Source organism: Erigeron canadensis, chromosome 1, assembly GCF_010389155.1.
Source record: "Erigeron canadensis isolate Cc75 chromosome 1, C_canadensis_v1, whole genome shotgun sequence".
In the NCBI taxonomy this organism is placed as follows: domain Eukaryota; kingdom Viridiplantae; phylum Streptophyta; class Magnoliopsida; order Asterales; family Asteraceae; genus Erigeron; species Erigeron canadensis.
In genome coordinates this window covers 793,418-851,008 of record NC_057761.1, presented here as the reverse complement: position 1 = coordinate 851,008, position 57,591 = coordinate 793,418, and the positions used below count along the sequence as shown (strand labels likewise).

General features: G+C 34.2%; 5 protein-coding genes and 1 pseudogene across 5 annotated transcripts; 1 reads left to right on the top strand and 5 right to left on the bottom strand.

Annotated features, from left to right (window-relative positions):
* Positions 1-4,642: 4,642 nt before the first annotated feature.
* On the bottom strand, positions 4,643-5,974 carry LOC122588484 (probable F-box protein At4g22030). The gene has a single exon (XM_043760617.1). It carries the CDS (start codon positions 5,972-5,974, stop codon positions 4,643-4,645), a length of 1,332 nt encoding a protein of 443 aa, XP_043616552.1.
* Positions 5,975-7,630: 1,656 nt separating this feature from the next.
* On the bottom strand, positions 7,631-9,783 carry LOC122582567 (probable serine/threonine-protein kinase PBL22). Its single transcript, XM_043754979.1, has 5 exons — positions 9,138-9,783; positions 8,808-9,038; positions 8,390-8,724; positions 8,062-8,322; positions 7,631-7,955 (listed from the first exon to the last, which is right to left on the bottom strand). Exons 1-5 carry the CDS (start codon positions 9,781-9,783, stop codon positions 7,725-7,727), a joined length of 1,704 nt encoding a protein of 567 aa, XP_043610914.1. The 3' UTR covers positions 7,631-7,724.
* Positions 9,784-16,142: 6,359 nt separating this feature from the next.
* LOC122608076 (equilibrative nucleotide transporter 1) lies at positions 16,143-18,593 on the top strand. The gene is made up of 2 exons (XM_043781165.1): positions 16,143-16,713; positions 17,667-18,593. The coding sequence occupies exons 1-2, from the start codon at positions 16,197-16,199 to the stop codon at positions 18,395-18,397; spliced, it is 1,248 nt and encodes a 415-aa protein (XP_043637100.1). The 5' UTR covers positions 16,143-16,196; the 3' UTR covers positions 18,398-18,593.
* A 2,177-nt stretch (positions 18,594-20,770) lies between these two features.
* On the bottom strand, positions 20,771-23,164 carry LOC122582431 (annotated as a pseudogene).
* Positions 23,165-38,829: 15,665 nt separating this feature from the next.
* Positions 38,830-40,627, bottom strand: LOC122581032. Its single transcript, XM_043753175.1, has 6 exons — positions 40,523-40,627; positions 40,288-40,366; positions 39,706-39,813; positions 39,565-39,607; positions 39,288-39,468; positions 38,830-39,040 (listed from the first exon to the last, which is right to left on the bottom strand). The coding sequence occupies exons 1-6, from the start codon at positions 40,531-40,533 to the stop codon at positions 38,998-39,000; spliced, it is 465 nt and encodes a 154-aa protein (XP_043609110.1). The 5' UTR covers positions 40,534-40,627; the 3' UTR covers positions 38,830-38,997.
* Positions 40,628-47,660: 7,033 nt separating this feature from the next.
* On the bottom strand, positions 47,661-54,952 carry LOC122606849 (ribosome maturation protein SBDS). Its single transcript, XM_043779730.1, has 5 exons — positions 54,732-54,952; positions 51,094-51,223; positions 50,813-51,013; positions 50,173-50,340; positions 47,661-48,261 (listed from the first exon to the last, which is right to left on the bottom strand). Exons 1-5 carry the CDS (start codon positions 54,863-54,865, stop codon positions 47,821-47,823), a joined length of 1,074 nt encoding a protein of 357 aa, XP_043635665.1. The 5' UTR covers positions 54,866-54,952; the 3' UTR covers positions 47,661-47,820.
* Between the last annotated feature and the right edge of the window lie 2,639 nt (positions 54,953-57,591).

Genomic DNA, 57,591 nt, shown 5'->3' with positions numbered 1-57,591 from the left:
TAATTCCTTTAGAATAATTCACTTTTTTCTATAAAAAACAAAAAAAGAAAAGAGTAAATTACACTTTTCGTCCCTGAAGTTGGCACGTTTGGCACTTTTCGTCCCTTAAGTGAAAAAATTATAATTTTGACCTTAAAGTTGGAAGATTTTTTCAATTATCGTCCCTCGCCAAACGGTGTTAAGTTTTAGCCGTTAAGTCTCACACGTGCAAAACACGTGAGGGACTGAAAGTGCAAAAATCTACAAGTTCAAGGACGAAAACTGAAATTTACTTTATCTTCTCCGGCTGAGTGGCCGAAAAATTCGCTAGAAAACTTAAAATGCTGATATCTCACTCGTTTCTTTGAATTAGACCACGAAACCACCACCAAACTTCTCAAAATTAATTTCCGCACGAATCCTAAACAAAAGATTTCAAATTCAACACTTTTCAGAAAAATCAAAATCTCGCCGGAAAACCAAGAAAGTAGCTACAGTGATCCATCCAATTGAAAGTAGCTACTCATCTAACACATGCATACATATTTAGAGTTTATAGAATATAATACAATACATACATTTATATATATATATATATATATATATATATATATATATAATTAATAAATCTCTATGAAAAGTAAAGAACTATCTTTAATTATGGTATTAATCTAAATTATTTATTTATTATTATTAATATTTTTGAAGGACTAGTTGTTTCTGGTTTAACTCAAGACTTGAAATATGGTTTTAGACAAAAATGACCAACTAAAAGCAACTGTGCAAAATATAAACTAAATAAATCGAATACATTGTTGGTTTTTCGTCTACTTTGTATTGAAATATAGTTGATTTGCTTCAAGTTCAACCAATTTGTGTACGTAATTGATTAAATAATTAATAGATACAACCCTGTGTAAGTTTTAGATAAAAAGGAAGACCCTAAATTCCTAATCTAAGAAACCTAATCACCCATATATAACCCAATATGATCTTCAGATTGTCAAAAGGTGTTTTTATTTATCATTACAAACAGAACTACTTTTTTGTGTTTCTCGCGTACGGTTCAGAAAATGTCAGATCATTTTTACAGTTTGGTTTATAATGCATGTAAAAAATGGAGCAAAACTAAAACTCGTAAATATGAATAATAGGAAAATAAACACCACGAGTTTTCCATTGCATTGGGCGCATCGAAAGCATGTTTTATGATAAGGGATTCCATCGGTAGATGTCATTACAACACTTTCCAGTGAGATTTTGAGTTTTCCGGGAAGTGTTGAATCTGAAATTTTTTGGTTAGGATTCGTGCGGAAATTAATTTTGAGAAGATTGGTGGTGGTTTCGTGGTCTAATTCAAAGAAACGAGTGAGATATCGGCATTTTAAGTTTTCCGGTGAATTTTTCGGCCACTCAGCCGGAGAAGATAAAGTAAATTTCAGTTTTCGTCCATGAACTTGTAGATTTTTGCACTTTCAGTCCCTCACGTGTTTTGCACGTGTGGGACTTAACGGCTGAAACTTAACACCGTTTGGCGAGGGACGACGATTGAAAAAATCTGCCAACTTTAAGGTCAAAATTGTAATTTTTTCACTTAAGGGACGAAAAGTGCAAAACGTGTCAACTTTAGGGATGAAAAGTATAATTTAAATAAGTAAATAGCAACATACTGAAGAACGAATTTTTGGTGTAGGTCTCGTTTGCTTTTGTTGAAAAGATCTGAAAAATCTCCCGGTCTAACTCGGTTAGATGATAACAGATGATGACTATTCAACCATTACATTTTTACTTCTTAAATAAAACTAGATTATGATCCTGTGTTATCATACGAGTCCATCAAATTATTATTTTATTTATGATAAATTAATTAGTGAAGATGGATAGAATATTGAACTACATCAAAACTTAATAATGATAAATTTCATATAATGATAAAATTCTAGCGATAAATATATTATTGTATCTAAAATATATAAATTTAAATTAAAACATATTTAGGTGTGTTATGAAATCAATAAAATGAAAATGGAACAAAAAGTACCACTACTTAATCAAATGTTTTAATTTTTTAACTGCTAAATGAAAAACATATATATATATATATATATATATATATAATAATGTCGGGTTTAGAAATTATCAACGACAGTGTTGCAAAAGGCCGAGTTTAGCTTAGGTGAGTGACAACTTTCGGAACGTCAACCTTTAATATTGATATGCAAATTTGGAGCATGTGGTGACGGAAAAAGTTGCGCTCTATTAAACAACATAATATAAAATCATCAATGTGATTCATGGTTCTGAGTCTGCGTTCCTGTGTAAAACAAATGGTAATAATATATGGGCAAATATATGTTCCTCAGTCACTGACGCACACTTGATTGCTAGCCCCTTTAAGATGTTATTAAATAATAGTTGGGAGTGAAAATAAGACAAGATTCACTAAATTGGAGTGAGCTCCATCCATGGTTATATTTCATAATTTTACAAAGTTATTATAGAAAAAAAAATCTAAACTCAATACTAATGCGCGTTGTCAATAAGAGATTCTAATTCGGTAATTCAAAGTATTTAGGATATATTATGTTTCTCTATTTCGATTGATAAAGATCACAACTTCATTTTTATGGTGGAAGGGGTAAGGGAGGAGGGGGGTCGAACTCAGAAATGGATCTACTAGAAGACAATTGTTAGGTAAAAAAGTGGATGGTTTAGGTTTTGTTGGTCTGGATACTCTTTAATTTAGCACTGATATGTACAAATGGATATGACATGTGGCTCAAAATCTGAATTACGTTAGGTTTAAAATCATCAATGTAATTCATGGTTCTGAGTCTGCATTCCTGTGTAAATAGATGGTAATAGTATATGGAAAAATATATGTTCCTCATTCAATTCTCTGAGTCACACTCGATTGCTTGCCCCCTTAAGGTGTTATTAAAGAACAGTTGGGAGTGAAAATAAGACAAGATTCACCAAATTGGAGTGGGGACTCCATCCATGGTTATATTTCATAAGTTTTGCAAAATTATTATAGAATAAAATCTAAACTCAATGCTAATGCATTGTATATGATGGATTCAAACTCGACAATTCAAAGTATTTAGGATTTATTATTTTTCTCTATTTCGATTGATAAAGGTCACACCTTCATTTTTTTGGTGGAAGAGGTAAGGGAGGAGGGGGCGGGGTGATGAACTCGGAAAATGAAACGTAATGGATATACTGGAAGGCGATTGTCAGGTAAAAAAGTAGGTGATTTAGGTTTTGGTGGTCTGGAACTCTGGATACTCTTAATTTAGTATTGATGTGTACAAATGTATATGACATGTGGTTCAAAATCTGAATTACGTTAGGTTTAAAATCATCAATGTGATTCATGGATTTGAGTCTGTGTTCCTGTGTAAAACAAATGGTAATAATATATGGGCAAATATATGTTCCTCATTCTCTGAGACACACTCGAATGCTAGTCCCCTTAAGATGTTAATAAAGAATAGTTGGGAGTGAAAATAAGACAAGATTTTGGAATGATCATTGGCTTGATGGTGGCAATATCGCAACTCGGTTTAGAAGGTTATATACCTTGGCACCATCTAAAGAATGTGTCATGTGTGATATCTTTTATGATAAGAATGAAAATCCGAATGATATCGAGATATTTGTGATGGCATGGATAAGCAATGACTTTTGGCATTGAATAATTTATTTAATCAGTAAGACTAATGAGCAAACAATAACTGTGTGAAATTATCAAGGTCAAAAAATAAATGTTAATAAAGTGAAATTGAATATTTTAATTTGTTAATTATTAATTAAGAAAATAGTATTTTAGATATATATAAGTATAAAAATATACTTACTCGCGTATTACGCGGGACAGTAATCTAGTTTATCTATACTCCTATTTAAAGATTATCACCCTTTCCATTTTTAGAAATAGTTACTCAAATGTCACAGGAGAATTTACCAAATTGCCCCCTAATAAAAACCCACTATGGAAAGTGTTTTATAAATTACCAACTTTGCCCTTAATTAATTAATTTACACCATAAACCCTTATTTTAATACTTAACACTTTAAACCCTTATCTTCTAAAACTTTTCATTATCACAATTACACCAACCTACACCACTTGACACCGCCACCACTACCAACAGTACCATCACCGCCACCACTAGACCGTCTTCTACACCACCGCCGTCGCATTGCGCGGGTACCATGCTCGTTTATATATTAAGATACCAGACTAAATGCATGTGATGGAATATGTCCAAATTTTATTTCCTTTATAAAAAAAAATAATCAAACAATACGTGTAGTCAATCCGTATCACATGTTTATGATTTTGTTAAGTTTCCATATATACATTTGATGAATTGAATAGATTAATCAGCAAGAAATTGATATGCTCCTAATTTCTAAACCAAAAAATAAAGATTAAAAGAATATTTGGCCAATGATGTCCAATCGATCTTGTTAGAGGCACTCCTAGTTTACCTAAGGGATGGCAAAGCCATAGCCCATGGGCCATGAGATTCTTCCCCTGAATACTTGTAACGCCCACTTTTAAACATCTCGTTGTCTAGGGTACGTACAAGACTGCATTATTATAAGGTGAAGTTCTTATCCGACTGAATGTTTGGAAAAATAAAATATATGTTCAGAAAAGCTTGCTTCCAAACTCTTCAATGTCGTCCGCCCCTTTCCTTGCATAAGAAGCGGCAACGTGTCTAAGCTCGGACAGGCTTCTTCCGAGACGCAATGCAACCTTCATCTCAAACACTTGGCCATTCTCTCTGCTCTCCAAATCTTTTTCCTTCAAGTTTGATTCTATGGATTCCTTGATCATCTCAAAGAAACCAGCATTGCTTCGGTACATCTCAAACACCATCCCGACCTGCCCGCCGTGTTGTACCGTGTTCACAACGCTTGCCATGGCACCTCCCATGACTCCAAGCATCATGGCCCAAGAACTCATAATCATATGATCAGGAGGAGATACATTACTAATACAAGCTGAACCAATTGCTCCTAAGCCGGTTAGCAGAGGACCGGCTATGGCTAAAACTTTGTTAAGCTTCACGGCCTTTTTGCCTAACCTCAAGTAATCATCTTTATCTTTTATCTCTAAAACTCTAATGATCTCTCTCATCTCCTCTTCCAGTTCATTACTCCAGCCATTACCATTATTATCTTTTTGACGACGACGACCATTAATATTAATAGTCCTTGGTTGTTGTTCATCTGGCCACCAAACCGCTGGTTCTACTTTGGCCGGAAACTTTTCAAGCATGACACCGATTAAAGGAAGAGGGTAGGCTCTGTCTATAGCTAAAACTTTCTTCATTGCTTCATCTACATCAGTAATAGTTGGATTGCGGCCGCCTATAGCTGCTATCTTTGTCTTGATTTCGGTTTCAAGCTGCTTGAACAAGCGTGCAGCGTTTCTTTGTTCTTCAGCCAGCTGAGACGGTTGGATTTTGTTCATGATTACCAACATCCCAGTTGCTGCCAAATACAAGAAAGTAGATGAAAGTTTAAGGGCTTCCAAAGGCGCACCAGCTGGTAAAGTAGTAGTAGTAGTAATGGCAGCCATGGTTGCAGCCGAAAGAGTAATGGTATTGATAGATGTCAGCAGGAGGCTGTTCCAGTTAGCCCTTTGCTCTCCAATGTTCTTATGCATCTCCACCCGATCCGACACTGCCTCTAGTATCAGATAAAGCTTTTCCATGATCACTTCATGGTCAGGAGAGTAGTTGACTACTTTAGGGCTTTTGCTGTTAGTTGTCTTGTTGGGAGAAGAAGAGATTATTCTTGTTGAAATTTCTTCCACCAAACCAATGTTTGGTGCGAACATACCCTGCAGATTATTTGTGTTAATCCTCCTGGGTAAATGGATAGCAGTCGTTGCGACATCTCTATGAGAAGATGAAGAGCCGAATAATGTGTTTGAACGGATAATAATGCTTGAAGCTTGATTAATGGCAGCCATAGCACGCGAGTAGTATATAAATCCTTTTTTTTTTTTGTAAAGAAACTAGCTAGAAGTGTATTGATGTTAATTAATTATATGATCACTGGGTGTGGATATTGTTTGTCTAGATTTTAAAAGGTTGATATGTGTGTTGTGAAATGAAATAGATATATGTGTGTTTATATAGAGGGGGGAGCAGGTATTGAATAGAAATTAACTGATGAAGTGGTCAAAACATTCAAACTTTGAATGGATATAAAAAAGTGTGTTGACATCATACTTGCAAGCTAATATAATTTGGATGGACTGTTTCTTAACAATGCCCTATTTTGACCCTGACCAATTATTAACCAGGAAAATTATATGAGTATATGTTAAGTTGGGAGAAATCAATTGGAATCGTTTGGGTTCAATTTGACTATTTGAGTACAATTAACTAATTTTGACAAATACTATTATTACGCATAACAATTCAATTAAATCAATCAATGTATTAAACTTTGACAAAATTAGATGTATTGAATTGAAAATTACTACTTTCCCTTGGCGGGACAAACTGACAAAGTAATCTTATAGGTTTGTGGATTTGTGAGTACATTCATATTATTTCTTTTTTAATTTGGTATTTTGTTATCATATTTGATTTATCCAGTATAATTTACATACTTTTTGTTAATATCTAAATGTGATCTTTGCTATAAAAATGTTTATGATATTCATATTTTAGAAATGTGTTGTCTCAAAAATATATATGTTTTACTCATAATGATTTGCTTTTATTAAGTTACGTATATTTTTCGACATTTTTTTTGTTTATATTCATGTATCAACAGAATAAATAAGAAATAATCATATTGACCTAATCAAAGAAACTATTAATTAACACTAACTTAACTAAGCAACATTTATTACAAACTGCGCATTGCACTGGTAAAATACTTAGTAGGCTAGTAATAAAACCATAAGACTTTGGAGTATCAAGTAATTTGTATCCATAGAACATCTACCACGACATAGATAAATAATCGATAATAAATAAATAGTAGTTAGTGTCGTTCCATATAATCATCGTTGTCGTGGACTGCTATTTGCAACTTTTCTCCCTAGCTTTCGTCTCTAGCTTTCTAATTAAGGAGTTGTAAGGGTCAGCCGGTCAGGGTGGTGAAGATAGTTCAAGAATAGGGGCAACTCAAGCTCACACTCGACTAACCCAATCTCAGACTCTACCAACCCAAAGTTGGTTCACCAAACAAGTTGACAAAAAGGATGACTGCTAGATTATCTCCAGATGCAGCAAAAGGACCAAAGGGCAAGAAGAAGAATGCGAATCACTTGGCCATATTTATGGCGAGCCTGAAACTAGTTCATACGAATCACTTATTCCTATATCACCCTGTCATGTTTATGACGAGCCTGAAACTAGTTCGTTCGAATCACTTATTGCTAATTACCCGGGCCGTATTTTTGATGAGCCAGATGATGAAACACTTACTAAGTAAGTGGTTTATACTTTTGAATGTGGTGACATATGGCGATGCAAGGTTTATACATTTGGCTGAAAACACATCCACTAAAAACTGGTTAAGTAAGGTTCATGATGATGATGTTTGTTGTATAAAGGTGACAACCACAATGGGGCCTCCTGATGATGCTACAAAAAAAATTCCTGGTTAAGGAAGGTTTATACACTTTCCTTGTTGAAAGCGTGTATGAAAACGTACAGTAATTACTTTGTTACAATACTAGCCAAGTATGCGAGCTTTTTGATTTAGACAATGTCGGAAGAAAAGGAAGGTTTAAGCGACCGATCTCTTAGTGACACGTCAAGAACCCTTTCGAGTTCTATGACTACTTGCTCCATTGAAGGCCTTTGTTGCTTTGTCCCGATACATGAAAGAGCTAGGTTTGTCATTGTTTCAAATGCCTTAAAGGAGTAATCTCCGTTAAGTTTTGGATCAGCAAACTCTGTCAAGCTCCCTCCCCTTGTTAGTGCCTTTGCCTAATCGACAACAAACAAAACATTGGTTAAGTGATATGTGTAATCCTTTTGACGGATGTTAAGTTACAAGAAACATTTGAGTTGAGGACCATTCGTAGTTTCTTACCATCTTCCCCAACGACATTGGCCTTTGCAAGTCTATATTGATCACCCTTTGACCAGAAAGAAGCTGTAATAGCACTATCCCAAAGCTATAAACGTCCCCAGATGCGTTGACACGGCTATTCTTTTGATACTCAGGATCCACATAACCAAATGTTCCTCTAACTTCTGAGCTAACATGAGACAGGCCCGTGTCGATGATCTTAGACAATCCAAAATCAGCCAACTTTGCTTGAAAGTTCATGTTCAATAGAATGTTTGTCGGCTGCAAAAATTTAACATATTAGACCCGCCATAAATTCTCAACACTGATACCGATACAGTTAAGTTACCTTTATATCGCGATGAACGATGCATCCGCCAGGGTAAGTATGAAGAAACCATAGTCCACGAGCACAGTCAATAGCGATTTGAAGACGTTGGATCCATGTTAGCACTTTATCTTTACTAAACAACCATTCAGAAAGATTTCCCCAATGACAAAGCTCGTAAACAAGAAAACACTCGCCTTCACCCTCACAATGATCCAATAACCTTACGAGATTAGGATGTCTTACAGGGGACAAACTTGTAATCTCCCTTACGAATGTCTCCATTTCACCATCGTTCACGATGTGTTTGATTGCAACATCTTGACCATTCGGTAGTACACCTTTATACACTTTACCTAAACATATCAAACCACACAGACTAAATTAAAAAGGTAACCAAACAGAAACGCTGACGTATCAAACAGTAAAGAATTCTTACCAGCGTTTCCTTCACCGATAAAGTTAGAAGCTTTGAGATCATTCGTAGCTGCATAGACTTCCTTAACTGTTAACTTCGTGGTTAAATCTGTTGGAATAGGCGAATTCAATACACAAACACCATCTTTGCAGTCGGGTGGCTTTCTGGAGACTTTTTTTCTGAAGAAAATCCACAATGTTGTGATTAAAATCATCACAATTCCAATGAGACCTCCTATCAGAATCCACAATCCTGCAATTTTTTTTCATAATATTAGCAGGACGGTTTAATATATATGTGTTTGAATAAACTTACACTTAACATTTTATGTAATTTTGAAAAATAACAAACCTATGCTAATTCGTTTCTTGTGTTTATGATCATCATCTTCAAGATTCTGAGATTGATTCTGACCAAGACACTGATAAACTGCTCGAATCCATTTCGGGTCAGAAACCTTTCTACTCACCATCGAAACAAGCACAACAAATCTACAAATTTCGGTTTCTTCACTACTACTATTCATAGTCAAACCGCCAATCTTTTGCCATCTTTCAAAACAAGAATCACAGCCGTTTCTTGAATCCAAAACCGCACAATCTTGGTCTAAACCAGTTAACGAGCTTTCAAGCTTGTTAGCAACATCCGTTAGAGAGAAACTCGAGCAACTGCCTAGTCCGGATGTTAGCTTCTCCACACCACAGTTCAACAGATTTCTTCCGTTGCTACCTTCTAACGAAGATCTACAACTTTGTTGTTGTCTCGAGTTCAAGAAAATTGACCCGGTTTGGGTTTGGTTCGCGTGTACTGATAACGCGGATAGATATTCTTCAAATGGTGATTCGCAACATTCACTGTCGATAAATCCGTTCCAATTAGCATTTTCACAACTTTTTGAGGTATGTTGAATATCAAGTACACATTCATCTGTAGCAAAAACACTTGTAACAAACACGAACACGAACACGAACACAAAAAATGGAAAAGTTGGGATCATTTGAGTATCATATAAGGTTGTGATTGAAATGGGGTTAATTTATTTATGTGAATTTTTTGATAGGTTATATATTTATGAGAATTTGATGCTTATGGCATTTTTTTGTAATATTCGACGAGAATAGAAAGAATAGCATAAGAAACTACACAAAATACAAAGAGTCACAGACTGTGTGATTATATTTCGTAAGAATTCATATACTTTTATGATATTGGAAATATTTAATTAATTTATTTTACTAGTTAAGTTATAGAACTGATGCCTCATCAAGCTAGCTAGCCGGCCATTCCATTTGGAAAAGGTCGTGTGAATTACAATACTATTTCCTTTTTGTAATATGCAAGTTTTATTTATGTATATTTCAATTTCTCACAAATGAAATATTGATAGCTGGCCACAGAAAGAGATGTACATAATGACTTACTAATTAGTGGTCCGCTAAGTGAAGTGTGAAATTATTGTGTTTAAGTTATACCTGTAATTATTTATGTATTACTATGCGGGTAGTTTAATCTTGACCCAACCAGTGCAGTCTGTTTTTTAAAACATCTTTTATTATATAAAAGAACACTTGCTCTAATAACTTATCGACTAATCATAACTTTCAATTTTTTAAAGTTGACTTTTGTTTTTAATTTTGACTTTAATTTACATTTTTTTTGTTTTCCATCACAATTTTACACTTTTTACCTAATAATTTTAATATATTAAATTAATTATAATAGATAATCTAGATCCGATAGGATAATAGTTAATATTTATCTAATAGAATTATAACTGATATGTATCAATTGTCTTTAATCTATATTTTTTATTCAATAATTTTAATATAATAAATAGATAATAATAACCAATAAGTATCCGATAGAATAATAACTAACATTTATCCAATAAAATAATAACTGATATATATCAAATAAAGTAATAACTAATATATATCTAATAACATGCTCTATCATATAGATATATCTTTCATCTAAAGATAATACATTATTTTCGATATAGAAAAATTAGAATGTAATACATCATGTATAACAATAAATAAAATAAAATGATGGCGTTCTATTATGATTTTTTTAATTTTCGAATATCCATAAGTATTATATTTTGTAAATTAATAACGTTGTAACCCCGTGTATTATAAATTCTATCATCATTGAAATTAATCCATATATAATCGAATATAAGTGTAATTTAGTTTACCTTTAAAAGAGTAAACTAATCCGTGCATTTTAACTTAGAGCTTTTGTTTTAGTGGATTTGATTATCGTAATCGGAATCACTGGCGCAACTACATAGGGGGGAGGGGCGCCCGATTCCCCGAAATTTTTTTACGATGTAAGGGTATATCGTTTTCGTGTAGAAAAATTTTAATATACTCGGTTTCGAACCCCCATTTTAAAAAAAAAAAATTTGTGTTAGGGAAATGAAAATTTAAATCCCAACCCCCCTTTAAGAATTTTCTAGCTTCGCCACTGATCGCAATAGGAATAAATATATATATAAATAAGTTGTAATATGTAGTACATTTTTTTCAAGTATATAACTACTACAGTGTATCGTTCGTCTTCTTCTATAAGTCCACCACTAACGTCAATATTCTTATAATAGTATTATTATAAGTGCATGAAAACGAAGTTGATTTTCATAATACAAAAGGCATTACTAAAAATGAGGTTAATTATGTAAATGTAACAGAAAATGCTATAAAATCTTATTTAGTATACATACGATAAGCATATAAGAACAAAGGGATACAATGACATTGTTCTTGTCTCCTCTCTATAGCATATTTCTATTAATTTGACTATAAAAAGTCAAATGTAACAATGTCATAAGTATTAAGTAAGAGGATCATGGTATTACTTCATGTCATATCGATTTAGTAAGATTTTATGGATTCTTGTCTTTTTTGATTAACAAGTCGGGGTTTGAATTAAAGCTAACGACTTTGTGGCTATATATATGTCGATACTTGTATACTTGTATGTGTACAGAGACAAAACATCCTTCGCGATACATTCGAATTGAAATTCATAAAATAAAAATGCAAAACTCATAACACTATCATGAATACTGAATGTGTCATTATACTTGTTACCAAACCCAAAAATCTCTCGAACTATATAGACTATATCTCTATCGATCAATATACTACATTATATATATCTATATTTATATTACATTTAAAAATAATTTTTAAATTTTGACCTTTAATAGGGTCAAGATGTCTCCAATGTACTTTATTAGTAAAGCTGGAAACAATTTCAAAGAGTCAGAATGTTTCCATCCTATGTAGCACCGAAACGGATACGGCAAAGGGCACGAGAACGATACGGGAACAGAAAACGACAAAACTAAAAAATTTAGGATACGGGTACGGCAAAGATATGACAATAAAAAAGTTAAAATATAAAAATATATTAATTTTATATAGAGAAAGACTTGAGACTTCAGAGATTATGTATAATTATATATGTATAGTTTTATAACATATGTTTAATGGTGACCGGTGATCACGGATTAAATTTGTAATAATCAATTTTGGAATAGAAAAAGCTTGATGGTGATCTCGATTGTATAATGTAGTTGGTTTGTGTTAGGGGGTATGCATAGTCGCAAAATGACAGTCGTTTTTGGAATAGAAAAAGCTAATTGAAATCCTAATATTAATTAGAAACGGTATGGAAGCTTCATAGAAACGTTTCGGTATATATGGAAACTTCAAGGAAACGTTTCGTACGAGTTTCTGTTCTCATGGAGTTTCCGAAATAGATACGCCTACCTGCTTGGAGTTTCAATGCATCATAGTTTCCAACTATATGAGTGAGTATTTTTTGAATAAAAGTTAATTATTATTAAATAATAAATCAGTTATCATTAACATATTCCTTAAATGGGCTTGTAAAAGGGAGATAGTTATTGGACCTGCTTAACTTGATTGACGCAAAGGTCACAAGTCACTACCTGAGTCTTCGAACATCGAAGTTGGAACTTAACGATCTACTGTAAACCTTCTGGCTTCGAGAAAATGCAACCATTTATGGTTAAAATGATGACTAAAATTGCGGGTACAATTTTAAGCCCATTTTACCATAAAAGTTGCATTCATTAAGTACGAATGAAATCACAAGGTTTTTTGTGCTCAAATTATTCGAGCATACGTAGTTTTTGCCTTCGATATAACTAATAACTGTCTAATCAAGATATATTTCTAAACCTTTCATTTGACACTCCAATAAATCTTATTGGACAACTCTTTCCTAGCTCGATGGTCCACCCCAAACTTGTTTTTCTTACAATGAAACCAACACAAGTAGAATTAGTCATGGTTAATCTATAGTTTGAACTTTTTACTTGCAATCAAGGAATAAGATTTAATTGTCCACATTGTTGAATTTATAACTATATTTGTAATGAAATTTTGATAATAATTTACTTTTAGTTGCTACTAGATATTAGACCCGTGTCAAATACACGAGCTATACAACATTATCAATATAAAAATTATTACATGAAGAAAAAAAATACTTATACTTTGAATGTAAAAATTTACTTAAATTTTTTTTGAGATATTCTAATGTATATACTGAATGTTAAATCATATCAAGGTTAAAAAAATAATTTCATTTTCATTTGTTATAGTTGTTAAAACAATAAAAGTAGCAGCTGTAGGGTTTTTAAATATTTCGTGTGTTGTGATTATATTTGTATGGTTCAGTTTATATAAGAAGAATATGTATCTGTATCTTAAATATAATTAGATTACAATTACTAATAACAATGATAATTATCTTGATTATAGTCTGATTACAATTATTAATAGCAACAATATTACAATTAGTTTTATCACAATTAATAATATAATATAAAATATTAATTTGTATTAATAATGTTAAAATAAATATTAATTCGTGTTAATAATGTTGTATCCACTTTAACTTTTAGTTATATTTTGTTATTAGATAGACATTATATAATAAAGTATTAATTAATTTTAAATTAGATTAAAGTATAAATTGGTGGTAGAAAACTAAAAACTGAAAATTAATTTAGACATGTATTGATTTAGTTAATCTTGAGAAATTGAGGGTTGTCATTGATGAATTGAGGTTGGATCATTTATCTTTTAGTATATATTAAAATAGTTTTAATACTCGTACGATGTACGGTAGTTATATAGATTTTATTATAAAGAAATTCGAATATGTCTCATACATGATTCGTGAGTGTGAAATAAATTATGGTTAAAGTAACCCATGATCGAAACTAAGTTATAATAAACAGTAATGATAAATATAATATATGTTTAGTTAAAGTTTTGAGTTTACCTTAGATTTTAAAAATCACATCAAAATTGGAAAAGCATAAAGGATGATGACAAATAACCTTATGATTTCTGACCGTAAACTCAATTTTTGAAGTTTTCATGTTATTAACTTATTATAAGATAAAGATTAAAATAAGAGATGATTAAAATTAAGATTAAATATATAATTGTAATTAGTTAACTTAAATTTTTAAGAAAGTTGTATATTATTTTAATATATGTTAACATGATAAGTTATTAAGTTATAGTTTATCTTGACATCTAACTCATAGATAGAATTAGAACATCATGTATATATATGGATACTATTTCTAAAAATAATAAACATAATATAAAAGAAACGTAACTATATCTTTTTCCTATTGATATTATACGTACATGAAAATTCATACTTAGCCGTATTAATTTTAATAGATATATCTGTCGACTTTATTTAGATCAAATAATAATTTATCATATAAAGTTTGTTAAAATTAAATGATGACATCATTAAAAGTCAATTTAATAAAATTGCGAGATATGATTGATTAATAAGCTATTAGGTCAGTTGTCTTTTAGTATATATAAAGATTCCAGAAAAAAAATTGATAGAATAAAAAGTTGAAGAAGATAAGCATTTGACTAGTATTTAAAATAATATTGACAATTAAGTGTGTTCCACGAGATCTAAAACATTGTTGTATTTTTTAAGCGTATAAATTACTTTAAGAATCAATTGCTTATAAGTGATAACCTTCTATTTCAGATTTTTCGAAGAAAATTTATCATAGTTACGGTATTCGTAAATTTACTATATCTATACTATCTTATAATAATTATCATTATCTCTCTCATAAAATTGTTAGATACAAAATTATCATTTTACCGTTGATAAATTAATTAACATCATCAATCTCTTATTTTTTAAAATATCTCCACTAACCTTTTACATCAATTATATTAAATCAATTACCTACACCCACCACCAACAACAGTTCACCACGACCGCCGTCACCACCAACACTCGTCGTCACCACCAAACCGATGCCGTATCGTGTGGGTACAATGCTAGTTCATATTTAATAAAAATAGAATTATATATTTCATATATCTTTATTTTATTTTTTTCTTAAGTATCATTGTCACGTTGCGAGGACCTCCTTTTACTTGGGGATGCGTATGAATTACGATTTTATTGGAATCTGGCCAACAACGAAGTCCACACTAAGCCATTAATAATCCTTCAACTATGATTGATTTGCAAAGTTTGCTCCAAAGCTACAATTATTTCGTAAACAAGATTGATGTTTGTAGAGACGTGTGATTATGTTTTATCATGCAATATTTTACACAAACTTTTAAACATCAAAATTATTGTTATAATACATATACGTAAGTACATTAAAATAAGTATTAAACTAAATTAATAGTACAATAAGTTTTTTTCATTTAAAATAACCGTGAATCATGAAAATCATCATGCATCAATATATATTTGTGCTTCGTGAATCTTTGTGCATCAATTTTATCATGATCTAAGGGTCAAAATCTTATCCTATTTGTTTTACGTTAATACTTGTTTTTCAATAACTAACCCCAATATATATATATATATATATATATATGGATAATGGAGACATCTTAATTATTACCAACATGTCGGTAATAGCTATGTAGTTCTATTATGTGATGGCGAAAGTAGCGTGGACAGGACACAATGACCACGATTTGGCAATAAAAGTAAAGCGGTGAGACATGCTTACTTCGCCTTAGGATTAGAAAAAGTTAATGGTATTCACACAAAATCTACAAAAGGCAGCATGGTTTGGATCAATAGTAAATATTCTAGTCTCTGAAGACAGAGTTCATGGTAACTATTCACATCTACATTTACGTGATAAATGGAAGTAGTATGAGTATTTTTATTTTTTTCTTTACACAAAAGTTATAGATATACTTTAGATAGACATTAGAGTATAACTCCAAGGACCAGTTTCATAACTTCTTTCTCAACTAGACTTGTACTAGTAGTTATTTTCACACCACTCAACCTTCCGATCTCCATCTCATCAGAAAACCAATATCACCACCACCACCGATCAAAATGGGTGGCGCCACCGCAGTCAACGACACAGAATCACCATCTCACACCCTCCTTCCAAAGACCAAAACCCCAAAAGACACATACCATTTAGCATACATAATCTACTTCATATTAGGAACAGGTTACTTGATCCCATGGAATGCATTCATCACAGCCGTCGATTACTTCTCATACTTATACCCAGATGCGTCCGTTGACCGCGTTTTCGCAGTCGTATACATGATGATAGGACTAGTATGCCTTGTTTTCATAGTATTCAATGCTCATAAATCGCATTCTTTTGTCAGGATAAACGTGGGTCTTGGTCTGTTTGTCGTGTCTTTGCTTGTTGTCCCTGTGATGGATGTGGTTTACATTAAAGGACAAGTTGGGATATATGGTGGGTTCTATGTGTCGGTTGGGGCAGTTGGGTTGGCTGGAATTGCGGATGCTTTGGTTCAAGGAGGTGTTATTGGTGCTGCTGGTGAAATGCCTGAAAGATATATGCAAGCTGTTGTTGCTGGTACTGCTGCTTCAGGTATTATCTATGTATACATACTTATATTCATTTGAAAGAAATTATAAAAAGGTTCAAGCTTTTTTGTGAAATTGGTTAAGGGGTTTCATTTATTTGAATCTTTTTGAAAAATTGGGACTGGGTTTTCAATTTGGGATCTTTTTTGACTTAATTGAATTGGAAGTTTAATGATAGAAGTTTATGAGATCATATGATTAGTGGGAATTGGAGATAAGCGGTTTGATCATTGGGATTACTTGTGATGGTTGAATGTATGATTGCAAAATTTTCATCTTTGATTTACAATCATTAAGATACAGGATTGTTTTAGGAAGATTAGATTGTTTGCCTGTTTTGAGTAGATTTATATGCAAATAGAAGTTTAACTTGATTTAAAGATGAAAAAAAGCAGTGGATTTGAGAGTTTTTCTTGTGTAGCTTATTCGTTTGAAATGAGAAAGTCTTGAACTTTCGGCTCGTTGTATGAGGACCCTAATTCAAGTTAAAGCTGATATCCCAAATGCTGTTAATTCCATTGGTTGAAAAAACATTTTATCGTCTTTGGCCAATCTTTGAAAAGGCTGTGTTTTTGTAACACTTTGCAAGTGTATTAAAATTCAAATATCACATATGCTAAGAGTCTAGCAATCTTGTGTCTGCCAGCATTATGCTAAACCACATGAATATTGTGCACTTTTTCTCTTCTGTGATTGAGTGTGTGATTATCGTTTTGAACATGCATCATCTATTTCAAGAATTTATAATCCTGGAAAATGAGAATTTTGAATCAAACTTCATAAGAGTATAGGATGTGTGGTTGATATCAAGCTCATAACTTCATATTGTTTTAAGAGAGCAGTTTGTGTTTGTTTTGTATATTTGTGCTGACCAAGCTTGTATCCTTGAATATTAATTTGCTTTGATCATTTGCTTTTCAAGTAATCCTCACAACATTTTTACATCTATGACCACAGGAGTTCTCATATCTGCTTTAAGAATATTCACAAAATCGGTCTACTCCCAAGATGAGATTGGGCTAAGAAAAAGTGCTAATCTTTACTTCATCGTCAGTATAGTCGTGATGATAATATGCATTGTATTGCACAATGTAGCACACAGACTCCCTGTTATCAAGCATTACAATGATTTAAAGATCCAAGCTGTGAACAGTGAAAAGGAAGAAAATGGTGTTCTCTCAGAAGCCTTACGGCAATCAACATTATGGGATGTTGTTGGGACGATTAAATGGTATGGCCTTGGTACGGTTATCATCTATGTTGTGACTTTAGCCATATTTCCAGGTTATATTACAGAAGATGTTCATTCTCAAATTCTCCAAGACTGGTATCCAATCATCCTTATAGCAAGTTACAATGTATTTGACTTGATTGGAAAGTGTTTGACTTCCATTTATGTGATCGAGAATTCAAAGGTAGCTATAGGTGCTTCATTTGCTCGCCTTTTGTTTTTTCCGGTTTACTTGGCATGTCTACACGGTCCTATGTTCCTTCGGACCGAGATTCCGGTAACCCTTGTGACTTGTCTTTTGGGGCTCACAAATGGCTACTTGACTAGCTGTTTGATGATGGCAGCTCCTAAATTGGTGCAGCTTCAACATGCAGAGACTGCAGGGATCGTGCTTGTGTTATTCTTGGTCGTGGGTCTGGCAATTGGTTCTGTTGTTAGTTGGTTTTGGGTGATTTAGTTGTGGCTCTTGATGTGGTATTGTAAACTGTGTATGTGGATGAATATGATAGCACGAGGTAAATATTGTTTCTTTTTATTCTCTGATTTCGTTCCCGGTTAAGGGCAATTTCATTAACTGTAAAATGTTCCAACTATTTGATACGAACGGTTTGAATTAAAACTTCCTTGCATGTTTAAGCACCATTCTTGTGGAACGATGTGACTATCTGATCCAACATATGTTGATATCTATTGTAGTTTTTACACCTTTATGGCACTGCTCCTGGTGGGATAAGATCCTCCCATGGTGAACACCATGTTTTCTATATTTGTATGTGGGAAAACATGATCTTATGATTGGCTTCAAGACTAGAGGATTCCAATCCCTCTAGGTGATGTATCAACGGAAATTGTTCCATGGTTGATAGATACAGATGTAACCGAGTTGCTTTAGTTTTATGATTTAAAAATAGTTATGATGTTGGCATATTGCATCTCCGAGTGCATCTCAGAGTTGCTTTAGTTTTATGATTTAAAAATAGTTATGATGTTGGCATATTGCATCTCCGAGTGCATCTCAAACACTACGTTGTAGGAAGTGTTTGATTGCATCTCGATTTGCTTTAGATTTCCTCTTGATTATGTTAAAGTTTGTTTTCGGTTATACACTTCTATTCTTCTGACGAATGTTAGATAACGAGTATTCATTGATTTTAGGACATAGGTGACGCGTTAACTTTGAGTGCTCTGTCATGAAATGGTTATGACCCACGGCAATTCGTCCCAACATCAGTCAAATCTGGCTAGTGGGTGATTGATCAATCTGGCATGATTAATTTACATGGTCCATTTTTGTCTATGATGTTCCTGATGGTCATTCTGACCTGGTTTTCAGAGTAATTAGGCACCCTTGTACCAATCACTCAATTCCAGATTCTTTGCAAGTGCTCTGCATGGTGAACCACATCATTGGAAGATATGAAATTGTATGACTGCAGATCCTGATGTTAATCTTTATAAAGCTAATGATCGATGGAATAGTTGAATTTTCAGTATAGGAGAAATCTCCATCTTCTGCATGGAATGAAGCCGAAGAAAATCATACAAGAGTAAACATGTGTTTTGATAAATCAGGAAAATTTTGTATAGTAGGCCCTTTTAACAACATTCTTGATAAAATAGCAATAATCTGATGAGCTTGAAGCAACCTGTGAAGTGTTACGAAAATGCAAGATGTAGACAGATTTGCTTAAGATTCAGACTTCGTACAAGAACTCATTGAACAGCTTGCTGGTGTTGATAACAAGTATTTCAATTATAAATCTTGAATGCAAGATGTCAAAGTCAAGTTGCTAATTAAGCTGATGGAAAGGGGTTCTTTTACTTGTACAGTCAGCTATATAATTTGTACATTGTGGTACATCCATCAAAAATAATGGTACGAATATCATTTCCCTTCTTTTACACATGTCTATCAGTAGAGATGGTCTATAAAATGAGGCAGGGTCAAATCTGCCTGGCAAAACAGTCGCTAAAAACCTTCCTCCTTTTAGGTAACAGATTTTTTGTCCATCACAGATTACATGAGTATATATCATAGATTTAAATGAAATGGGTTAAAAGTTCCCAAAAGTGTGTGAAAATGCTTACAATGATTATATTGTGATAATAGTTGCATTATTCTAGTTATTTTTAAACAATAATTATCTCTTAACGGTTGAAAACGGACCAAATATGTATGTGTTGGTGGAATAGTAGGTCAACTTGGCCGTTTTGTCTGGATAGTTTTCTAGATTGACTCAAGGTTCACAGTTTTAACACTTTCTTAAGGGCTAGGTTGTTGGTGGTTCTCATCCTACTGGTTGAACTGAATGGAATAACGATGTAATGGAATGAACGTGGTAATGGAATGAACATGGTAATTAAATGAGTTATTACCATTTCATTGATGCATTTGGTAGACGTATTGGAATGGAATTAACTATTAATGGAGGTTGTTTGGTAATAATAAAGATAGATGGATGAATGGAATGAAGTATCTTCACGGTGACAAAAATACCCTTATAATATTACGAATTGCCAGACAACAAAGTATCTTAAAAGATGTCGTGACTTATGTACAATATACTGAACTATAATTTTTAACATAGGATTATATACATCGATAGATGACTACATTAGTTAAAATTTCAGCCGCAAACTAAACATTATCACCTTGGATACACAAGCAAATGGAAAATTACAAAGTTCATCCAAATTCTTGATCTAGAGTTTAAACTAAAACAGAGACATTCTAAAAAGACCATGACGACGAACCGTATCCCAATACAGCATTAGGAAAGACAAAATCTAAAATCAAAGCATGTTTACGCATCCAAAAACTAAAAGCTGGTCAAGAATCTTCTTCGAGTATGTCTAGTACCAATGTTAACTTGTCTTCGTCTGCAATTGTGAAAAAGATTACCAACTCTTCATCACGTGAAAGCATGCGCACTACCTTGTTACACTCACGAGTAGTCAAACCATCAACTTTTTTCATCTCTGAATGAAGTTTTTTACGTAGTTCCTCTCGATTCCAAGAACCGAATTGAAATTTTTTGTTGCTTCCTCAATTTTTTAACCTATTACATCTGCCGATTTATCCAAGTTGTTAACAAGACACTACAACAAAAATGTCAATTGCTCACAATTATTTCCTCGCATTTCTAAAAAATGTGAAAAAATTTGTTAATTTGTTCACATTTAAAATTGTATAAAAAAATGGGATAAGTATCTTGGAATGTAACAAACTTTGAACGAATGTCTATAGTAGGAAATAACTAAAGTTGTGTGTATTGTATGTAAACAACTCGAAAATAATGTTTATTGTATGTAAGAACATGTATTCAACCAATTATAATCAGACAAGTGGCGCCTATATGGTTGCCACGTATGTTTTCTTACATACAATAAACATTTTTTAAAGTTGTTTACATACAATACACACAACTTTAGTTATTTCCTACTATAGACATTCGTCCAAAGTTTGTTACATTCCAGGATACTTATCCCTAAAAAAAATTCACAGTTAGAAGTGTGAAAAAATTAATAAAGTCATACTTTTTTCACATGTATAAATGTATAAACAAAATGTTCACACTTAAAAGTGTGAAAAAATGTTAAGCATTTTCACACTTAAAAGTGTGAGAGCTAATTTATCACACTCAAATTCCTCGCACTTCCTCTTGTGTGAGGAAATTTGGTGTCACAAATTACTTTCTCACTTTTAAGTGTGAACAATTATATATTTTTAGACAATTGAAAATGCGAATTTTTTGTTTCTACATATATAATTGTGAATTTTTTTTGATCCTTTAACTTTATTCACAGTTTTAAATGTGAGTTCTTTTTCACACATTTATAAGTGTGAACAAATTAACAATTTTTTTTAACATTTTTAAAAAATGCGAAGAAATGAGTGTTAAGAAATAACATATTTGTTGTTGTAGTGAGAGAATCCAAATTATTGCTTCTTAATTTTTCTCTTCCGATGGGTACTGGATTCTTCTCTTAATGGAGCATTTATAGGATTGTTGGCTACATGATCGACATGTATTTCTTCTAACCCTTCCACGTTTCCTTGTGTGTGATCAACATCTTCTTGTTGCACATTCATTTCACACTAAAAAAAATGTTGATTAGTGACGACTTTACTTAGTAACAACTAAAATTTGGTCACTAATATCTTCATTTAGTTACCATTAAGAAAAAGTGGTCACTAAATTTGGTCACTAAACAAATTTAGTGGCCAAAAAATAACATTTTTTCGTCTCTAAACAAAATTAGTCACGGACCTTTAGTGACGAAAAGTGACGACTTAAAATTTGGTAACTAATATATCATAATGACCAAAATTTGGTCACTAAACAAAATTAGTGACGAAAATTTGGTCATTATGATAAATTAGTGACCAAATTTTAAGTGGTCACTTTTTGTCACTCTTCGTCACTAAAGGTCCATGACTAATTTTGTTTAGAGATGAAAAAATGTAATTTTTTGGCCACTAAGTTTGTTTAGTGGCCAAATTTAGTGACCACTTTTTCTTAATGGTAACTAATTGAGGTTATTAGTGACCAAATTTTAATCGTCACTAAGCAAAGTCGTCACTAATTAACATTTTTCTTGTAGTGTCAGAAATGACGTCTGCAGCGGTTTGCGCATCTCTTCCATTTGCGCGATCCTTTCCAAACACAAGACAAAGCTCATAATAATGTGTAAACTTTTTACCCCTCCATTTTGCAGCATCTTATGCACCTAGAATAACATAGAAAAATATGTATATGGCCGGGTTGATTCAACTTTCTGTTAATTAACATGGGCATAAAAGGTTGATTATAACATTAAAATTCAACTATATGTTTCTTCAAAAAGTCAAATTATACCTGAGCATATTCTTTCCAAACCGATTGAGGAGCTTCAATTCAACCATGCTACTCTGAGTGTCCCATCCAAAACCACTCGTGCCCTTCCATGATAGCATGTCATGCACCGCAGACCAATCACTCTTCAAAGTCTTTATTCATGACTCTATGTGTGGTTTCGCTTTTATGCCAGCACTTGGAAGTAAGGCAGCTAGACGGTTTTCCACTGCATTAAGAAATCCAGGCTTGAATCCATTGTCAGATTTAAATTGGGAACCCGAGTTGATCACGTCAATCATAGCTTCAACTAGTTTCTCATTTTCTAAGTCATTCCATTTCCTTTTGTTCTTCCCAGGACCCCTTTCATTATCAATTTGTGAATCCATACCTTCAAATATATATTACACAATGATGTAGTTCAAGCTAAATATAGAATATAGAAAAGAGAAATTTTGTTATACAATACTGGACATGTGATCAGAAGTACGTAACAAACATGCACAAGCTAACTAAACATAATTATGATATTCAATTTTATCAACAAACATTTATCGAAAGAAACTTCAGGCTGCATATAGTAACTAGACTAATAACGATGAATGAAATTAAAGGCTAAAATACTAAATTAATTAATTGCGTCTATGTCTCCATGCATTAAACATGGAAGTAGCTAGCTGTGCTCTAAAGCTTGTCCATGCATTTGATGTCCCAATTGTTGTTATACATTCGACCTCTGATCTAAGATCTTCATCATCTTCGTCGTTGTTTGTGTCCTCAAATTCTTCCAACTCCAACGGATCATACGGTAATTCATTTCTTATAAAACTATGTAAAAGACAACATGCGAGAATAATTTTATTTTGTGTTCTAATGGGATAAAATGATGGACTTCTAAGTATCGCCCATCTCTTTTTTAATACCTCAAAACTGTTGGGTTATATAACTATTATCAAATCAAATCACAAAGCACGCAACGGAAGACAAGATCTATGCAGTTTAATTAATTAACCAAAGTATAGAATGTGTACCTTAAATTGGAGAGATTAAAGCAAGAAAAAGGTTTAAATTAACCTCTCTACGATTGCACACACAACGTTAGAATGTATGTATGCTAGTACTTGATCACGAACAAACAACCCTTTGTTAATACCCTTTCACACGAACCAAAGAAAACCCGAAACCCTTTGTGTTTGTGAGGATCGGCCGAAGCCAAGATAAAGGGAGGAGGAGAGAATTTTAAGGTTTTAAAAAACCTTAATAATTGTGTGTGAAAAACCTTAAGAATTGGTTTGTATTTATAGCCTCACATTTACTTGAAAAACAAGTTTAGGGTTTTCTAAAAACCCTCCAATGTTAGCTGTCCCCCTCTAAGAAGTTTCTAGAGGGTTTCTTAATTTTTCATCCAATCACAATTATCTCATCCGTTAAGTCCGTCAGTTAAGTACCGTTAACTATTAACATTTAACAGACGACCCTTAGTTTTTCGTGATCAAATTAATTAATAAATTAAATTTAATATATTAATTAATTTATAGTTACATTCACGTTGAGGTGTGACCCCGTAGGCTTAAATACGTTTCGGACATACGTTCATTTTACGTGATCATATTCTAACAGCTCCCACTTGAGCTCGTAACGAATGAAGGTAATAACATTGGTTAGCGTCTAGCAACACGCCAATGCTCCCGAAAACATTTAAGTATAGTTTTAAACGGTTAAGGCATTTATTATCCCTTTGTTCAGATACATTTGTTAAATATGAATATGAATCAAGGTCATTTCATAATTTAACGATTATGTTTCTCATTCTATAACTAATTAATGATTACCAAATATAATCGAGAACCATCTGGATTTATTTGGGCACGGCCATGCAAATATCTTTAATTAGTCCTAATGAGGGCGCCAATGGTATCATGCTTCAACTTTTAAATTGAAGGAACAAATCCTATATTGACTACACGTGTCAGTCATCATACTTCACGATGCTTTCTGAAAATAGCCCTTTATGTACCCCTTATTCAGGTGAGTTAGAACTACATCTAGTAAGTGCGATTCATACATGCTGACCTACTTGCATCTCAAGTCAAAGGATCAATAAAAGTAACCGTTTACGAATTTCACTTAATGACGACGATCCATAAAGTGATAATTCGTTAGTGGGGTAGTCCGATATGCATCCGCTATGGATATCATGTGAGTTTGGTGGGAACCATCCATTACATATTCCAAGAATATAACCAATCACTCACATTTGTCTTAGTTTAATTATATTCCCATATAATTAATCGACAATGGACAATTTAGAATATTTAATAATATATAAAATATAAAATAAAATATTCAAGGATTAAACATGCAAATATAGGACACAATTTAATATTGAATGAAATCAAACATATCAAGTACTTTATTTCATTATGGAAAATATAAATTGTTTAACATCCTTTATCCAAATACCGAAACAACATATTTACATGAAATAACTAGCTAATTTAAGTACTATGCCCTCGGCATGCCTTTCAAGCTTGGGCCTAGACAAAGCTTTTGTGAAAGGATCAACTAAGTTAAAATCTGTGTGAACTTTGAGTAAATTGATCTCCCCTAGTTCGATCTGCTCACGAACATAGTGATATCGTCTAGCATAATGTCTGGCACTTTTCTGAACTCCGGGTTCGTTGGCAATGATTAATGCACCGGTATTATCACAGTACAAATCAGTGGGTAATTCATTTGAGGGGATCACGTTTAGCCCACTAATGAACTTCCTTATCCAGACTGCTTCCATTGCGGCTTCTGAGGCGGCAATGTACTCAGACTCTATTGCAGACATGGCGACTGTGGTTTGCTTCTTGCTTTTCCAGTCCACAGCTCCTCCGTTTAGAACGAAGACGAATCCTGATTGAGACTTCGTGTCATCTTTATCAGTTTGAAATCCAGCATCACAGTATTCGGTCACTTTGAGCTCTAAGTCTGGATTTCCTCCATACACCAAAAATATATCTTTAGTAGCTCGTAGGTACTTCAGAATATTTTTAACAGCAATCCAATGGCTTTCACCAGAATTCTGTTGATATCGGCTAACGATGTTTTGCGCGAACGCCACATCGGGTCTAGTGCATCTAACCGCATACATAATAGATCCCACAGCCGAAGCATAAGGAATTCTACTCATACGCTCCACCTCACTAGGCGTAGTAGCACCTTGTTTGACAGATAAACTAAGTCCTTCTTGCATAGGTATAGACCCACGCTTAGAATTCTCCATCTTGAATTGTTTCAAGATCTTATCAATATAAGCACTTTGACTTAGTCCAATTAATCGCCTTGATCTATCTCGGTGGATCTTGATTCCAAGAATAAATGCCGCTTCTCCTAAATCTTTCATGGCAAAACACTTTCCAGGATGGGATTTAACATCTTACAACATTGGAATGTGTTTTCCTATGATTAATATGTCATCGACATATAAGACAAGGAAGGTAACATTACTCCCACTAGCTTTGCGATATACACATGGCTCATCGGGATTTTGAACAAAACCAAACTTTTTGATTTCTTCATCAAACCGTTTATTCCAACTTCTTGATGCTTGCTTTAGTCCATAAATGGACCTTTGAAGCTTGCATACTTTGTTGGGATGTTTTGGATCAATAAAACCTTCCGGTTGATCCATATAGACTTCTTCATCCAAGTAACCATTTAAGAAGGCAGTCTTAACATCCATTTGCCATATCTCAAAGTCATAGTACGTTGCTATAGCTAAGAGAATCTTAATAGCTTCAATGTCCGCAACTGGAGAAAAGGTTTCATTATAGTCAATACCGAAACGTTGAGTATAACCTTTCGCCACGAGACGAGCTTTATAGGTGTGTACATTTCCATCCATGTCCGTCTTCTTCTTGAAGATCCATTTACACCCAACAGTTTGAGCATTTTGTGGAAGATCAACCAAGCTCCAAACTTGATTGTCTTTCATGGATTTCATTTCCACCTTAGTAGCATCAAGCCATTTGTCAGATTCCGGATCTGATAATGCAGCTTTGAAATTCGGAGGCTCATCGAGATCTCCAACAACGTCTTCTTTTACCATCAGACATAGTCTTTCGGTAGGACGTCTTGTCCTTTCGGACCTACGAAGTGGAATCGCTTCATTATCATCGACTTGAGGTTCATCACTTTGAACATTTTCCCCCCCAAGTTGATGATTGCTAGTATCTTCAGAAGGTGACACATCTTCCTCTTGAGTCTCATCAAGTTCTACAACCTGTTAAGAAACAGGGATTGAAATAAAAGAAAAATAACAGATTTAAGGCTTATACAGCCTTTGATAACATGGAAGCAAATAAAGGACTACATTGTGATAAATTATGATAATTGTTACAATGAATCGTAGCCCCTATTTATACAAGAAATCAAAGAGTTAAATATGGAAATAAAATCATAGTTGTGAATCGGTTTGATTTTTGATGTGTTGCCCAAGTCGTGATCTTCTATTTAGGGAAATGATTTGATCTCATCTTCTAACACTCCCCCTCAAGTTGAATAGTGGGATCACCAATATTCAACTTGAATTGCTTTTGATTTTTGGTTTTGATTTTGACTCGAGCTACCGCCTTCAGACATGGCAGCCTTGATTTGTGCTACCGCCTTCAGACATGGCAACCTTGATTTGTGATACCGCCTTTAGACATGGTAGTCTCACAGTTTATTTAGTGAGATACCGCCTTCGGACATGGTAGTTTTTGATTTTTGCTACCGCCTTCAGACATGGTACTCTCACAGTTTATTTAGTGAGATACCGCCTTCGGACATGGTAGATTTGGTTTGAGATACCGTCTTCAACAGACATGGTATGTTTTGGTTTGAGCTTCCGTCTTAAGACATGGTAGACTTTGGATTGATTTTTGAGCTATCGCCTTCTCTTCTTGAGTTATCGTCTTGTCTTCTTTATATACCTATATTCTCCCCCTAAAAAAAAATACCGGTATATTTCTTACTTTTCTAACACTCCCCTCAAGTTGAAGTGTTTGTTTTTCTTGCGGATTCAAACTACATAAGTATTTCCTTTATAAACTGATGTAGGCCCAACTGATCACCTAAACTTGATGAGTTTAAATAATCCAACTTATCAGCCCATTTTATTTTTTTTAGCCCAGACCTTAAAATCATTATCATTATTAGTGATATCTTTAAAAATAAGATATTTTTGGAAACTAAGGTCATAAACAACGCCCCCCACGTTCCTGCCTACCACTGAACCTTTCCCTTGTGAAAAATTACAATTCTCAAGATCTTTATTTGGGGAATATTTCATATTTCCTATTTGTGGCAAGAAATCGGTTTGAGGTATTTTGAGATTTGGGATTGAACTCTTTTCCCTTTTTACCTACAACCGAGAAACCCTCCTCCACATCTCCTTTTCCGACCGCCGCTGTCGCCTCTGTTTCTTTTCCGGCTGCCGCTGCCATTCCTCCAAAACCTCCTTTCTGATTGGTATTATTATTATTCTTTATGGTGAATTTGTTATTTGCGGTGGTGGTAGGTGAAGATTTCAAGTCGCCGTCGGTGGTGGCAGGCGGTGGTTGTATGGAAAAGTTAGGCTTTTCAGTCGATCGATTTTGCTGCCATGGAAATCTCTTGGTGGCCGGCAGCCACCTCACTCGCGGCGGCTAGTGGTGGGAGTTGAGTGATAGCAGATGGCAGTTTAAAATCGGGGAGTTTGACTCGATTGACACGATTTGGTGGTTATTTCTCTGTTATACCGGCCAGGAGTTCCGGTAAGTTCAATTATTTTGTTTGATCGGTTTAGGTGTTGTGGTTGCTTACCCCAGTCGCCGGAATAATATTCCATGGTGGCTTGGGTTTTGATTTTGTTAAGAGATGATTGAAGTCCCAACTCGGAACCCGAGCTTTGGTTGTCGGCTTTGGCCATGGTGACTGCTCGATGGTTTATGAGTTTAGGCGGAAGTTTATTGGGTAGATGATGAACCGATTAACGGCTCTGATACCAATGTTAAGAAACAGGGATTGAAATAAAAGAAAAATAACAGATTTAAGGCTTATACAGCCTTTGATAACACGGAAGCAAATAAAGGACTACATTGTGATAAATTATGATAATTGTTACAATGAATCGTAGCCCCTATTTATACAAGAAATCAAAGAGTTAAATATGGAAATAAAATCATAGTTGTGAATCGGTTTGATTTTTGATGTGTTGCCCAAGTCGTGATCTTTTATTTAGGGAAATGATTTGATCTCATCTTCTAACACAACCCTCCCACTGTTCTCTTGAACTAACTTCTTTTCAAAGAACTCAGCATATCGAGCAACACGAACAGTGTTTTTGGCGGGATCATAGAAGTCGTAACCCATCGTTTCCTTAGGGTATCCGACAAAGATGCACTTAGTAGTTATGGGTTCAAGTTTGTCAGGCGTATCGCACTTCACAAGTGCCTTACATCCCCAGACTCTTAAGTAAGACAAATTAGGGACATCACCATGCCATAATTCGTACGGTGTCTTGTCAACCTTCTTGGTTGGAACCATATTGAGAATGCGTACAGTAGTCTCTAAAGCATAATCCCAAAACGAAAATGGGAGAGTTGTACGGGTCATCAATCATCTTACCATGTCTAACAAGGTTCGATTTCTCCTTTCAAACACTCCATTATGCTGAGGAGTATATGGAGGAGTAAGCTGTTGGACAATTCCACATGCTTTTGCCTCTCGATTTTTCATATCATGACCCAATATATACAAAAAAAAAATGGCAACTTGTTCATCTATGTCGAGATACTTTGAAGCCTTTAAATTTCCCTCACTCTGAAGCACATGGCAAAGCTTAACAAATCCCGACCTATTAACTCTAAGTTGTTCATGGCATCTTGTGTCACTTTCATAGGCTAATCGTTTCATGTATTCTTTTCTTTAGGGTAATAGCATTTTGTAGCTAGGTATAACATGACACACATACACACGTATACTAATTATGGTCTTCACAAGTTGAAAATACCAACTAAATAAATTGAGTATCTCGATCCACAATAAACAACATGCAGTTATTTTCTTTATCTTTTTTCGTCTATTCAATGTTAGCCGAGGCATAACTGCAACAATATTGAAAATGATCTGAAATATAAAATAGATGTAGTTGATAGATATCATATCATGGCACGTACACCAAAACAAATATATATATATAATGAACGGGTCTTAACGTGTTATAATATGTTATACGTAAAGATTTTAGAGCTATTTGCATGAGTATATAAAACAAAATGATTAATGTGTTCAAATAAATTATAGTCATTCAAATGTATATAACATATATGTTGATCTACTTGATGGTTTGATATATAGAAAAGTAAATGGAGAATAAAGTTTACCTGTGACTGCAACCGATTGAAAATGTAGAAGGAAGTATGATACGACGTGATGCATATGTGAGAATTTATAGCCAATTAACCTCCTAAGTAGTTGAGATTATTTAGGGATAAAGGGGCATAGTGGGTAGATTAATTTTGAAGTTGTAATGGAATGGAAAAAAATAGGCCAGGTGGCAGAATGAAAAAATGAGAATTTTGAAGGAATGAAATTCCTTATGTAATGGACTATTCCATTGCAAAATGCTAAACAAACACATTTTTTTCATTCCAATTGAATACATGATTCCATTCCAGCTTCCATTTCAATTTACCAAACTCAACCTAAGTGGTTGAGATTTGAAGAAGAAGAAAAAATGAGTGATTTAGATTCCTTCTAAGGGTATTATAAATAAGTGATAGAAGTATTTTGGGGTTTTAACTCGGTTAAAATGTAAAAAATGAAGGACATGGAGTTCTACCCTTATATAATGTAGTCGAGATAAAAATACATGTGATGCGATGAGATGGGATTTCAATCATAGTCATTGTTTGTATAAACTCCTTAATTTAAAATGAATGATAATAAAAATGTTGATTAACATAAGTTATCAACCAACGTTCCTAGTTTTCAGTCGAAATATTTCTATTATGATATTTTTAATTGAGAACTTCTAAAATCTTTTTAATTTGAGTATAAACTGTATACAATGCCGGCTCAAAGGTTTGAGGGCCTTAAACGAGATAATTTTGGGGGCCTAGTTAGTTAGGACATATAAAACTAAGGTAAACAAAGAAAGCAAAAGAAACGTATTTGCCTTATGGCGGATATACAAAACTAATGTGAAAGGCTGAAAGTGTTGGCATTACTACTCTGCTGGACTAATGCAATCTTTGCTAACAGATTAAGGTGGAGGCGGTTGTTCTCTACTTCTTTTTGATATAAAAAAAAGGTTCTAAATACAATTGTATTCATCTAAATTATAAAACTTAGTATACTAATTGTCCGATTCATGGAATATTTGGGAGCCTTGATGCTTAGTAGGGCTTAGGCACAAGCCTAACAGTACCATCCCGAAACTTTTTGACGTTGACCGTTAAGTTATCGTTAGCGACCGTTAGTTACTATGTGTATTATATGTGCTTATGTGAATTAAATGATTTACGTGAGATATGTGTTAAAGTGATTTAAAATAATGAAATAAAGTTGTTAATGATTAATAAAGTCAATTAATGTCCCCAATAAGATATAAGGGTCGCTAAGTGTTCTCGTATGCGTTAAAAGAGTCGTTAAGGGCCGAAAGGAGTTGTAACGAAGTGCGAGGGCCTAGATATAAAGTTTTAAAAGTTATTTCAGTATATAAAGGCTATGGAGGTCGACCCTAGGGCAGAGAATTCAGATCAAAACCCTAAGAAAGTCTCACACACAAAACCCTAGACCTCTCTTTCAAGTTTAGAGCAATTTCGGGTCGATTCGGGAGTGATTTCGCATAGATTTCGATCCTTTAATCTTCCTTCCAGGTAATATATGATTTATTGATCAATTGTTGAGTCAATTTAATGGTTTTTACCCAATCAATTCGGATCTTAAGGGTTAGGGTTGATTTCATTACGTTTGGTCATCGATTACTTGGTCGAGTAATCTAATGTATTGTTATTGTATCCTCGTGTCCCTAGAACAAATGATCGTGTGAAATCATCATATGAGTCATATTTTGGGTACATATGAGATCCATAGGTCGTTCTGGTTGCTATGGCCATTTGATGGTCGAAATAGTTTGAAAAACAAAGGGTTTATCAGATCTGAAAATCTAATAATATTGCAAAAATCATATCTCTTTCAATTAAAAGAGTTAGAAGATGATTCTTATATTTTTGAAAATTTCTAAGTGGCCTCTTGAATCGATATGAATAAAATTTCTGGTGATTTTGCCCATAGGTAGGCGAAAAGTGTCGATTTCCAAAAGTGGTCGAATCTCGGACGAGTTCTGCTGGCCTATCTTGTAAACGTCATAAAAGTCCAACTTTATATTTCTGGAAAGTTCTTTGAATTCCCTACATTTCGTAAGAACTAAGTTTTGACTCATTTGGTCGTGTTGAGGTAGAAAAGTCTCCTGCAAGTGAAGGGTGTGAGTCTGGAAATTGATATCGACGAGACCACCATGGGCTCGGCGATACCATCCGGCAGAAGGATTCTAAGCGCGTTTAAGTGTCTAGTTGGCTTATATTTCCATCCTTCTTGTATCATAGGTTGTCGGAAACACTTGTCAAGCACGGTAAACACATTGTGACCGTTGAGTACTCCATCGAGGTAAGATAACATCTTTTACCACACGAGGGACAACAAAACATAGTTTTCATAAGTTAACTTCCCCAAATAAATGTTTATATGTTTGTATGTATTCGGGAATGAATGGGATGTTACTATGGGGTATATTATGATTACCATTGATGATGAATGGTAAGCTTAAGCATGCTATGATCAAATGAAATATGTATATGTTATGTTATGATGATATGATGGACAGGCCCGTCCCGTCGATTTTAGATGCCCTGCCCAATAATATATATTGGGCCCTCTAAACATAAAAAAATCCATCATATAATAAAAAGATAATATGTTACGATAAACGTTTTTTGCAATTAGATTATACTTGGAGAAATAAACTTATGTGATTAAGCATGTTCAAATATTATTTACTAAAAAATAAATAAAAGCAGTCATATAATATAAAAAATTTATATATCTTACGAGTATTAAAACTTATGTATAGACATATTAAAGCAATCTTAACAAAGTTCTTAAATTTATATAGTAAAATGTAGCGATATTTATGCTTTGTATAAGACCTATTTTACCTAATTTTAAATATAAGTATTATGTATATACATTATAATAAAGTAAATGAATTAATTAATCTATATGTAAAATAAAAGAAATTTAGTCACTTCAAAAGTGGTAGCAGTATAGCGAAACGTGTAGCACATTCTTTATCATTGTAATCTGAGCCAATATATATGGAGAGTTAAACAAAAATTGGTGCCCACAAAAAATTAGTAAAAAAATGGTACCCTGCTCTAGTTCGCAGCTTGCGCTGGCTCATCACCGGGCCTGATGATGGAATAAAGTATGTGATGTGATGAAATGTTTATGATGCAAATATAAGATGACATGATGTTAATACGATAAGATGTTATGTTAATATAAAGATATGATGCTATAATGCAGTTGACGATATGATGACGCAATGCTATGATGTTATGATAATGAAATGATATGATGATATGATGCTATCAAGTTAAGAAGATATGATGCTAATATGACATGACGATATTATGTTATATGATATCACGATATGATGATTTTATGAAATAACGATATGATGTTATGAATGATACGTTGATATGAATATAAAATGATATGACGATGCGATGCTATTATGTAATGACGATATGATGATGTATGTATGTCATATGATTAGTTGTATGGCTTGAACACCTAGTCACTAGTCTTCTATAGGTTTGCCATGATACGTGCACGATTAAGGACCCTAAAGTAAAGAAAGATGTATGTGATTAGTTTAGGTGAAAGTGTAGCCTAAGCTAATATAAAGTAAAGAAAGATATATGTGATTAGTTTAGGTGAAAGTGTAGCCTAAGCTAATATAATAAAGAAGTCTTGAGCATAAGTAAAGTTGTTTTAAGCTTAACCCATGCTAGTTCTTCGGAGCTAGTGTGTACGTGGTCACGTGGTGTGGGAATCTAGATACCTCCCCGTGGCATAGTTATGTTTGCGTGTATTCGGGTGGAGTAACTAACCACTACACGCGCAAAGTTCAAACGGTATACTCAGTTGGATTGACTTTGTCTTTCCTTGACGACGACGATGAACCACTATAAGGTCTACCCATCAAGTCGGGTGTGAGGTCCCCATGTAAGGTCTTATGGCCGCCTACACACAACCCCATATCCCTAAGTATGTGTGGCTTATGTTACATAGCCTACGTCTAGGCAAAAGAAAAGTAAAGAAATAAAGAAAGATGAAAAGTCTAGCTTTATGATGATAGGCACATTTAGGACCACGATGAATTCCTAATGTGCTAACTTATGTATGTTGCTTTAATGTTGATGATATGATTATGCTAATGTATGATGTGATGGACACCACAATAATGTGGTGATCTTAACGTGCTATGACGAATATGTGATATTAACAATATGAAATGTTTTTGTTAATATATAATGAATTGAGAATGTTTTCATAAACTCATGTTATCTTTGAGAATGTTAATATATAATGAACTAAGAATGTTAATATATAATGAATTGAGAATGTTAACAATATGATAGACGATGTCCGTTAAGTGCCACGTCACTGATGTCATGTCATCAATTTTGCTAACGTGGCAGATGTCTTTAACTAACTTATACGAGTATATATCGGTTTATATAAGTTAGTCATAGTCAACTGCCACCTCAGCAGATCTGATGACTTGGCACCAATGACGTGACACTTAACGGGTGTCGTCTGTCAAAAACTAACGAGATACCCTTTATTAGGAAATTTTTAGAAATAGGGTCTTTTAAATAGACGAAAACAAAATAGATTACCTTTAATAGAAAATTTGTATAAAAAGCTTACCCTATTATGGATTTTTCCCTTCACGATTCCATAACAAATTGGATGGAAAGTTTTGAATTCCAATAAAATTCACAATTTAACTCTTCTAAAATTATTATTATGTTGTATTTCATAGATATTGTATTTTTCTATTACTATTATTTATAATAATACTAAATAATAAAAATAATACTAATAATTACTACTAATACTATAATTTATATAATTAATAATAATTAGTATTAGTTATTATTATTATTATTATTATATTAAATTACAATGATAGTTATTATTATTATTTATAATAAATAATGTTATTAAAATATAAATAATTATTATTAGTAAAAATAATAAGTATTATATATAATAATAATTATTATTACTATTATTATTATTATATTAATTTAAATAATATTTATTATTAAAATTTAAATAACAATTACTATTATAATTAATATCAAAATATAATACAAATACTAATATTAGTTATAATAATAGTTGTAACAATAATAATTATTAGTATAAATATAAATAATAAAATCATTTAATAATAATAATTTTTATTATTTTTATTATATTAATTAATATCATTATAATATTTAATATATATTAGTAATATTTTTATTATTATAAAATTAATATGTGTTATTATTCAACAATAAGTGAGAATTTTAGATAAATTTGCTTCTATTTTATTAAATTATATTTTTATTTTACGTAAAATACTTAATTAATAAATAGTTATTTATTTTATAAAATAATAGTTAGATTATAAAAATGTTATTATTTTATAAAAAAAATATATTAAACTATATTATTTTATATAAATTAATAATAATTTATACACGTTTATAACTTACTTTTATAGAAAGTACTAAAATTTAAATTTTATAGATACATATTTAATAATAATAATAATAATAATAACAATAATAATAATAATAATAATATTATTATTGTTATTATTATTATTATTATTATTATGAATTCTATTTCATTCCATTTAATTCTGGTCAACCAAACAAATACAAATTATAATTTATTCAAATTCCAATTTCATCAGATTTCAATCCATTCAGTTTCCAATTTCTTTGACAAATTTCAATTTTTTTCAAAAATATTCTGCGAACCAAACGCATGAATTTTAAAATGACCAAAACCATTATGCATTATCATCAAAGCCAAACAAATGTGACCAAGGCGACTTGTCGACTGTACAGATATGGCTACCACAACAGATCTAAGAAGCCTTATAAACTGTTCGAATATTACTACGAAATGAAACCATAGAGCCTAAGAGTCAGATAAAAATCTTCAAAATGTCATAATATATCGTTGGATTTGCTACCACAACCGGATGCATAATTCTGTACATTTCACAAAACATGCAAACGTAAGTAGAAGCCAAACTTCAGAAATCGTATTCATTCAAATTTCCTTTCGAGTCACTCGTTTCCACATCAGTCACTCGTTCTGCAAACTATAATATTTTTTTATGGGTTTGGTTCAAAAAAATAGGTTTGGTTCAAATGGGTTTGGATTGACAATGATAACTTTTAAGTGCAGGTCTAAACGGATCAAGTCCGACCAACCACCTCTTTTTAGTCCATTTTTCCAAAACTGTTGTAAATACGGAGTAATTAAGTGATAAGTATGCAAATTATTGACTAAACAATTACTAAAAATAATTTACAATGTTGTCAGCAGGGGAATACAGATTAAAAAACAAAATTTATCCCGTTCCTTATATTTTACACATTGTCGGATAATACAACCCAGATTGACCATTATCAGATAAATGGGTTCAAATTGACACCTCTACTTCACATCATCACAATGAGCTGTTTTTTGCTAAGTATGACGAGCATGGTACCCGCGCAATGCAGCGGCGATGACAGTGACAGTAATGTGGTGGCATCGACGAATGGTGATGGCGGCGGCGACCGTTAGTGGTGACAGATACGTTAAGTTAAGCGGTGTATGTTTTTGATAAAAAAAGATATTGATTTAAAAGAATAGTGGATATTTTTTAAAAGATAATGTAATGATTGTGTAAATTAATTTAAGGGTAAAATGGTTATTTCACATGTCACAAAAATATTAACTTTTCAACATGAGGTATAATTTTTATAAAGTACTAGCATTGTACCCGCGCGATGCGGCGACGGTTTGGTGGTGACAGTGGCCGTGGTGGTGGTGTTCATGGTGGGGGCAACTGTGTAAGTAATTTGTGTAAATGTAATTGATGTAGAGTGATAGTAGATATAATTTAGAAGATAAAGGATTAATGATATAAATTAATTTATAAAGAGTAAAATAGTAATTTTCCATCTAACACTTTTATGAGAGAGAATGTGATAATTATTATAAGATAGTATATATAGATGATCTTAAGGCACCAAAGGTTTTTGAGAACATGGCCAGTTACTGGCTTCAAAGAGGAGTGACAAATAAACACTGGAGTTCTGTTCTTCAATGACGATTTCCCACTCGTACCCTTCAGTTTCAATTTTTCAACCTTAGATGGTGTCTCACTTGGGACTCGTTTTTCCAGTGGCTGAAATATTTTTGGGTAAAGGGATTTACCCTGGAATGACTCGCTGGCAGAATTTCTGTCGGCCCATTGCTGGAATGAAACTATTTTTTTGTTTCTGAAACTAAGTATCTCAGAACCAAAGTTCTGAGGAGGTGATTTCATTAGAAATGATGGAATTTCATTTCACCTTATAAGACCAATATCTTTGACGCCTTCTGCAAGAGAACTACGAGAGCGAACTTTTCCCAGATTTCCTCAAATGAAAATGGGGAATCGGGGTCATCGCAAAGATCGAAAATAGCCGGCAATTTGGCCAAAGATCCAGTGGCATGAAGAACAATGGCGTCGAGTGGCCCCACTAACTCCAAACAGTCACACCTGTACCAATCCCCCTCATTGACCTTTTTACACATGCGACCCTGCTTCTCCATGTACTTAAAAATTGCCCCCTGTTCAAAAGAACCAAACATCATTTCCTGTGCTGCCCTTGCCTTGGTACCATAAGCAGATGCACTTGATTGATTAGCTTGAACGGTTTGAGGGGAATTGACTTTGTTTACTCTATTTACATGCCACTGTTTGATTGTTTCTTTTCAATTATTTCTCTCTTGCATCATCGTCTCTCAGCCACCCAATGAGATCTAGAATTTCAGTATCAAATTCGTAGCAATTCCACATAAAGTCGTCTGATGGGTACATTTCAGAAATTTCGAATTCCTTCAATCTTGACAATAAGCTGGAAGAGTTTGGACATGCTTTCCTTCTGCTACGAGGGCTTGAAACAACAATGCGGGGTATGGACTGCTTAGAACTCAATAAAATTTTCCAACTGAATCCCGCCTCAAATACTCTCTTCGAATTATGGGATTGGCAGATTTCAATTTCAAATTTGTACTTCTTTTCTTGTAAAGAAGAAAAACTCTCCTTGACTTCAGAAACAGATTTATTGATCCTGGCCTGCATTCTTTGTATTTGACTTTGAGCATAACTAGACTTTAAAAGCGGACAAATATTCTTCTTGAAATTTATCTTCAACTTCTTTCGCTAAATTTGAATCCAAAATTTTCTCCCTTTGATTTTGACTTTTATGTCCCATGCTGAGCTTAAGCAACTTCTTCAAATCAACAGAGTCTGGAGCAAGGTGGTTTTGAACAACCCCGGAACTCAGAACCTCATCACATGAAAATTTGGAAAAGAAAACTCGCCAACCGAGTAACCTATTTGACCTTTATGACTTCAAACTAACACATTAGATCCAAAGTAACCCACCAACGCACGAACCCAACAACCTATATAGTAAGTTTACCTGAAACCAACTCGTCAAACCATCAACCCGCCAACCCATTTGACCTATGTGACCAAAAACCAACAAGCCAATCCGACCTGTTTTTAATCGGGTTGGTGGGTTGGGTTCAAGTTAGCGGGTTGTGTGTTATGCTTAAGTTTTCCAATCCGATTTTGATTACAGGTCAAGGTTAGTTGAGTCTTTTCAACCAGCCAACCCAAACCAGGGACAATTGCCACAGATGAAACAAAAGCCGAAAGCAACTGTTCTCCGTATATACAAAATTCAATAGATACATATGAGTTGTTATGCCATGATATGAGAGTAAAACATGTTCAATGGAAGGCACATGCAATGATAGAGACAAGGAAAAGCCTTGGTAGAAAACAACAGATAAAGATACCGACACACTAGTACAGACTGAGCTTCCATCTGCCAGCAGTGGCCCGATCACTGCAAGAATATAATAAATCAATATTATAATTTACTACTCGTATTTGTTTGGAAAAGTTAAAAAGTAGAAACAATATCTTGCTTTACACAAAGACAGTAAATTAAAAGGAATTAGCTTCAGTTATATAAATCAAGTTCGGCTGAGAGGTAAGAAAGCGATGAGAGAATTTGTATAAAAAAGGGATCAAAGAGTAGATAAAATATGACAGAAAGGAAGGAAAGGAACAGGGTCGATTTATTAACATACTATTTCCAGTCCTTTGGCAGGTGATTCCTTAAGTAATCAGCATAAAGCTTGATACGACACTCAGCCCCTTTCAATCTTTTCTGGATATAGAGGTCATCCGGGTGTGTCTCCAAATGCTTGAGATAACCAAGTATATCCTGAAGGCAGTCATACATACACGATGGAACTACAGGTGCATACCCTGATCAGAACAAGGTATACAAAATTTTAATTAGCCAAATCATAAATAAGAAAAATCAATAAGAAAAAAGCATATATATAATATATATATATATACCATGTTCATACTCCCAGAAAGAAGACTTTTTGTTTCTTCCACCCTGAGCGAGGATTAAACCAATCAATCATAATACAATGAAAAGCAAAATAAAAATAAGGTACATGGAATGATAATGTTTTAAAAGCAATGAATGGCAACCTGCCGAGATGATTGCTGCTTAGCTGATGGTGGCTTGTTGAATGAAGTTTGCGGAACATTTCTTGGGGGTGATTGAGTAAGACGCATCCTGGCAAACTTGTCCTCAAGCTAATTAAGCAAATTTAGAAAGAAAAAAAAAAGAAACACAAATCAACAAGTGCTGATTGATAGTTCACCGCTATGCTTAGGAAGCTATAATCAATATTCGTATACATTCTTATTTTTAGCGAGGCATAATAGAATTTGATAATTAAATTGAAATATGGAACGGCCGTCGAATCAACACAAAAACTATACAATCAATAATCCCAAACCATAATTTTTAAAGAAAATTTGTAAAGAAATAAGAAACACAAATAAACAAGTGCTGACTGATAGTTCACTAGTATGCTTTGGAAGCCATTGTTATATACACCTACGAAACATAATGAATTTGATAATGAAAGTGAAATATGGAAGCAACACATTTATTTTTTTAATAATCCCAAACCAAAAATTTACACTTTTATTTTTATTTTATTTTAAAATTTTAAAAAAAAAAAAAAAAAGCATGGACGGATTGGTAAGATGATAATTTCTTACATCACGCTGACGCTGATTAGATGGTGGCAACACCTCCGCCTTGGGTTTTCGTGATGAATAAGATGATCCGTATTGTTTACTGCAATTTTCGTAAACCAAACATTAGAAAAACACAACAAAAACTTTCAATTGAATATATGAATTACATAATATATGTTTAGGGTTGCACGATCATTAATTTACATACAAAAATATACACAGTTATATAATAAAATAATAATAGTAGAGGAAATACCAGCGAGCCATCTTCGAAAACCCTTTAGCAGCTATTTTTTAAATTTAATGGCGGTGAAAGGGTTGAGACTTGAGAGTTAGGATATTTATAGACGCATATCATCATCCTAAGCTATTTGGCCCTCAATTAATTACTTCTCTAGTATTTTTCTTTTTAAAAGGTCGAGGTAAACCCTGCCCTTTTGATTTGAATCCAGGTATACCCAAGTCAACCCTTATAGAAAGACTCAATAATTATATCCTTCCTAAACTTAAAAACAAAACCTCTAATCAAAAGGTTAATCTTTCAACGATTAAGCTAAAACTTAAAAACATAATTACTCGTAGGTTTTAGAAAGCGGAAAAGAAAAAAAAAAAAAAAAAAAAAAAAAAAAAATTCATATTTTCATCAACAATCCCAAAATCTTTAATTACCAATCTCACTGCTAATTTCTGGCTATCACCTCTAAATATATAGAGATAGACAACCTAATATTATGATTTTTATATAAACCTAGTTTACATATAATATTTGATACTAATTCCTTGATGATTATATACATAGTAAAAAATATAGCGTCAAAAAATATGAAAAAAACCTTAAATAAATCAATCATATTGGTGGGATGCTGGTTGAGAGGGGAAGGAGTTAACCATATATCATCAAACATGTTTAGTTGTATTATATAATACTATGAATCATGTTAAATACGGTTAAAAATTAGTATAAAAGAACTTGATAACCTAGATATATCCTTCAACATTATTAATGACACATGTTAATTATCAATGGGGTATAACCCTAGTGGTATTGCTATCATGTGACTACATGAATCCAACGATGAAGGTTAGAGGTTACAAGTTCAAAACTTGTCAAAGACAAGCAGAGAAACTATATCTTGTGATCCATGTGTGAAAATGGTAACTTATCGGGCATGAGTTCTATACGGTGTATATTTGGACTTTTGATACAATATATGAAACCAGAGAGTTCTTAACTATTTACATTTTTTTAATAACCTTATCCTGACAAACATTTATTCAAATAATACCCTTAATGCCTCACACGGTTTCCTCTGTCACACATACTCGTCGCCGTTACCATCACCAAGCACCACTATATACCCATACGACCACATATAACTGTACTTTTTAACAGATACTACAACATATATTAAAAAAGATTTAAATTTTGTTACTATCAATAAAGTATGTCCAAGCAGCAGGTCAAATTTTTCTCCTCAAGGCCTCCCTGTTTTAGGATCTCACACCAGTAAGCATATTTGTTTCCGTATAATTCAATATCATTACCAAAGTGGAACCATCCATTGTTAGAGGTGGGCACAAAACCTGTACCCAAAACCGAAGCCGGTCAAACCTGAGTTTGACCAAAACTGGTTCGGGTTTTGGAAAACCGTCGGGTTGAAGCTGGTTTGGATTTCGGATTTTCGGATTAAGACTAGGTTAAAGTTAGGTCGGGTTCGGTTTTTAGCAAAAGAAAACCCGGGCAACACCCGGTCCATGTTTGACCCAAAACCGGGTTCAAACTCATTCGAGTTGTGTGATCACGTTAACCAATAACCGTTTCAGGTAGGAGTCAGGTCCCACCACTACCCGTAGTGTATAGCACATTAACATATATTCTTTTATCTCGCAGGTGAAAAACATATTAAATAATTACCTAAATCTTTGTGAAAATCTGATAATAGATATATACTTAATAAAGTTTTATACATTAATAAGTGATTCAAAATAATCATAATAACGAACAAAAAGCTGATTACATGGTTAAACCAAGCCAAGCCAACCAATTCAAACCACACTGTCAATTTCTAGTTTTTTAACCTTCTCCTCCGAATACTTGTAACAGCCCATAGTCAACATCTTGTTATCTAGGATACGTGCAAGGCTTCACCATTATACGGTGAGGTTTCCCTGATGTCGCATACGACTGAATGTTCGGGAAAAAAAAAAGTGATTCAAAATAATCATAAAAACGAACAAAAAGCTGATTTACATGGTCAAACCAAGCCAAGCCAAGCCAACCAATTCAAACCACACCGTCAATTTCTAGTTCTGACATGTAACACAAACTGACTATGTTGCCACAAACACTTGAATCAGAAACAAAGGATTTCGAAATGACCAAATCCATTATCATCAATGCTCAAAAAATATGATCAAGAAAACATGTGGACTTCACGGATATGGCTACTCCAACAGATTAAAAAGCCTTATAAATCGTGCAAATATCACTACCAAATAAAACCAAACAAGTAGATGTCAGATAAGAAGCATCAAAATGGTCCATAACATATACTCGTAGTTGGATTTGCTAACATAACTGGATGCATAACTCTGTACATTGGTCCAAGCCTTACATGATCACTTGCTCTCAAGAATTGGCCGCAACAAGTGCTAAGGAAACCTGGGATATCTTGAAAATGGAGTTCCAAGGAGATGAGAAGCTTAAAGCCATCAAACTTCAGGGCTGAGGCGTGACTTTGAAAACCAGACCAGGAATGAAGGCGAGCTTGTTGGTGATTATTTCTCCCTGGTCTTTGCTATTGTCAGCCAATTTGGGTTAACACGTGACGTCACCCCAACTTGAAAATCTCCTAAAAATACATATAATTTATTTGATAGGCCGACTCACCAACTTAATTGACCTGAAACCAACCCACTAACCTAATTGCCCTGAAACTAACGAATTTGATCCAAAACAACCCACAAATGCACAAACCGAACCAGTATGGTATTTGACCTGAAACCAAACAGCCAAACCAGCGACCTGCCAACCCATTTGATCTATGTGATCAAAAACCAACAAACCAATCTGACAACTTGTTTATAAGCGTGTTTGTGGGTTGGGTTCGAATTAGAGGGGTTGCGGCTTATGGTTGAGTTTTCTAACCCGATTTTGATACCAGGTCTGGATAGGGTTGAGTATTTACAGCCCACCAACACGTCCATCCAACTCGACCCAATTGCCAGCCCTTAGTATATCTAGAGCGGGAAAAAAATTCAGCCATGTTTGAATTTCTCAATAGAAAAGATATAAAACCAAAGACCAAGAGTAATTAGTTCTCGGTACATACAGATTAATAGAGAATTGTGTTGTTATGGCATGATATGAGAGCAAAACGTGTTCAATGAGAGGCACATCATTGCATTGATAGAAAACAGTGAAATGCTAATTTGTCAATCACAAATAATCTTCTAGACAATAGACATTAACAAAAGCTAATTTGCATGAACATAACGCCACATACCTAGTAGTAATTAATAAAAGAAAAGCCTTGGTAGACAACAACCTCAACCACATATAAAGATACCGACACACTAGCGATTGATATGAAAGTATGGAATTTCCTTCCATCTGCCAGCGGTGGCCCGATCACTACAAGAATATTGAAATTAAAATTTATTTATTGGAAAAGGCTGAAAAACTAGAAACAATATCTTGCTTTACAAGCACACAGTAAATTAAAAGAATTAATGTCAGTTTTATGAATTAAGTTTGGCTTGGTGGAAAGAAAGTGATAAGAAATTAAGGTTAAAAAAAAGTAGAGGAGTTGAAAGGGTAGATAAAATATGAAAGAAAGGAAAGGGGTAGAATTATTAACATACTATTTCCAGTCCTTTGGCAGTTCATCCCTGTAGTAATCAGCAGAAATCTCGATATCAAACTCGGCCGATTCTAAATCTGCCTGAACACAGAGGTCATCCGGGTGTGTCTCCAAATGCTTGACATAACCAAGTATATCCTGAAGGCAACGATACAAAGGTCATCCGGTTGTGTCTCCAAAGTGTAGCCTAAGCTAATATAATAAAGATGTATGTGATTAGTTTAGGTGAAAGTGTAGTCTAAGCTAATATAAAGTAAAGAAAGATATATGTGATTAATTTAAATTATTCTCTACATTTACCACAGCCCACGCAATAGGATATACCTGATTGTTCCCATCTCTGCCCACTGCAGACAACAACTCACCTTTGCAGATTGTTTTCAAGAAGGGACCATCCAAACCTATCACCCTTCTACATCCCGCTAGCCATCCATCTTTTAGTCCCTTGAAACAAACATAAAACTTTTGAAAGTAGTTTTTTCCATCAGGCATGCAATTCAAACTCATCAAACATGTACTTCCCGGATTAGATGTAAGTATCTCTTCACCATATGACCATAACTTACCGTAATGATCCTCCAAGCAAGTTTCGTACTGTTGCAAAGCTTAATACTTACCCCTTTTTGCTTGACCAATTGACACTTTACACTTGTACTTCTTTAGAACAGCTTCTTCCACCTCCTTGTTTTTGATGTTGGGGTTAGTCATAATCTTGTTGGCAAAGTTTCTAGTTATCCAATTACACGTTATTAGACTACCAAATTCAAATGTCCTAGAACAACAATGCTCATCATTTAATGTTTTGATTTGAAAAGTTCTCTCGTTTTGCATCCACGATGCCCACAATCTGAATGTACACTTAGCTTTACCAGTTTCATCTTTACAGCACATTACTAAAAGCCTCCTATAATCATTCACCTTATAAAACAATTTGAAGCCATGGGCAAGTGCATAAAAGGCCAAACACCTTTTTAATTGATCTGGTCCTTCATACTTTTCCCCTAAATGTGGTCTCATTAATTTCCACTTTATATTTGGGTCATGAATTGGCAAGTTTTTGCCTAATACATCCTTATCCTCATCATTCGTATTCAATTTTAGCTCCGTGTATTTCTCTCTTTCCAATCCTTTATATATCCTAGCTAAGAAGTCGTCATCAAACATTTTAGTGATCACTCTTTTTTGCTTACGGGGTTCTGATTTCTTAGTTCTAACTTCTACTATTTCATCCTCACCATCCGACAAGTGTTCTAGTGAGGCGGTTTCATCTTCATCTGAACTATATATAATATAGGTTTCCCCTTCTTCATCACAGTCACTAACTTCTTCCTCTATAGGCACATTGTAATCCGCTTGAACCAAGTTAACGTTAACATCAGAATGAGCCATATAAATGTGAATTTCACCTTGATTGTCTAGAGCGTGTTCCCTACAACTCACTACGTCAGCATCACAAGTTATTAACCTTAATCCGTTCTGTAAATCCTTACCCGGCTCAAGGAAAAACAAACGTTTACAAGTAGAGATAGAATATTTTTCTAGAAAGGCTACAAATTTAACAAAATCCATAGATAGCATGTTGACATTTTCTATAGAACTAACTATATCAACCTGGTACTTAATAGGGTTTGTTTCAAAACAGCCACCATGGTGAAAGAATACCTTTATTGGAGTACGGTGTTGCCATCTAAAAAAAAAATTAAAAATTTATTAGTTCAAAAGATTTTTTATCCTGAAAATAAGAGCAAAATATGGAAGCTTTTAGAAAAAGAAAATAGAACATGATAACATACCAAAGCAACACAATCATAGATAGAGTTCCTTCAATCTTCAGGCAAATAAGAAACAATAGTGAATGATCTAATTATTGGGGATGTTTGTGGGAATGGGAATAAAAGAAGCTGTCGATTAATTGTTATCGATATGTACACGGATACACTGGGATCGTTAATTAGGTTAGTTTATTTAACCAGGGTTAGATTAATAAACTATGGTTAAAAAGTTAGAGGAACCGGCTATATCCCGTCATGGTTGTGGAAGTGACAATTTTAACCGGTTTCATAAATACAGTGACCTAAAATGAATAAAAAAAAGTACATTATACAAAATGAACTTTTTGCAAGAGTAGGTTACACAATGCTGACTTTAACCCTTTTTTTTAATACCCCTCGCAACTTCTCCTCCAACACATATATGACACGCATCACATTTAACCATTACTTTATATGAATACCTTACTATCACACGTTATGCATATAGGTATTTAATGAGTATATTTTTTTTTTTCTTCCTCTAAATCAATTGTGCCAGGGCTACGGGTCAAGTTTTTCCGGCCTCCACCCTGCTTATTAAGATCTAATACACCAAACACCATATTTGTTTCAATACAATTCGATTTCAGTATAACACATCTATACTATATTATAAAGCAGATCCTTGTCTAACATTTTAAGTTTTAATATTTACATACCCAAAATACTCCTATCAATTCTATATTACCAAACATTATTTCTCTCTTCTCAAATCTCGATCAATCATCTTTTTTCTCTCTCCTACATAAATCATTTATTATCCAATTCATTCAAAATCTTTTATCTCACAAACCGTACATCGATAAATTATAAAAAGTATATGGATGTTCTTAAAATTTCATGGTCTTTCATTAGAGATGTCATTCGATATACTTTCGACGAATTTTTAAATCCGATGACGAAACCCGTACGGTTAAGGCATTTGGCTATCACACTTTATGACCTATCACCCCACCATTTCTCCGCCGCAACTAGGGATGTGCAAATGGTCCGACCCGGCCCGGCCCGCGACCCGCGAAAGCCCGGCCCGGCCCGCGACCCGCGAAAGCCCGGCCCAGCCCGCGACCCGCGAATGCATGAAAATCGAAACCGTGACCCGGCCAGTGAAGGTCCCGGCCGGTTCGGTTCGGGTCGGTTACGGGCGGGTTACGGGTTTCCTTCACTTTTTTTCGGTTTTTGCCTTCACCCGACCTGACCCGACCCGCGTGACCCGTGACCCGGCCCGTTTGGGCTCCGGGCAGGTCAGTTCGGGCCGGTTTTGGGTCGGACACGGGTCAACGGTTTTTTTTCTCATCCCTAGCCGCAACGCGCGGGTACTTACTCTCATTAACATAAGTACATAACTAGAAGGTGAAAAACAAATTGAATATACAGACTACCTAAATGGCTAAAGTCTTAGATCATAATCGTCATCTGTTAAATGTTAATAAATATATACTTAAAAAGTTTTAGTACATTAATACGTGATTCAACATAATCATAAAAAGAAACAAAAAACAGCAAAGCCAATCTAATTAGTTCAAACCACACTGTAAGTTTCATGCCAAACCGACTATCTTGCCACAAACTGACGAACACTTAAATCCTTTTGTTACCTTTAAGAAACAAAGGATTTTAAAGTGACCAAACCAATTATGCATTATCATCAAAGCCCAACACATTTGATCAAGACAACTTGTAAACTGCACGAATATGGCTACCACAAAAGATCAAAACGCCGTACAAAATGTGCGAATATCACTACCAAATAAAACCATACAAGTAAGATGTCAGATAAGAAGCATCAACATGTCATAATATATAGTTGGAGTCGCTAACACAGCTGGATGCATAACTCTCTACATTTCACAAAACATGCAAAGTAAGAATAAAGTCCAACTTCAGAAATTGTATTCATCCAAATTTCCCTTCGAGTCACCCAGTTCCACATCAGTCATGCATTCTTCAGCAGAAACAGGAGGCAATTGTCTTGTTTTTCTTTTCAGGTTATGTTTATGCCAATCGCTCTTGAAGTGCTCTCTATACTGTTTCGCATCCCCCACAACTGCATCACATGTACTACATTTGTTTTGCTTTACCTGACTTTCATTAATGTCGGCTTTTGGAGCCAATGTCTGTCTTTGAATTTTCTCACTCAATTGGTCAACGAGGTCTGTTGGTTTCTTGGATTCGCTTGATGATGCATCATCATGGCCGTCATAGTGGTCTGCATTAATATCTCCCTCACCATGCACAGAGATTGCAAGAATTTCAGACCTTCCTTGCAGATTTCTCACAAATGCATCACAATCACGGAAAAACCCAGGATCCATTTCGCATACCTACCCAAAAAACATTTCACAATCTGTGGTCAATATACAAAGAAAAGAACATACAATTTGCAATTTGTCTATTAATAAATTGATGTGACTAGAGTGCGTGCCTAAAATTGGATCTACACGATTCAATGTTTCTCTTCATCCATGGATTTTCCATGTATTTGGATCTCCTTTTCAGAGACATTTTTAGGTCTACATTTAGGCACGTGTATCATAACTCGTTATAAATCAAAAATCTAAGAATACCCTTCGACAACAGAATAAACGAAATTGATGGTCCATAATACATAATATTGGTAATTGTAAGGACAAAAAAACATGATTTTCGCATGAATAGTTCTAAAGAAATAATGACAGCTTCAATGTGACAAAAGCATGACACAAGACGAATATTGTTTCTCATTGCGCCAAAGAGAATATTATTGTCATATTTTGCTTAAACACCTTATACTTCTATAATGTTACATAATAGTGTTATAACCTCTATAATGCTTATAACACCATGGTTATAATTGTAGATATGTTGCCACCACAACAAGTTCGTTCACATATCAAGTAGCCCAACAGCATATCAAAAAATGGTAAACATAGCTACTTAACTTTGGTGTCACCGTCAGGTAAAATGACCACATCTATAAAGGCCCTAGACATAAGATCTATAATTACTCTACTATCTGCCGTTTTTGACAAGTCAACTTCCCATAGAAAGTCTGGTAATCGCTTGGTTTTAAAAAGCGCGCCTGAGGCGCAAGCCTTAGAGCTTTTTGGTACTCAAGGCGCAGGGTGTACAGAAAGTGCGCACTTTTGGGCCTTTTTTGTGAGCCTAGGCTCTAAAAAGCGTGAGCTTTTTGTACACAAGAGGATTTTTTTTTATAGAAATAAGTAATCTTTTTTTCTTATCTCTTCTTTCAACAAGATTGATCTCTTCTTTCTTTTTCCTCAACGGGAACAACAATCTTTTGAGAAGTTCTTTTCGAATACCAAATTTGATCAAAGCCGAACTTAAACTAGTATCTTACTGATGTTGTTTTGGTATTTTATGTGTTATAAATACTATATAAATAATTTATAAAATTTCTTCATAAGTGTGCGCCTTGCGTACGAAAAGCTCGCCGCTTTTGCGCTTCTGAAATGGACCCTATCGCTTTTGTGCGCCTATCGCTTTTTAAAACCAAGGGTAATCGATGGTTCATTAAGAAATGTATCTCATTTAAAATCTGGAAGTGTATTCCTTTTGGATTCAAATGAGCACCACACATTCTATAACTAGATTTCACTTTGGGCATTACTTATTGAGAATGATAAACCTCAACGATAAGTTACTTTAATTTTGGCATTTAAACAAAGTTAGAATCATGTGCTACTCAACTTCTTTGTATTCAATCCTAAGCAGTAAACTAAAATTTTTAAGTATTAAGGTTTTAATATACAAGTACACATATATGGGCATGACGAATAGGGTTTGTGAAATAGGTATTCCTCGGTTAAGGGAAATCCAATGCACATGAAGAAAACCAATTTGTTTAACACTTCCTTTTTTTGATATATGCAATAGGCACCGATATGTTGTCCACCACTGCTATATGTCCATTTCAAGATTATATATAATTGACTTTAATGACTAACAGTCTACCCAGTCTGTACCCATCTGACGCATTCCAATGTAAACTTCGCTTTAAGCCAATATTCGGTTGACCATATACCAATAAAGGATGTAACCCAAATCACCTGATCATGTGTGTGTGTGTGTGTTGTGGGGGGTTAAAAATGCCACCTCTACAGGTCTACGTATATAAGTTCACTTATAAAGCTTGTAACAGAAACATAGATGCATCATGCATCCAAGTAAACCTCCAACTGAAACCAAAACAAGGAAATGAAAACGAGTTTCCAGAACCTGCAAAGTAGACTTACAATAGAGTATTGGCTTCCAGATTCATCTTTAGAAACGATGGTACATTTCCACTCAGTAAGTTTTTTCTCGAGAGAACTGAAGTTCTGTATTGATAAAGTTAGCTTTAGTCTCATGGGGGCCCTCTTGATGGGGAAATGTTTTTGGAGTTCCCGGATGACATCTAGTGCCTGTAACATAGACATGCTTAGTCAAATTAGATAATCTGTTATTGTACTAATCCCTAGACAATGATTAATCAGATCATCACAGTAACATCCGCATCTAATGTTGCATGATGTTATCACGATAAGCTTTTGTCGAAATAGCATAAAACCTAGGCTGAACTTGCAACAAAGAGACAAATGATGGTGCAGTCTGCATTCCCCAGAGTAATGATAGGTAAATTTGTAGTAAGAGTAATCGGGTTAGTGACATTTTTTTCATTTTAGGGATTTCCTTATAAAAATATTATTGTATTAAAATGATCACATAAACCTATATACAGCAATAGTAATCCAAAAAATCCCAAAAAAAGCGATTTAGGAGTATGGGTGCATTTAAAATACACTTTTTGGTTAAATAACATTACATTACATGACCCCTTGTGAGATAAAACATAACCCAAAGGTAGCAAAAGGGTTTTACAAATTGAATTACTACCTGTTTCTTGGAATTGCTATTTGGATCTACAGCAAAGTGAATTTCATGCATCAAACGCTCAATCATGCTTATAGTATAAGGGCGGTGAGTTTCAGGATTGATAGTTTTCTGCATGACAATAGTGGCAATGTCTCTAAATTGATTGGATAATTGTGATTCTCTTTCCTTTCCAGCAACTTGCAGTTCTCCTTTATCCAATATCTGTAATCATAATAACACTCATTTAGACAGACAGGAAAACCATTATATGATTCTAAGATATGAGATCAGATTTAAATAACCTCAAGACAGATTTTAGTTTGATCATCCGTCCCAAAAGCAATCTTTAGATCTTTTGACTTGGCAAGAACTCCTTTGGCAACATTTGAGTAAACGATCTGTGATTGCAACACTTCATCCAGATCTTTCTCACTGATACAAAATAGAATCATACATAAACAATTCAAAAAATCATATTATTAAGCAAATCGTAAAAATCTTAAAAAATCATATAATGAAAGCTTAACAGCACTAAAAAAAAGTACTAATTAATAAATCTTAAAAATGGGTTGAAGCCCATGATGACAACATCCATATACTATACCAAACAGCATTAATTGAAATTCTACCCTGTAATTCCGTGTACAATATGCATACCATGTATCACATGATAATAAGAACAAATAATTTTCGTATAAGCAAGAACAAAAAGTAGTATCACATTGTTTTTGCCTTGTCATTTTCGGAAGTTGAAACAGCCTGAGCATCTCTTGTACATTAGATAACTCGATTAGTATTAAGATTGATGGGGTAAATTTGAGTGGTGTTATCAACAGTCAGTTTTCTTACATGAATTCTTTTCGAAACTGTAGCTACTATGTACTTAAATCATCAAATATCATAATTTAGTTCAAACAAAAAAAAAAAGAAATGGGACGATCTATGTATTGGGGCTAGATATTGATTTTCCAAATTAACACCAAATGGGCAGTATCACTATCACATTGGGCAAGCTCCAGGTGCCTAACTGAGCTACACGCCAGTCGGAATCCATGATTACTTGTAAATTTTAAAACCTAAGAAGCCCTTCATCATCCCTATGAAAACCTACAACACCTCGGTTTCATCTTCTTCTTCTTCTTTGTTAGAGTATTATATATAGAAATCACTACTCATAACCACCCAGCTATTACTAGTTTCAAATTACTAAAATTCATTTCACACAACACATAACCGAGCCTTTCTTTTTCCTTCCTTTCTAATCATTTTAATCCTGTCATTTAAAATAATACGAGAGCAAGTACCCGCGCGTTTCGGCGGTGATATGGTGGGGTGATAGGTCATAGAGTGTGATAGGTTATAGAAGGTGATAGGTCATAGAGTAAATGATTTATGGAGGAGAGAGAAAAAAGATGATTGGTTAGATTTGAGGAGAGAGAAAGGGTGTTTGGTAATATAGAATTGATAGAAGGGGCATTTTGGGGAAGTAATGTTGAAACTTAAAATTTTAGACAGGAGCATACGATAGTGTACCACGAGAGTTGATCTGGAAGACGCTCCAAGCGAAAGGAGTTATTGGGAGATACATTAGTGTTATCAGGGACATGTATGATAGGGCGAGGACCGGTGTTCGAACACCGGTGGGGAGCACAGAGCTTTTCTCGGTAGAAATGGGCCTACACCAGGGTTCGGCGCTTAGCCCATACCTTTTTACATTGATCTTAGACGAGTTGTCCAGTGGCCTTCGGGAGGAACTACCGTGGTGCATGATTTTTGCAGATGACATTGCACTAATTGCGAGATCGACAGAGGAGCTAAACCGTAGGTTAGAGAAATGGAGAGAAGCCCTTGAAGACAATGGTTTGTGTGTGAGCCGAGAAAAGACTGAATACCTACGATGTCACTTCGATAAACAGGAAATAAGACAAAATGGGGATGAGGTTATTCGCATTGGGGAGCGGATATTGGGTCCGAAGGCGTCTTTCAGGTACTGGGATCGGTGATACACAAATCGGAAGGGGGGGGGGGGGAATAGATGAAGACATGACACATCGAATTCAAGCTTCCAAGCTGGATGGATGCGGTGGAGAGCAGCTTCTGGAGCTGGAGTCATGTGCGACAAGCGGATCCCACTAAAACTGAAAGGCAATTTCTACAGAGTCGCTATTAGACCGGCTATTTTATACGGGTCAGAATGTTGGCCGATGACGAAAGTCCAAGCATCTCGAGTAGAGGTAGCAGAGATGAGAATGCTAAGGTGGTCTTGCGGGAAGACCCTATCAGACGGGATCCCCATGGGAGTTTTTAGAGCCGAACTTGAAGTAGGGACCATCATTAACAAGCTAAGAGAAGGGCGCTTGAGATGGTTTGGCCATGTTAGGAGAAGGGATCGATCAGCACCACTAAGGAGAGCGGAGTCTATTCACGTCGAAGGCACACGAAGAAGGGGAAAGCCTAAGATGCGGTGGGAGGACTGATTAGCGAAGGACCTAATAGAACTTGGTTTGTCGGAGGACATGACGTCGGATATGACGGCATGGAGAACTAGGATGAGAGTAGAGGATTAGGGTAGGGTTTGACTTTTGCGGGACTTTGATCGACATCTTTTTCCCATATTGCCTTGCCTAAGGTGGTTTGTGCTGGTTTGTGTTGGTTTGACCGGGTGAAGTAGGCCCAACATTGGTGACTCGATGCCAAAGAAGGCTTTGACCTGACAGAAGGAGAGGTAGGTTGACGGAGGTAGAAGGACAAAATACCGAAGGTTACAATGGAGTTTCCTGATGGAGGAGGTCGTCAATGAGTGTAAGGTATATGGGAATAGGTTTTTGTAGACTTTTGTTCGTAGACTTTGGTTCTCAGTAACCTCCGTAGTGGTTTTGGTCTGAGTAGAGGGAGGCCAAAATCGAGGAGGGAGGTTACTCTTGGCTGCCCCAAAATGTTCTGCCTGTTGGAGGACATGACCGATGAGTGTTTATTAGAGGACTAGAAATAGTGTAGGGTTTTGGGAGCTAGGGAGAGGACTAGGATTAATCTAGCTAGGTGGCTAAATTAGTGTGTTTCATTGGTTGCGCACCACCCGTTAATTTTCCTTGGATCCATCGGGCACTAGGATTTCTTAGTTAATTCCTTATATGTAGGTAGGTTTGGACTATATTCTGAAACACTTTTAAATTTGTCTACGTTCTATTTGGCTGTTATTATATGTGTTTTGTTAAACCTGTGCTTTTAATTATCTAGGTTGCTTGTTACTACTTTTCCTTATTCTTTTGTTGTCGGGTGTACTCATCAGACAGTTCTAGAGTACTAGGTGTGTAGGTTACCTTTGTCGTTTTGTGAGCGTTTTGTGAGTAGACTAAGATTTAGGTTAGGTTACCTTAGCGGCCTAAGGTACTTTGCCCCGTAGGTGGTTTAGAAATAGTTTAATCCCCTTAGTTTTTAGTCAATTCATATGTATAGGTTTGGTTGTCCTTGCTGAAGGCTTTGTTTATTATGCTCCTACATTTTATGTTGTTATTTGCGTACTATGGTTGCTAGAGTTTATGTATTGTACTAACGTTTTGTTGTTGTACGTTTGCTACCCTTCCCTACTCGTAAGGTGGCATACCCGGCGGACCCAGCTGACAGGTATATCGCCTTATCATGGTCTCGACAGGTATAAACACTTTACCCTTTTACGGCTTTTACATCTTCATGGCCGGAGGTCGTCTCTCTACCTTTGGGTAGAGGTAAGACTATCTACAGCTCACCTCCCCCATACCCCGCTCAGAGATTGGGTACAGTTGTTGTTGTTGTTGAATCTGCTTTATAATATAGTATAGATATAGATATACATCTAAAACCCTAGATATAAGAGATGAAACCCTAAAAATTATGGATGGATGTAAAAAAATTTGATATGATATATAAAATGAAAAAAATAATAGGAGGATTGATTGCTTACACGCCAGAGCGCCAGGACAGGACTTTGTTCTTGTAACAAGCAATTTCAAAACGGTTTCCATGTTTTTTGAGGCGAACCACGGCTACGTTCGTCAATCTTTTCTGACCCACCGGCTGCACCAACGTCCGAGACATTCCCTCCCTTTGATTTTTATTTTTTTATTTTATGAAAAAGAAAAACGAAACAAAAAAGCCGCCTTTGATTTTTATTATTACAGAGGGAGAAAAGAAAGAACGTTCGAGAAAGAAAAATGTTATTTATGTTACTTAAATAATACCAGTCCACCACGTATGGGCTTGGTTGGTGTCTATCGGACCGGATTCATAACCAAAAAGGATGGAGTCCTTTTAGTTTTGACAAATGATGGTGTACATAACTAAATACAAACAAATATTTATAAAATAATTTGACAAATTAGGTGGATCAATTATATGTTTGTTATAAATATTATATATGGAATGGATGTCCATATATTGAATGTTAATGGTAATCTTTTCTATGATTAGGAGATGGTTTTCTTAGACGATACTCCAGCTTGTAACTATATATACCTCTTTATGAGATGAATAAAATAACTTTCTCCATTATCTCTATATTCTTGTGTCTTCTTTATTGTTTGTTCTTTATAGTTTTACAACACGTTATCAGCACGAGTCTCTAACCTTAAAATAAAAAAAATTTTGGCCGACAATGTTTTTGATATATCCGATCAGCAGTAAAAAAAAATAATAATAAACTTTGATTTATAATGATAATACATCTTTGGAATTTTTTTTATGTTATTCTTAAAAATTTGTATTCGGTGGTCAAAGTGTCATACATTCTTATTTAATGAAGAGGTCGCCCATGTTTTCTTGTATCGCTCATCCAATGTTATGCTTTGTGATTCCAGCCGAGAAAAAAAAAGTTACAAATAATAATTATTGTTAATAACCTTAAGTCGAACTCAGATATACTGACCGGGAGGCCGAGTTGAAAGTAAGGCTTTGGTTTTGTTTTGGGCAATTTTTAGTCGGTGGAAATTAACAAAAGATTTCTTGTGTTCAACGAAAGAGAAGCATGTTTTTCGAGCTTTTGGCCTTTGGTGAATTTTTGTGTGATTTCGGCTAATCTACCAAGTTACCACTAGCTGAGATTCTACAACCGGATGATTGGGTTCCACAGATGGGGTTGTCGTCAATTATGGTAAAACATTTTAACAATCTTTTCAACAATTTGTTTTAATTAAACTATTACCTATCTATCTAGCTACGTGGCAATTTGTTAATTGAGATAATGTTCTTAGTTTTATGGGAATGCTACAAGCAAATTGAAGTCGTCTCAAGATTTTTGTTTATTATCATACTAGCAAATCAACCCGGATTCAATCTGAGCCTTTTAATAAAAGCTTTGCAAACAATAAATCTGTATTAATAATTTTATATGTGTTCTTGATACATTATCATTATAATTTGATATGTCGAAAGGTATCAACTAATACAATAATTCATTATTCGAAGTTGAAATTATAAACTTGTAGACAAAACAGAATTCCAGTTGCATTTGTTTTGGCTGCCAATTGGCTCGGAAACATGCTATGTTTTTTCAAGCTACAAACTTGCTTAGCGGTTGATTGAATCATAGCTCTCAGGTTGATTAAATCCGCGGCACTAACAAAAAAGACAAACAAATAATAAGGGATGTAGAGAGTGACCCAAAACATATCATCATATGTCAGTTGCTGCCTACGAATATCTGATTACAGGTTCAAATCACCACATAATCATTTTCAGAACACTCTTACAAAAACCCGCTAAATACAACACTTTAAGAGATCGTACATATAACTATATTTTGGGATGCTTTTAGACTGACTGTTATGTTTCTATTTTAACCTGTTTGGCCTTTTATCCATAATTTATAACCAAAATTCACATGTCTCTACATAAAAGGAACTTACTCCACTGCATAAAAGGAACCTACTCACCTCTGATTAAGATCATCATCTGCAGTAGCATCGCCTAGAAAACGTTCACTCCCTAAGTTGATTTTGTAGATCACAAGTCAGTTGTGTCTTCTTTTCCAATGTTACAATACTCTTATATACCCTAGCCATAATCTTTTGATCCTGAACCAATCAGAAAGGTTTTGTCAGTAGATCCATTATCATTCTCTTATCACCAAATACTACAACAGTTTCAACAGATTTTGACACTACGATGGCTGCATTTTGCAGCTGTGATGATAATGTCATCATCTTGTTTCACTAAATTAGAAGCTAGGGTTTCACATATTTTATCTCGAAGTTGCTACAGGGTAAAAGTAGCAAGTTCAATAATCATAAAAACACATGTATGACTGGAACTGCAATTTAGTTGCAATGTTCAAATTACATTTACCTTTCTCGCTAATTATGCAGGCGTATCAAACAACTGAGAATGACCATATATCTGTGTTAACTCAGAATAAACATAACTTAGATTCTCATATTGGCAGGAGTTATAATAACTTATAAAAAAATCATTACCATCTAATATTTTTCACCTTAATACTTAAATTTCTAAACCTAATTCATAAATAGAAAAAAATCACATTGTTACAACACCTCTCTTCCTCTAAGCCTTAGTTTTTTTCCGTTGAAAGTTTGACAACACGCTATACATAGCTCATGATGCTTGCCAATTTTTCAAGGAGACAATTAGGTACTCTCAACTACTATGATAGCTTCTTAGTAAAAACACATCCAATCAATTTCAAAAACTCTTTTGGGCCAAGGCATAAATCACAAAGGACCTACGTTTAACTTTTTAACAATAAAACACTACGCATAATTTTTTTTGGAACTAATTTAGCATCTGTTTTCTTTCAAAAAAAATTTAGC

What these genes read in the sequence shown, in the direction of transcription:
- LOC122588484 (XM_043760617.1), bottom strand. Translation starts at nt 5,974, where the DNA reads ATGGCTGCCATTAATCAAGCTTCAAGCATTATTATCCGTTCAAACACA.
- LOC122581032 (XM_043753175.1), bottom strand. An exon ending in CTAATCAGCGTCAGCGTGAT is followed by an intron (nt 39,814 to 40,287) that starts GTAAGAAATTAT and finishes TTGCTTAATTAG; the next exon opens with CTTGAGGACAAGTTTGCCAG. An exon ending in AGCAGCAATCATCTCGGCAG is followed by an intron (nt 39,608 to 39,705) that starts GTTGCCATTCAT and finishes ATCCTCGCTCAG; the next exon opens with GGTGGAAGAAACAAAAAGTC.
- LOC122608076 (XM_043781165.1), top strand. Translation starts at nt 16,197, where the DNA reads ATGGGTGGCGCCACCGCAGTCAACGACACAGAATCACCATCTCACACC. An exon ending in TGCTGGTACTGCTGCTTCAG is followed by an intron (nt 16,714 to 17,666) that starts GTATTATCTATG and finishes CTATGACCACAG; the next exon opens with GAGTTCTCATATCTGCTTTA.
- LOC122606849 (XM_043779730.1), bottom strand. Translation starts at nt 54,865, where the DNA reads ATGTCTCGGACGTTGGTGCAGCCGGTGGGTCAGAAAAGATTGACGAAC. An exon ending in CTGTCCTGGCGCTCTGGCGT is followed by an intron (nt 51,224 to 54,731) that starts GTAAGCAATCAA and finishes ATTTTGTATCAG; the next exon opens with TGAGAAAGATCTGGATGAAG. An exon ending in AAACTAAAATCTGTCTTGAG is followed by an intron (nt 51,014 to 51,093) that starts GTTATTTAAATC and finishes TTATGATTACAG; the next exon opens with ATATTGGATAAAGGAGAACT.
- LOC122582567 (XM_043754979.1), bottom strand. Translation starts at nt 9,783, where the DNA reads ATGATCCCAACTTTTCCATTTTTTGTGTTCGTGTTCGTGTTCGTGTTT. An exon ending in TATCGGTGAAGGAAACGCTG is followed by an intron (nt 8,725 to 8,807) that starts GTAAGAATTCTT and finishes TGATATGTTTAG; the next exon opens with GTAAAGTGTATAAAGGTGTA. An exon ending in TCGTTCATCGCGATATAAAG is followed by an intron (nt 8,323 to 8,389) that starts GTAACTTAACTG and finishes AAATTTTTGCAG; the next exon opens with CCGACAAACATTCTATTGAA.